Raw genomic sequence first — 70,857 nt, forward strand, 5'->3', positions numbered from 1 at the left:
ATTATTCTATTAGATGCAAGGGTCAACTTTCTGAAGGACATGTCTCCCTCTAGTAGCTGGAGGCCTAAGGAGGCGGTAATCCCTAATGCTGCTTTAGCCGAAGGAGGTGCTCCTTAAACTGTAATGGTAGGGACTTCTGGTTTTTGGAGCAAAAGAATCTGCATTCCATCTACACTTACAGTGTTGTATGAGAGTGAATGTTATGCGATATAAATGGTCTAAGTGACCTTAGTGTGTGGGTTGACTGACAGCGAGGTTTATGTGTTTACAGAATGATCCCAAAGACTAACTTCTAACTGCTGTGCTTCCATTTGTCTGTATCCACTTGTTGTTGTCTCTTGACTTTATATTTGGGTAATAAGTTCTTGGAGGCAAGGACCATTAAATACAGTGCCTAGCAATATGTATAATAAATAATAATAACTGGATCCCCTTCATCCCATGTGACATTCTAACATTTGGAGGAGGCAGGGTTTTATAACTGTATTTACAAACAGTTGGGCACAGAGAATCCCCTCCTGGTTTTTTTTCGGTGTTATCCTTTTAGTGGTGCTCTGCGTGGGTTCTCCTCACACTTCAGTTCTATTTGTACCATCTGTCCCTGTGGCTTCCTTTGCAACAACTGCCCTTCAGTCATAGAGGACTGGGTGCAACTCTGTTGTGAGCCTACTGAGACTGCTGTTGGACTGGCTACAGGCATTACAGTCAAGACATGTCAGCTGCTTATTGTGGTGTATTGAAAACTGTGTTAAAATGACACTATCACTTTAAGAGTCAGGGGTTTCCTGGTCCTGCTTACAGCCTAGAGGGCTCTATGGAGAAGTGTGTGATCTGGTTCTTCAGCAGGCAGCCTGCAAAGAGCCAGGCTAGAGCAAGGTGGCTTGAGTTGTGCCTTAGGGAGCAGCCTGCTTTATCTCTCACTGTTTGTTGGTTCTTGTGTGCTAGGGTTTTTCATTTTAAGAAATAAAGTAGTGTCATTGCAATCTTTCAGGGGGAGTATTTGAATATTGTTTTTTGTTTCTAACTCTGTGGGTAAACCGTGAATCTATTCAACCTTGGAGCTCACCATTGTGCCTTCTCAAGGCTCCCAACTTGAGGCACCAGAGAAAGGTCCGAGGAATTGGCCCAGGATCTTTTTCACAGCAGAGCACAGCAATGAACAACAGGGTCACTAGACCAAGCCTATTGCTTCCATTGCAAAGCAGTGAAAAAAGTAATCATGAAATGTTAGCAATTAATAATAAATCAAGTAAGAACTAGGCTATTAATCTGGTGAGAAAGAGAACAGCCTGGTGGGTCTGCCCATGTGGGGGCCAAAGGGTCTAAAGTCAGGACTGAACTTGTTCTAAACTCCTGGGACAATCAAGGTATGGTTCTGTACTTGCTGGGAGAATCTGGCTCTCAGTGACACGAATGTAATCCTACTGAAGCCAATGGGGTTGCACTGCTAGGCTGTAACAGCTATACATACGTATAAATAGATATATCAATACCTTAAATGGAACAATGTTGATAAAAGATGTATTTAATTTCCAACAAAGCATACAATCATCACTTAATTTGGATTGGTTTTTAAACTGGGATCGTGGGGGAAATAGTTGGAATGAGAAAGGAAAGTCAATTATCTCCTTCGTCAATATATGCTAGAGGAAGAGTTGTAGCACAGCCTCGTTTGGGGACTTTATGCAGATCCATAGGTCAACAGTGATATTCAGACCAACTTAATTTACTCACAGGACAAAGGATCAACTTTTTTGGCTGTGTGGTTGCATATCTTTGTGACAAATATGGAAGAATTTGAACCTCCCTGGTCAAATTGCCTTTGGCCCCCGGCTAGTACTCTGTAGTGTGAGCATTGGGGATAAATGGAAGTCTTGCAGAGAATCTACAGCCAGGATTAGAGCGGTGTGAATCTTTCATAATGAATCCCAAAGCCACATGAAATCTCCAGGAGACAGAAAATGGAATATTTATTACGATTTCCTCAACAGTCTGAATCTTGGACCTGATTTGCCAAAAAAAAAAGAAGAAGAAGAAAGAAAGAAAGAGAGAGAGAAAAAATCAGAGCATTTTTAGACAAGCTTGGGTCAATTTTATGATATCTGGAACAAACTCTTGCTGGATGGGAAACAACTTTCCTGACCCACAAGAGTTTTCGAGATATCAAAAAACTTTCCAGGACCAAATCAGAAGAAGAAATCGAAATCTTGAAAATTTTTGTGAATGGATAATCCAAAAATGTAATTGGGCCTAACCCTAACCTTTCATTTCAATAACCTGTAAAAACTGCATTTTCATGGAACCTTTTTTATTTTAACTTTTTTTTTACTACAAATAATTAAAATTTCTACTCAAAAAGCCATTTTTAGACCAGCAAATGAAAATTTTCTTTTAAAAAATGTCAACACGGGATATTCTAACAGTTTCAAACTTTTCTTTTCAATTTTTTTTTTTCAAATCAGGAGATTCATTGAAACTGACTCTTTCTAAATGAAGACTGTTTGCGGGACAAATCAATGTTTTCTGATGAAAAAATGTTGTGCCTGAAAATTCTGGACTAGCTCGAGACCAACCCATGGGAAACTCAGTGGCTTATGACCCCCAAACGAGATGAAAATGGGCAGTTTTGGCTATGTTTTGTTCTGAGTTTGTTCTGGTGCTACTTTTTTTCTTGCGTAGGGCTGGTGTAGAGCAGCAACTACAATTTCACCTGAAGTCGATCGAGGCAAATGGCTACATGAGCAGTAGCAGAGTTTTTTGCAGTAATGCCTCCTTCATATTTATAAATTGGGCAGTAGGTAGTGATATGTTCGATGGTCTGTCATGGGGAACCACACTCGGACAACGGGGAGTCCTTGATTTTCCATTTATGCATTAGATATCCAAATCTACCATTGTTGGTTTGAATTCGGTTCAGAGTTGACCAAGAGTACCGTGGAAGGTCAAACCAGGTACCTTCTGGATGGGAACTGGCACAAGGTGCTTATTTTTAAAGTCTTGTTTAGCCCAGTCTGCTTTCCAAGCCTCCTCCTGATCATAGCCTGATTGCGCGAAGCTAAATGAATGTTCCCAGAAAGGCTTGAGGGACTTAAGATGTTGCAGGGAGGCATTGTCAAGGTCTTGATGAATAGGAAGATCTGTTTTCCTGGATTTGCTGAGCTTCGCGGAATGTTGCAGCAGTTTGGCATGTGTTGGAGTCGACTTAAGGGTCCCCAGGATGCACCAGATCACTGTATTCACACAAATGGTGTGTGGCTGCATCTACTCCATACACACAATGTTCAGCTACTGAATATACAAGTGCTATTGCGGATGTTCGCAGCACTGATGCTGGTGCACCCCAGGGTTGTACCTGCTAGTTTCTGGATTATGTTGGCTCTTGTTTTTATCTTTGCAGCTACCTTCTCAAGATGATCATGGAAGGAGAGGGTGTGGTCGAGTTTCACTCCATGCTATGTTGGAGTGTAATCGTGTTGCACATTTTTACCACAGAAAGCTACTTTCAGTGTGTTTTTGGCACTCCTGTTATCAAGATGAAATGTGCTTACTATTGTTTTTCCAGGATTTGTTTTGAGCTTCCATTTCCGGAAATATTGTTCCATATTTTGGAGGTCCTCTGTTAATGCTTTCTCGATGTCATGTAGGTTTTTAATGCTTGGATTGTCATGGCAAGATCATCTGCATATCCACATTATCGTGATTTAGTTGGAGGCATGTCATTTATGTAAATATTAAAAAGGGTTGGCGCAAGTACAGAGCCTCATGGTAGCCCGTTGTTTATGATATGGGGTGAGCTGGTCTTATTACCCAGGTACACCCATAGGCATCTGTTACTCAGCATGGTCCACAGAAGGTGAAGTGTTTGGTAGCAAGGTATAATTTTAGCAAGTTTCAGCATCAGGCCCTTAATCCATTCAGTATCCTATGCAGATGACAGGTCAACAAATACTACGCCAGTCTTTAGGTTTTTTTAATAGCCAGCCTCAATGTGAGTTGTGAGTGCCAGAACTTGATCACAACTACTACGTTTTGGCTGGAAGCCTGCCTGTTCGACAGGGATAATTGGCTCAGTAAAAGGGCATATTCTTTTGAGGATGATACGTTCAAGAAGTTTATAAGTTTATATAGTAGATAAATTGGCCTATAGCTTGGGGCTACTAGGAAGATAAAACTCAAAGCGAAACTCAGCAAATGGGGATCTCTCTCAAACTGACACCAGAAAACAAAATGTTTGTATGGACCCCTCAGAACTAAACCACTGGGAATCAGACAAGCTGTGTACACAGTCCTTTTGCCCACAGGTGAGAGTGCTCATCAACTAAACCATAGAGATGCTTTAGGAAGACAGCATGACATGTCTTGGTCTCAGATACAATTTGCCCTGAAGTTGATGAGAGTTGTGCATGTGTATGTGAGGGCAGAATATAGCCTGTAGAATGAGAAACAGATGTAATGTGAGAAACTTTTATGCTATACTGTAATAGTCTGAATTGTTTCCATCATTTTGGGTTAAGTAATTCCCCAATATCCAACTCTAAAGTACAGGCACTGCTGCCTTTATAGGCCCCAGGGAAAGGAAGCAAACTAGTCTTTCATTCTTTCCCCAACCTTACTGCTCATATTTTGCTTTCGATGAATAACTCTTCAAATCCTTAATAAGATTTCATTCCGATAAAAGATATTTACTGGGTGTGTGTGTGTGTGTGTGTGGGGGGGTGTTGTGGCAGTAGTAAGGCTGTGTTTATTATAGAAACAGCACATGACTAGCTTCACAGTAAGGAGAAGCCAAGAATGCAGAGCACTGCAAATCTATCAGAGCAACAGCATGTTTTCCACCTGTTGAGGCAGAGATCACAATACAACAGATGCACATAATAATTACCTGCACCTCAAAGGCAGCTCCAGGTCCTGCAACTTCTGCTCCCTGCCTAGCAGACAGCAGGAGAATGGAATCACAAAACAGGGGCACTGAGTAAGTCGAGTGGATATTGTTCCTGAAAGAGAGGATAGCAGCCACACTAAAGAGAAACCTTAAGGTGGAAGATGTGGAAGAAAGATCAGAGAGAGCATGAAGCTAAGAGAGGAGGGGAGGAGTGTAGCATTGGAGCCTCAGCAGACAGCTCTATTTTTAAAGGGACAATCATGTTTTTTACACACTCATTTTAAAGACTGCCCTTGTTACTTTAATAACCTCATAGATTATTAAAAACAGACACAAACATGCTCTACTAATCTGTGGGATCCATTTTCCTCTCTGTGATTGCCCCATGATGGCTGGTCAGGTTGGGGGTGTGTGGCCCCCATGGAAAAAGCCACAGCAGCAGAAGGTGAGGACTGAGGCTAAAGCTATCTGCAACAAGACCCAGTTCCTCTTTCCCTGCTGTGGCCCCTGGCAGTCTGGCTACATTGGACTGTGCTACCAGGCACGCCCTCATCTGTGGGTGCCCTGAGAAACCTGGTGAAGGTAAAGGGAGTGGAGGAGTAACATAAAGGTAAAACAGCTTCAGGTTCTAAGAATAAATTCCTTGGAACTAGAAGGGGAATGATTTGCATCTCCCTGGCTCTGCCCTTGGTTTAGTCTCCTCCTCCTACCATATGGATTTCATGAAGAGAGCTCTGCAAGGCCTGAGTGGTGCAGGGTGGCCAATACCACAGACGTGATGGAGTTCCCTTCTACATGAAGGGGGTAGATCTCTATATAAAGGAGCCTGTCCTGCATAGATCCGGAGCAAGGGGGATGATCTCCCCCATGATTTTATCTTGACAGAAGCAGATGATAAGCCCTGTGTGATGAGTTGGAGTTTTCCTTTAAATTCTTACATAGCGAGGGTTAGATAAACAGTGTCCCCTTAGCCCTGGGACAGCTCTGTGTATAATTTCCCATGCAGACAGTAATGTCTGATGGTCCATATTTAGCAGGAATTAATTTAAACGAGTTTCCTAGGTCTGTGCTCTTTGCTCTCAGAGATTGATCGATTGCACGTTCCTACTCACTGCCTTCCCAGCCCTATAGTAGGCATTGCCTCAATAACTGCAATTTACAAGGAATTCTGTCACTGCAAAAATCACATTTCTCACATTCTGCTTTGGTTTTAAGTAATCACTAAGATCATTGTAATTGAAAGGAGTTACCAAAAAAAAAATCTTTCTCTATTTTTTCAGTTTGCTTCGTGCATTTGACAGCATTTTGTGTATAATCAGTTTCACGTTTTCTCTGTATATTAGTCAATCATTGAAAAGACTCTTATAAACATGAACAGTGGATTAGGAAAACCTTACAAAATGTTGTGAAGTACGTTATTATAGGATTTACTATTTAAATTAGGAATGCCCTGTCTGGACTGGAATTAAAAACAACATTGTTTTAATCAGGTTTCAGAGTAGCAGCCGTGTTAGTCTGTATTCGCAAAAAGAAAAGGAGTACTTGTGGCACCTTAGAGACTAACCAATTTATTTGAGCATAAGCTTTTGTGAGCTACAGCTCACTTCATCGGATGCATCATCTGATGAAGTGAGCTGTAGCTCACGAAAGCTTATGCTCAGATAAATTGGATAATCTCTAAGGTGCCACAAGTACTCCTTTTCTTTTTGTTTTAATCGTCCTTTTCAATGCAAGTTGCTTCTCTTGGTAATCCAACTGGAGAAAGCAATCTAAAGCTTCACAAATGTTTCAGTTTTTGGGAACAACAATGCAAATCAGAACATGGCATGGAGCTGCAGTTGTTCCACCACTCACATAGTTTCCTATGATTAATTTTGTGCTGCCCAGTGCATGTATTAAATTCAGTGTTACTGGTTTGTAAACAAGCTTAAAAGTACTTGCCTGGAAGTTGCAGCTCCTTCACTGTGCTGTTTTGGATTAATTTTGTTTCAATGATGCCGTTTAGCTTCTTCCTAAGATGTCAGTTACACAGCAGATTTCCCTACTGCCTGCTACTTTCAAGTGTATTCAACTTCTATTTTTAATGAGTTAATTATAAACCATGATCTCCTTCCACCTTTGGATCTAAAGCATCATCCAGTAAAGGGCAGCTGAGACAAAAACAGACAGAAACTGAGATCTCAATGGGATCAGATTCTCAGCTGGTGCAAATCGGTGTAGCTCTGCTAACGTTAATGGAGCTACACTGATTTACACCACCCAGGAATCTCCTTGTGCTGTTGAGTAAACCTATCAATTGAAAGTGCCATAAAATATCCCATCCACCTAGGATTTTTTTCAAAGAATCCTAAATAAAAATAGCAATAAAGCATTCATTGCAGGGAATTTCCTGAGGATTAAAGACCAGATGGAATTAATAGCCAGAGGTGCAGACTGGGCCAATCTGTTCCTACTAGCTGTTCATTAATCCTGGGACAGGACCTCTACCTCAACATGGAGTAAAACACATCTCGCATAGGGAATACAAGTTATTAATTTATTATTTTTCTCCGTGTTTGTGCAACAAATTTGTCCAAATCTGGTTGTATCATTTCTTGCTATATATATGTATATAACTGTGTGTGTGTTTACAGCTTATTACTGTGCAAAGGAGTTTATATTAAGAATTTCAAGGTGGCGACAGACAGCTTTCCTAATGATCTGAGATGTGGTAATTCTGGCTCTAATGGAACACATTCAGTATGGTGTGGTGATTCGCTTTCTTGAAAGAGTGATGGGAAAACTTGTGGATTGTATGTAGGATTTTAAATGTGCCTGTACATATTACCCAGGGTTTAGTTTGCTGAGCAATGCAGCTCAGCCTCAGGTTTATACTGCCATCTACTGGTGAGAGGGGATCATAGCTCCTAGCTAGTTCTCTCATCCTGTTCCCACAGAGTATACTTATTACAGGAACCGTCTGCAAATCCTTGGGTTGGAATTTGCTATTGGAGAGACAGTGTAAACACCATTCGAGTGATTTTTTTTCCCAACAAATCAACAATGCTGAGAAAATGCACTAGAGTTTCTTTTGTGGAAACGAATGAACAGCCCTATAGTAAACCATCACAGCTGTAGTATCAATGACACGTTATAGTCCATAGTTCCCTTGGGAGGAAAACATTGGCTGAAGAGCTCAGTCCTCCCTCCACTGAAGTCAATGAGAGCTTTGCTATACACCAGGGGTCGGCAACCTTCAGCAGTGGTGTGCCGAGTCTTCATTTATTCATTCTAATTTAAGGTTTCGCGTGCCAGTAATACATTTTAACATTTTTAGAAGGTCTCTTTCTATAAGTCTATAATATATTACTCAACTATAGTTGTATGTAAAGTAAATAAGGTTTTAAAAATGTTTAAGAAGCTTCATTTAAAATTAAATTAAAATGCAGAGCCCCCCCGGACCGGTGGCCAGGACCCCGGGCAGTGTGAGTGCCACTGAAAATCAGCTCGCGTGCCATAGGTTGCCAACCCCTGCTGTAGACTTTAATGGTACCAGGATCACGCTTGAGTACTCAAAGATGTCTGGTCTACTTAAAAGTTCCATATTCATTCGGTAGGCTAAGGCAGATGGGATCTGCTGGTAATCAGGGAAAATCCTATAATTGTGGATAGTTCTGCACTTGACTGCCCGGGAGGCTGAAATCTGTCTTATGGACAGCATAGGGAGGGGCAATGCATGCTTTTCCATGCCGCCCTACTCATCTGCCTCAGCTCTGTTCCTCAGCAAGGAGCTCAGGGTAGTCTGGTATCCATGCCGATTCATTCCTGAAACTGGCCGTAAGGATGGGCACATCCGGGGCAGTTCTGGAGCTGGCTTTGTGATGTGGACGCCTGTCTACTGGGGATGGGACTGGGATGGCAAGATTCATTTCACATAATTACAAGCTACCATAGAGGCATCAGATGACACTGACTGTGGGTCACGGCTGCACTGGCCCAGACTTGCTCCAGAGACCTTGAGGTAAAAGGTGCTGCACCTATTAGCACCCCCCTTAACAATCCAGTGCCCCAGTGGCTTCTCTTCGTGTTTTCTCATTGCAGATGGGCAAAGACTACAAAACACGATTCTTTCTGTGAAAGTCGTCTTGATTTTGAGAGGGAAAACTGTAAGTAAATAAAAATTAAAAGTTGCAAAGTTGGATCATCTTTTCGGACCTAATGAAAGACCCTTGATTCTCAATGGCTTTGAGTTTTGCCTTGCGTGTGAGCACACACACACACCCCCGCACACTCCCTCTGCTGCCAACGCAATAGTTTTAGACCCTCAGCTATGAGACCATTACCAAGCTGCCTCCTTCATGACAGCATAATCATTTTCTACAGCAGCCGCTTGACTTTTGGTGGGGAGCAGCCAGAGCAGATAAAAATCCATTCAAGTTAAGATCTTTTCATGAAAATCCCCTACTGATGAAGACCCAGGGGGAGGAGTATGGAAAACAGACTGGAATTGTTTCTTAAGAGAGTGGCTTCAACATTTCCCAGCTGTTCTATATCTAAAGAGCCTCCATGGCCCAGCCAAGAGGCTCAGACTGCTGCACAAATTGTTATAACCTATAACAAACAGATGCCAACATTAAAACCTCAAAATATTAACAATCTTAAACATATATAGCACCATGGGGGCCCTGATTGGGGCCTGTAGGCACTACTGCAGTACAGATAATGTAATAACAAAGCACTTTTCACCTCCAAAGAATCCTAACGCTTCGCAGACTAATATAAGTGTCATGCATCACTGAAATGCAGTCACCTCTAGGGTGGAGCTTGGCAGCTGCTTAACAGTTTACAGCTATTTCTCACAACAGTTGAGGGGAGGGAGTGAAGAATACCATAACCAACTGAGCTGCAGGTAGAATTTAGATAGGCTTTATACAATGTATAGATAATAAAGTCAAATAAGCATTTACATATAGAATATGTATTACGCTGCATTTTCAGTTTATGCCCTTGGCTTGGAAAACATAATTCATTTTAAAAGAAATCCAGGAAATACTGATAGTGTTGCATCCACTCTCTGTGCAGTTCTGTATTATGGTTCTTTGTTGGCAGATTCTCTAACTCCTTTCCTCTCTTCATTTAATTTGATGTCCAGATCTCGGAGCTGGCTCAGGAATCCTGTATTTGGGCAGATCTCTCTGTGAAAATTCACCATTTTTAAAGCCTCCACAAGCGTCATGTTTTCATGGATCATTAAAAAAGCGAGCACTAAAGATGCAGAGCGGCTTATCCCCATGGCACAGTGAACGAACACTTTACCTGCAAATAAATGAGAAAACATGTGCCCAGTGGGATTTAGAACTTGAAAGGTAAGATAGACCCAGAGGGGTCAAAACATCCAGAATCAATAAATACAATAAATAGCCAGTTTTTCACTGATTGTTAGTGCATCCTGAGGTGCTATTGGCTTGGGACACTGAAGCTCTCTGGTCATCCATGCATGAGTAACAGCAATAGCTACACTACTAAATGTATGCCGGAAGGGAGTGGGATCTAGATCTTACAGCAATGGCTTGGCCATCAGGACTCCTTGATGATAATCTTGGTTCTGCTATGGACTCGCTGTGACTGGAGGTGGTTGAGAAATGGGGTTTTTCTTCTATGGAAAATTTTGGATAAAATTTGAATGCTGAAATGTTTTGGTCAGAAACAGAAATATTTTGCTCCCAAAATAAAATATTTCAGTTTGGAAAGGCTTCCACAGCATCTCATGGGGGTTGTAGTTTAAGTGCCTTGTACTCCCATTTCCCCCTGGTTGGACTATTTCTCCCACTATGGTCACCCATCTTGGAGAAGAGAGGTGGTGCATCATGGGAGATCTAATCCAGCCGGAAAGCATGACCTACAGAGGACAATGGGGACATAAAGAAACCAAACTACAACTCCCATTTCCAAATCAAAATATTTTGTTTTCAGGTATTTGGTTTTTTGACAAAAAAATTGAAACTTTCTGCAGAAGGTAGATGCTTTTTGTGAAAAATGTTGTTTTCCATGAAAACAATTTTATCAGAAAATTTTCAACTGGCCCTAATGGTGATCTTCAGCAAGTTATATAATTGTTCTTCACATCAATGTATCACTTGGCTGTAAAATGTGTATGTTACCTACTGTACATCAACAACTGTGATGTGAGGCTTAACTACTGAATATTTTAAAAGCATTCCAGTAGGAAGTGCAGTGTTATCACTGTTATTTTTTTTTTATCACCCAAGTGCTGAACTCTTCCCACATCTGTGGTTTCCACACTGGTTTTAAAGGAAGTATCCTCTTGATAGGTGATTTTGACTTCCATGTTGTCCTTGCCTGGCTCCTTGTTAGGCAAAACCATCAGGAGATTGGTAATGGGATATGCAACTTTTAAACGTAGAAGTACCTCAAATCTCACAATAAAAGTCTCTGCCTTCATTTTGTAGGCCAAGTGGTTCAGATGTTCCTCAAACCAAGGCAGTTAGACATAGAAAAAAGACTTATAGTCCAGCTGGTTTAATCTACAGCTTTCTCCAGAATAGCTTTAATTATCTCAAATCAGGGGAGAGTCCATCAATTTCCTTGGGAGACTATTCCACAGACTAAAAGCTCTCAGGACAAGAATTTTTTCCTAATATTGCTTAACCTTTTTCTCTCTTACTATCACCTCATTACTCCAAGGTTGTACTCTAAGACGATTCCACTCCTCTTAGTGTTTGCAAGCTTCATGCATTTGTAGGACCCTATCATGTCCCCTCTCTTAGCTATTTTTGTTACTACACCAGGTGGTTTCTTTTTTCTAATTACACTTAGCACTTAGAGAGCCTGTTACCTTTCCAAAGTACTGTATGAACATGAACCCTCGCCGCAACTTTGCAAAGGTGTAAGTGACTATTCTCTCCATTTTACTTGTGGAGAATCTGAGATGCAAAGCAGTTGATTGCCCAGACCCATGAGGCACTGAGGAGGAAGTGGAGAATGATCAGTACATCCCAGGATCAGCTCCTTAATGACTATTTGCCAAAGACCACACAGCCAGTCAGGATCAGAGGGAACAACTAGACCTAAAAAATTCCTAGCAACTAGGCCATGATGCTAATAGTGATTGGAAAGAATCCCAGTGACTTCAATGGGCATTGGCTCAGGCCCCCACATCCTTGGTTCATATTGCCTCTCCGGCTTAATTGACTGAAATAGTCTGAATTAGAGCTATAGGTCCCATTCAGAAAAGCACTTACACACATGCTCCCCATAATATCAAACCCCTTCCTTACCTCCTGGTATGTGTAAGGCTTTGTGTATGAAATTAGCAGCATCATAGAAAAAGATACTTAAATCAAAGGAAGGGTCATCGAATGCTTCTACTCCATGGTATGCTACTTGCAGATCTTTGTAATATCTGGCTCCTGTGTTGATACTGTACGGCCCATCCGCTGCATTAAGGATGTGAGTAATATTGAGGCTTTGAAGAGTTGCTTTACTTCTAGCAGCCCATCTGTTGAAAGACGACGAAGGTTTTACTGAGATCATTGCTGACTTTCTGCATTAAAATAGCCCTGTTTAATGTGAGTACCCACTCACCCTGGGGAAGAATGCAAGCACTGCAGCTTGCTTTACAGGGCATTGAATGGCTAACAGACAACCCTGTTAGTCCATAGTGCCTTAGAGAGGTCTTAGAGAGGTGGCTACTGAAGAATGTGAGATGGTATTGTAACCACCACTTGGAGTTTGCCCGCTGCTGGAGCACCAGACTGAGCCTCTAGGTCAGTGGGGTCTTTAATTTGATTGCGCCCCCTTCTTTGTGTCTGTAGTAGTTTATACCCTCCTTCCCACCACACAAGTACATATACTGATTTTAAAAAAATCAACACACAACTCTCACTGAATATTAAAAACAGTAAGGCATTGATTCAAACTGTAATAAAAGCAAAAGCAAAACTGCGATTGTGTTCGATGCTTACAATTAAATGTGCACACTGCATGACAGCAAACGGATTAATGTACAGGTGGCAACAACTTTCTATCATGCTATACAAGCTGAACAGAAATCCGTCAAAATGCACAGCGCCATCTGAGGACCTGAAATGTCGCAAGGAATCAGCTTTGCTAGTTACACGTTGCTGTGGGTAAAATGTGCGCAGTAAGTCTTTTTTTTTCCCCTAAAGCTTCTCACTCTCCCCCAGAAATACATTCCATGCTCTCACAGGGAGACCCCCCCGTCCCCGGTTTGAGAACTGCTGCCCTAGGGGGTGCTACCAAAAGGACTACAACTGAAACAGCTACCAGAGCCCTGTGACACCATTTCCCAGCATGCATGGAGTCGGGGTGGGGACAGAAAGAACTAGAAATTCCTGGTGAGGCTAATACGGAGGCTGTCCACTGGACCAGTGACAAGCCAGGGCTGCACGCCCCCAGCCAGGGGACAGCCTGACTCTACACAGATAGGTTTAATTTCAGTTTTGAGTTTGGAAAGTGGGAAAGAAACAGCACAGTGCCCACTGCCCCCAAAGCAAGTGCTTGCTCTGCTGTGAGATCTAGCTGCATGGATTGGGCCATTCCTGCACCAGGTAAGCAGCATCCAGCTAGAGAGAGATCCGATCTGGCGCCAGCTACTGAGAGCCAGCCAAGACCCCCGCCCCAGGATTCTAGACCATGGAAACAGCAAGCCTGGTATGAATCCAGAGAAGATCCTGGCCCAGCCAAGCATGAAGAATTAAAGTAAGCTGACTTCTATTTAAACCTGCCCCATGTCACAGTGCTGTAACACTCCATCTCAGGATTCAACCTCAAGATGCCATGTTCCTGGGAAGATGCCAAGATGGGAGCTAGAGGTTGGGATAAATGTAACTCTTCCTCTCTTGAAATGGGGGAAAGATGAAAAATACTGCACCCCACAGAACATAAAATGTTAACACCTTAGTCATTATTGGGATAGTGTTGGGAGGTGAGGGATTTGTTTGTTTGTTTGTTTAATGTTTAGTACTTATTAGATAACCGTAACCCTTTCCTTCCCTTGATCCTATTTTCCTGTTCCAGTAAAGCCCCCCTTTGGCCTTGGCTACACTTGCGAGTTACAGCGCAATAAAGCTGCCCAGAGTGCTGTACCTCACTCCCCGTCCCCACTGGCAAGGCACGTACAGCGCTGTCTCTCCACGGCTACAGCGCTGCTGGTCTTCCACCTCCCCCAGAGGAATAAAGTTTGTTGCGCCGCCGCTGGTGGGCTGCGGTGCCAGTGTGGCCACCCAATGCGCTCTGTTTGGCCTCCAGAAGTATTCGGAAGTGTCCCACAGTGCCTGTTCTAGCCACTTCGGTCATCAGTTCGAACTCTACTGCCCTGGCCTCAGGTGACCAACCATCAGACGCCCTTTAAATTCTCTGGGAATTTTGAAAATCACCTTCCTGTTTGCGTGTGGTGTGGAGTGCTCTCAGCAAATCTTTCCAGGTGACCATGTGCCAGGCGAGCCCCGTACGGAGCAATGGAGAATTGTTGGACCTCATCAGTGTTTGGGGGGAGGAAGCTGTCCAGTCCCAGCTGCGCTCCAGCCGTAGGAATTACGATACCTTCGGGCAGATATCAAGGGGCATGAGGGAAAGGGCCATGACCGGGACGCACTGCAGTGCAGGGTTAAAGTGAAGGAGCTGTGGAGTGCCTACTGCAAAGCCCGCAACGCAAACGGCCACTCGGGTGCTCCCCCTGCGACCTGCCGATTCTACAAAGAGCTGGACGCGATACTTGGGGGCTCCATTTCCTGCAGACCGACATGGAACACGGATCACGCTGCACAGAAACCATTGAAAGATGGCGCCAAATGTGGATGGAAACACAGGGATTGCTGGGATGCGAAGCGATGCATCACGGGGCATTAGGACAGGACCCAGAATGCCCCGCACCCCACGCCCCCTTCCTACAACCCATGACACCAGAATGGGAAGAGATGCTCTGTGGGATACCTGCCCATAATGGACCACTCCCAATGCCGCTGCAAATGTGACCACAACAGTGCGCTGGCAGCTGCCAATGTGGACAGACTGCAGCGCTTTCCCTACTCAGCTGTACGAAGGCAGGTTTAACTCACAGCACTGTACATGTGCAAGTGTAGCCAAGGCCTTTGTTATGCTGCTCTTTTGGGTGTGTTCTTCCTTTGCTGGGGTTTCTGTTTATATACTTCATTGTCCCTCATGTACTAGGCTTTACACTCCTTGCCAGCTGGTTGTATTGATTTTTCTCAAAGGGCAGCATCCCTGTGCACTGGGCAGTGAGGAGTCACCTTGGGTGGAGGCACCACATGCCATCAAATACCCAGGACCCAACCTGTGCAAGGAGAAGGAAGAAGCAACTCCTAATATTGATGATGGCAAGCAGCATGGAGAGAGAAGGGAGAAGGTTTGAGCCACGCTTCAGGGAAGGGACTACATGAGTATGGACCAGCCTGTGAGATACCAGTTGTTCAGGTATTCCCTCCTTGTAGTTAATCACTGGGAATGTTGTTCAGTGATTAGAGCAAAGGATAGTAGTTAGGACTCTCCTTTAACTGTCCACACCGATCCCACTTCTTGAAAATAGCCATTCTTTCTTGCGTTCCATTCCTGTTTCTGACACTGGCTCACTATGTGACCTTGAACAAGTCATTTCCCCTCTCCAGGCCTCCCTGATTTCCCATCTGTAAAATGGGGATAAAGTTATTGCACAAGGAAGTTGTGATGTTTGTATGATGTTTTTAAAGCACTTTAATATTCTCGGATGAAAAGCAATTTAGACAAATAGTCTGTCTGGTGATTAATAGAGAGAGGCAAAGTAGCTCAGCATAGCAACGTCTCTTTTGCCACAAGTACAAAGTAATTGTGTAATATGTTTTGATATTTAGTTATAAGCTGGTAAAAGAAATTCTGCTTTTGCATCTGCAGGGCCCCCAACCATATAATTATGGGACTTTGTCCTCTCTTCATTCTGAGTCCTAAGGCTGAACCTCTTGGACCTCAGTTACCTGTCTGTAAAATGGGCATAATAATACTTCCTTTCTCACTCATTGTCTATCTTATTTAGAGCATAATGTCTTAAGGGCAGGGACTCTCTCTTAGCATGTATATGAACAGTGCTTAGCACAATGAGATCGCGATCTCAGTTGGGGCCTTCTAGGCACTATTATATACAGAGGGGATAGACACCTTTTTTTTATTTGAGGTACCTAGAGTTGAAAGATAATAAAATAAAAGCTGTTGAATGTCACTTGAAGGAGTAGCTTTGTACCATAACTAAATGAGTCCACTTCTAATATAGTGAGATAAATGAGTTTCTGTTTTAAACTGTGTTTAAACTGTGTTTATAAATGCAAACTCTAAATATTTGGAGGAGGTAAAGCTCCCAAGACCCAGTTGTCAATGTCCATGATACAAATAATAAATAAGTTTATCTTGCTAAAATCCATTGTGATCCATGGAACGTAGAAAGCACAGCTCAGGCAGACTATGAGTAAGTTATATGCATATATGTCAAGCTTCTCATGACATCCAAACCACTTGAGGCTGACTGTCATGGTGTTTGGCTTTGGAACCCTGTGATGTGAGCATAGCTTTACCTCTCACTGTTAGCCACCTCTACACCCCTCCATCTCTCTCTAGTGTGCAAGTAACAACACAATATACAATATCCCCTTACGCATCTCCCAGGAATAGGTTTGGCCAGACTTGGTCCAAATGATTGTCAGATCCTCCTCTGAACCAGAACAGCTTCTGAAGGTCAGATAATCCTGGTGTTTCATATGGTGCCTGGCTGCTGGTTTCAGAGGAATAGCTCTTGGTGTGAAGCATACCTCCTCTTCTGTTTCACGCACTCAGGTGGTATCCCAAAGAGCCTTTCTGAAATAAACCAAGAGAAGCTTTTCATACATAACTAATATTCTCTGTAAATTAGTCCTGTTCTTTGCCCTCCAAATAATTTTGCATTATTATTACAAGAGTGTACAGTTGAGCCTGAACGTGTTGCTAAAGGCAGCCAGCCATGAGGGTTGCCTCTGCACTGTCACTATACAGGTATGGAATTTGTCCCTGAGGAAAGCAGCATCATAAGACAGTATAGTAATTTCTTGTCAAATCATGCTGTGGAGAAGAAAAGCCCAGCCCCTTCCAAATGCATTGTGATTAACACCCTCCCTCCCCCCTCAGATAATCCTCAGCAACAGCACCCTGCCTTAGTACATCATTCACTGTGACGAACACAGGTATAATGATAAAGCCACCACCACCACACATGTCCAACAGCTCCGAGTAAACATCTAATTCACTGCTTGATACTTTAAGGTACTGTCGTTCTACTGCACTGCATTTTGTAGTTTTGAAAATGAATTCAGCTGTGGTGAAAAGTGGTGCAAACTGGTGCATTGCCACGTGGAGTGAGAAAGGGGGGCTTGAAATGCATTTAATGATGATGTATCCACAGAACAGGTACAGTATGGGCAGCAACAATGGATCTCAACCTTACACTGGAGATGCCATTTTTAGAAGCAAGGGGGTGGTTCAGTCTCCATGTCTATTTCGTGACAGGTCCCTTAAATACTGTGGCCCAGGGACATCTCATTATGTTCTGTACTGAGGAGAAACATCATCCAAGCTGAGGGAAAGCTGTCCTCAAGTGGAAGAGGCTAGTGAACCTTGATGGCCCTGGTCCAGGCCCAATAGTCCTTCTGGCCCCTTGTGTGGGGCTAGTTCTCCTGTTGAGGCTGTAAAGGGGAACTCAGTCCCTCCCTGTACCCTGGATTCCAGCCCAGGGACCCTGTAGCAAGTGGTTAAGATCTGTCTGGTCAGAGTTCTTGACTTTTCCCTGGGCTACTTCCTACAATGTCTCCATCTTCTCCTCAGGGGAGGTTGTATTCTCAGCAGCGGTCCATCCTGAGGTCTGCCCCTAGTCTCAGTCCTCAAGATCACAAAGAAAATAAATTAACAGAGATAGATGGCTCCAACTTCTCTGTCCTGTCCGGATCCTCCAGCCACCTGTCCTGTGGCTCTGTGCCCACAGTCAATCAAAGGCCTCTATGAGCTGAGGGTGAGACATCTGTCCACCTTCCCAGGCTGAGGCCTTCTGAACTGAACTTCTCCCTTTTTAAGGCTCCTCCTCCAAGATTGGCATGCCTTGCAGGTGCGGGGGATGAGAGGGTAGGGATGGGACTTTCTGAGCCCAAACCTGCTCTTTAACCCCTTCTTGCCTGGCATGGGGCTTGTACATCCCGTCACGTTTTCCTTGACACACCTGAAAGAAGAAATTGAGTATCTACATCTCTTTTGCAATGACATTTGCTGCTGTGGTAGTGTAAAAACCCATTTGTTGATTTCTCAGTAAATAAGCCTCTCCAATAGGTCCGGATGTCCTACTGAGCAATGAGGTTTCTCTTGCATGCTTAACTGAAACCTTTATTACTTAACACTGCACTAGACTGGCATTTTATAACGACCATTAAGATTGAGCAAATTCATTCCCAATTGCCTTTGCTACGTCTTAAATAACTTCTGAGATAATGAGGTCATCTTGGTTGGGGTGATGATTCTGTCAACCCAATGATGCTAGTGACAAGTTAAACTAACATTTCAGAACACATCCATCTGACTCCTTTGAGTCTGGATTGCAGAAATACATTCATTTAAATACATTCATTTTTGCCCACTGCAAAACCCATTCATTTCTATTACCCTTGACAAAGGTTGTGATAATTTGGTTGCTTAGATTGTGAGTTTTTCTGAACAGAGACCAGGCCTTTTTCTCTGTTTGGAAAGCTCCTAGCATGTGGTGGGTGCCACAGCAATGCACATTATAAAGCAGGATCGGCAAGAATGGGGAGAGATGGCAGAGGTGGCATCATGCTATTCAGCAACCTGTTGCCAGATCAGTACTGGCAAATGGACACGGGGGATCAAACCCCAGGCAGTGTGTGGCCCTACCAGGGCAGGCTCTTACCTGCCTCTGAAAGATGCCTGAAAGGTCTGTCTCTTTTATTATATACTTTGGCAACAGTTACATAGCTTGTTATGCCAATAAAATCTCTTTAAACGGAATTATTGCAATTCTCGCCTCCAAAGAACATTGCACTTTTACCAGTGATCAACTTGACATTCTGATTCAGATCCAAACTTTCCCCAAAGTGCAGAACAATGTGGATTGAGGAGTCTATGTGGATTGAGGTGGTTTAGATACAATAGAAAATCTGGGAGTGCTTTGAATCTATTCTATTCCTCATAAATTCTTATACCTTGTTCATTTTTGTAGTATCGGGACACATGTACCCATGGTTTGGGTTTACACTCATCTCTATAATTTTCCAAGTTTTGCACCATGTTCTTTTCTTCAACAGCAGAGACAGCTTTGGGGCATACACACAAAAAATTAGCAGAAAGGATTTATTTTGAGAAAAGCAGTTTTTCACCTGTGTGGGGAAAAATGCAGACAATATAGCAGGGTTTTGAATACTCCAGATATATTCCTTTGTGAGATTTTAGCCTACACACGATTTTTTTTTCTTTCGTGCTAATTTCAAGAGCACTGACAACTTTCCTCAGGAAAGGAGCTCTCATTGGGGTGACCATTTAATATGCAATAAGATGAAATTAAGCAAAGGGAAAAATGCAGGTTAGGAGAAATTCCCGAACAGTAAAGTCTGTTGATCCATTAGACTTTCCAAGGAAAGTGCTTGAACCTCAATTACTTTAGATGTTTAAAAGTAGATTGGATCAACACTGAGGAACATACTGTAGGGAGGTGTCCAGCAGAGACAGCAAGGCACAAATAAGATGGGATCTAAAAGGGGTCTCTTTTTGTCCTATCTCTCTCTTATGATTTTAGTTTTCTGCTATAGTCCGTGAGCTTTTAACATTTTTCTCCCCTCTCCCATGGTCGTGGTTCAGGGACTTATGTCAGAGGAGCTCTGTGCACCTTGCGGGATTGAGCCCTTGGTGCTGAATGGTTGCTTCACCATTTCATGCCCTGCCATGCATTCTGTAACAAAGTGCCCTTTCATACAGCTCTTCGATTCCCAGGAAGTGTGCAGCGTCGTTTGCTCCACATGACTAATACCAAACAAACAAGTTCCTCTTATCATCATGGAGTGTAACTCCTAATCATTCCACCCTGTTTTGTGCTGCATTGCCCTTGAGATGAATTCGTCTGTGCAGCCTTTAGGAGTTACACCAGATGATTGGACTAATTAGGAAAATTATATGAAAATTTTAATTGAAGACCTGGGACTTTGTTGAGGTGTTTTTGGTTTTTTTAAAGATACTAAAAGACCGAGCTGTAAAGCTGGCAAAAAGTGCTGCTGCTGATTGTGTGTTTGTAAACCACCCTGCAGGGCTAATTGAAACTGGTCCATTTTTGGTGACAATCAGCAACTGTAGGAAGGTATGGTCCCTTGTAATTAGAAAATAAGTTCTGGAGAGAAAAATGTTACAAGGGCTTTAAATAGGAAACTTTTTTTGCAAAGATCTAGTCCACATACATTAGAGAGGATTATTTTTAATTCCAAAACTAGACTGTAGCTTGGGAACATTTTAGGATTGTATTACTGCATGGATTTTTTTAACAAGCTTGTACCTTTAGGAAAGGATTAAGGCAGGGTGGAAATCTTAAATGTAACCAATATGGATTTATTTCCTTGCTTCACAGAGAGCGTGAGAGCAACTTCAATATGATGTTATTAAGCATTAGTTTACAAATGCACAAAGCACTGGGTCCGAACTGGCCAGGCTTTGGCTGGGCCCTGTGTCTGTAGAGCAGTGATATTTGATTCCGGAAGCCTCAGGTTCCACTCTGCAGTCATTATGTAGCCACCCTATCCCCAAAGCCCCACCCCCATGGTAGGTATCCTGCAAGTGGTTCAGCACCCCTAATTTTATTGCAGACTCCAACTGACTCAGTGCCTGTCGCTTGCTGAGGTGGGAAGTACCAAATAAGCGAGCCAGGCTCTAAGTTCATTTCCTGAACAGTTAGTATGTACTACAGGGCCTTGTCTACATAAATATTTCATCTGTCTGTGGCAGCAGTTCTCAAACTGTGCATTTAGACTTGCTGGGATCTGGGTCCGAAGCCCGAGGGCTTCAGCCCTGGGTGGCGGGGCTTGGGTTACAGGCCCCACACCTAGGGCTGAGGCCTTTGGGCTTTGGCCCCCCTGCTCGGGGCGGTGGGGCTCAGGCTTCAGTCCCCCCTCCTGGAGTCGTGAAGTAACTTACATTGACAGAAGGGGGTCGTGGTGCAATTGAGTTTGAGAATCGCTAGTCTACGGTACCTCAGTGCTTCACAAACTTTCACTGTGTTTATCCACAATACTCTGGTGACACAGTAAGTAGTAGTATTCCCATTGTATGGTTGGAGAACTGAGGCAGAGAGAGACTAAGTAACTTACCTAAGAGAGTGTGTGGTGGAGCAGGGAACTGAACCTGGCTGGAGCAGGTCCCAGGCTAACATCCTGACCACTGAAGCATCCTTTCCCTCTCCTTTTACCATCACTTTCCCCAGTGGTGCACCTCCACTGGTGATAATGGAGGTGGAATAATTAACATAGACTAGCCACAGGTGTCTTTAGATAACAAGGGCTTAAATTAGAATGTAAATTTATCTTAGTCTGTCTTTTGTACAGCACCTAACACAGTGGAGCCCTTGATCAAAGCATCCGGGTGCTGCTGTTATACAAATATTAAATAATAATATAAAACAAAAGTTTGACAGTAAAACCAATACAAACAAAATAGCTAAACACTTGAAAGATTCAAACAGTAACACCAAGCATGAAATCATTACTCAGTTAGCATGGCTCTTTTTACTGCTTCTGCACTTGGACATCTGTCGGCTCCATCTCCTTCTTCCTCTTTTTCTATATGAACATCTTTTTATTCTGCAGACGTCTTTCCATTGCCTGCCCTTCTCTCTCAGGTAATACATCCTGGGGCCCTTTGTCTTCATTATGGAAGAACCCAGTCAGGGAAAGAACCAAGGAAATGATCATGTGAGTGGAATTACACATTGACTGTAACCTGGAATCTGATCTCTTCTCTCTCTCCCCCTCCCCCCACACACATCCGTCCCCCGAAAAGACCCAATCTCTCTCTTGAAATTTTGGCCAGAATCTTGAGCTCAGGAAATCCAAAAGTCTCTTGAGGCAGGACACAGTCTCATGTGCAGAAACAGGCACATTTAAAAGTAATAGCCAAGTTAAAGCAGCCAGATGGGAACCTAGCAGGCGACTGAGAGGGGAACTCTGTATTTTCCATACAAGCCTAGAGGGGCTTGTTTGCAGGAATTAGAATCTCTCACCAGCAGTTCACTGCAGCTCTAATACCAAGTGATATTGAAAGCAAGAAGCGGTTATGGCTGATGGTTAAATGAGGCACCTACAGGGATTTTGAAATGAGATCCTGCACTCACCCTTATATAGCCCATGCACATGGCAGAGCAATATTGCTTTCTTGGCTGACTGCATCATATTTTATAGCCTTTTATTTTGCCAATTCTCAAACAGCAGGAACTATAGAAGTTCATTGCTCTCCCTAAATATTTAGGGCCTGATTCTCCTCTCTGTTACACTAGTGGAGTTGTTCCTGATTTGCACCAAAGTAACGGAGAGCAGAATCTGCCCGTCCAACTCTTTGACAGTCTCTGTTTAATGCACTGCTGTGTTAATGCTGTTTTAATTATTCTGGTCTGAAGAGAAAAGCAGAATGAATGATTAAAGCACTGTTTGTTTTTTAAAGTAAACTTACTGCTTGGGAAAGGTGTCTGATGCATCTGGAGAATACAGACCCCTCTTTAACCACAGTTTAGGGACAAAACAGGGAACAACACTGCAAGCTTCTCCTCATGACACTCAGAACCCAATTGTCCTCCAAATGCATCTAAGCCCTGGATTGTAGAGGCCCCCTTTCTGGCGGGGAGAATATTGAAGTCTTCATATCCATTCCTTCCTTGATGTCTCTGCTGAGACAGACTTCCAATTAATGCCAGACCTCGGGCAGTTGTGATATGGACCCCTGTCCTTTATGAATTAGACTGAGAGAGAGCGATTTTTGGTCGTACTGGCCTGGGCTAGATTTGAATCAGGACGTTAGAGGTGAATGACTCTTTGCCTTATTACTAGTCCTCATGGGCCATCTATTTCCCTTCATGTTCCTCCTTACTCACTGTTTAATTGCAGTGTAGACTTCCAGGCTCAGGCTGGAAGCCAGGCTGTAGGATCCTGCGAGGTGGGAGGGTCCCAGAGCTTGGGTGCAGCCCAAGCCTGAAAGTCTACATTGCAATTAAACAGCCCCACAGCCTGAGCCCTGCGAGCCTGAGTCAGCTGGCATGGGCCAGCTGCAGGTGTCTAATTGCAGTGTAGACATGCCCTAAGTGTCAGGAATCATGGCCTGCAGCAAAGTCAGTCTCCAGGCAACCTAATGAACACAGCTGACCTGGAGCAGGCTCCCTCATTGGCAACACCCCCAGACCGATGGGAAGACTCAGCAGACTGGCGCCTAAGCCCAGCAGCTGTAGGATTTCAATGGCTGCTCAAGCCTTTTGTTTAGGTCTGTGATCGCTCCTGTGCCTGCTTGTTCCCAGCCCTGCCCCTACCTTGTTCCAGCCCTGCCCTGTCTCGTTTCACTCATGGTAACTTGGTACGGACCTTTGGTTCTGGTTCCTGACCTCTGACCCTTGGCTCTGACTCCTGACTATCAACACCTGTTCTGATGCTAGGCCTGACTCTCCTCTGATCACTAGGCATGGCTGCCCATGGCCTGGTCATGTGACACGAAGGGCTTGTCTCCACAAACAATGAGAGCGCAGCAAACTGGGTGTGACTCTACCCTGCGCTAGCCTGCTGTGTTCTGACTGTCTATCGGCACCCTGCTGCTGCATGTGACCAGTTTGTTTAAAGTGTTTTCAGGTAGGCCCCTGTCAAAGAGGACTCACCGGGATCTAATTGTTCATGTACCATGAATGAAATCCTGGCTGACTGGTGGAGAAGAGGCATTCCTGCTGTACCTTTCACTGCTAGTGGGAAATACTTGATAGTGGGTATGTTAACACGTGTGTTGTTCTCTCCTATTAGAATTTAAAGGCCTTGAAGGCCCCTCTTCCCAACGCTACTGATCTAAGCTCAGTGAATGTGTGAGCGATGGCCACAAAGGATGGGTCACTGGGAAGAGGCTTCTGGAGAAAAAATAGAAGGTTCTTGTGCTTCTTGCACACTTCAGTTGCTCCCAAGCGGGTGGGTAGTGAAGCAGAATCGACTGAGCTGCCCTACTCAGCAAACCAGCCCTTCTTGATTAAAACTACTAGGATGACATTTAAAGAAAGAAGTCTCTAAAGTCTGTCGGATTTAAGAATATTCCTCTAGAGCTCTATTGGAGTTCAGCTCGGAGGGATCTGTGTCTGAGTTAATGGACGATTCTGTCGAACATCGAGGTGGCAGACTCTGGTAAAAAAAGAAGTTTTGAAATACATCGTGGAAGACTTTGAAAAATGGGGACTCGGTGGCTTGCAATGCTTTTGCCAAATGCAAGGCTGCAAGTTTAACAGGAAGGCAGCTTTTCAATCTGCAATTAACAGAAGAAAAAAATCATTATACCTTAGCAACTGGAACCTATGTTTCACTGGCACGTTACCTGGCCTTTCCACAAGCCTTTGGTATCCTCTCTGAATCTGCTGTTGGCAACTCAGCATGTGTCCAGTCCAGAGTGGGTTTTTTTCCTCCTCTAGTTCTTTTCCTAGGCACTTATGTCCAATGGATAAACCCTTCAGCTTGTCTGTGTACTGCTGGATTAAGTTGTTGATTCTCCCTGGTTTAAAATAGCTGTAGTTTTAAGTCTTGCTACTAGCAGTCAGAACTGTGCTACCTGGTGTAATTAGGAAAGCACAACAGCACCATCTAGATAATAGTTTATTTACTGTATGAACTTCACTCTGATCTTAAAATAGCAACAGTAAGGGAGCAAGGAGGCTGTGAATCAGGAGATGCTCAAGAAGGAGGATTCCCTTAAGACAAAGTACTCCCCAGGCTGGAAGAATTAGAGCTAAAGCAAGAGAAATACAGTGACCTTGACATTGCTAACAGTCCACCAAGTGCTGTCACAGCGTTCAGATTTCATCAGTGTCAAAATTGTCAGTAGGCATAAGGTACATCAGTCCTGATACAAACGTCGATGGGGAGAAAAGATTGAAAGGAAAAAAAGTCTTGAAAGCAGAAGGAAAGATAAATAAGCATGTTAATATCCTGTCATTCAAAAAGGTTCTAAAGCACTTACCCTTCTTCAGGCAGTGCAGGTGTGTGTGATTGTGGATTAAAAGGTCTTTTACTTCTACTTGATTTACTCCTTGACCGCTTTCATCTGGCTGATGCTGTCAATAAATAGATGACAATGCTGTCAAGCTTGCAGGATTTCAGAATATCTGACAGCACAGGTAAAGGCTTTCAATGTTCCTCAGCAGTAGGGCGAATGGCATTCTCTACTGCTTACTTTAAAGGAGCTGGGAGAAACAGCTCAAAGTGCCTTCCCTCCTTGCAGCTTGCAAGGATGAGCATGGGAAAGACACTCTCCATCAAGAGTGCATGGCTTTAACTCTCTGGGCTGGAATTTCAAATGAAAAGACTCCAAAAACCTCTAGTCTGAGGAATATCCTGGCAGTCAAATTGTTGGGACAAACAATGCATCATTCAGGAAACACTGTCAACTTGGATTTTGCTTGGATACTTTTTTAAATTGAGTAATTATAAAACAATCAGGTTTCCGATAGCACATTCTTTAAATAGGATTACAGATTTCTTTTAAAAAAATCTGTCAAAATGTGTTTTAATAAGGGTGTTTCTGTTCTCTTGGTGATGCTTATAAGGGAGGAAGCATTGCAAACTAGTTAGGGCACTGAATTAGAAATCAGGAAACTTGGTTTCTATACCCTCCTCTGCCACTGACCTGCAGTGTGACCCTGGGAAAAACACACTACCTCTCTGTGCATCTGTCATGTCTATTTAGGTTGTAAGCTCTCTGTCCCTCTCTATGTGTTTGTTTAGCAGCATAGCACCCAGTGCAGGGGGATCCTGATCTTTGGGCAGCTAGGTGCTACCAGAATATAAAGAATGAGAATAATTTTTCCAGCAAAGGAGAGTTGGCAACGCCCCCAAAAATGTACTCGTCTCCCCCAGGTCTACTTCCTCTCTGTGCAAGTCGCTTTCAGGTCTGTTGCTTTTCCTGGTAAACCCCGCCTTGTGTATGTGAGTTCTGCTCAGAGCAATCCATGCAAATGACGAGCAACAGAACTTGACTATAACAGAAGGGGCTTCTGAATGCATCAAGTACACAGGGAGAAAAGATATTTGTTCCCCCAACTTTGCATCACTGATTTCTCCTCCACCACTCAACGGAGGAGCAAAACTATTCTTCAGATTATTTTTAAATTCGTATTCTGAAATGATTCTGACGCACTGTGCTAAGTGCCATCATCTCCTATAGACACCAATGGAACTGAAAGCACCAATGGAACTGCATCTCTCAGAATTGGGCACTTACATTACAGACATTATATATCATTCACTATTTACTGATTGCATCTGTTGTCTATGACACATGAATATGGATTGATTCTTCCGTATAATAGGCCAAACCCGAACACCTCTGAACTTCGGGGGAGTTCAGATTTTGATTTGGAAATCCCACTGGCAGGAATTCAACGTCCAAGGTTTTGGTTCAGTCCATTGTAAAGCTGTGTACTCAAGGTGAAGTTTTTAAAGGCATTTAAGCATCTAACGCCCTTTAAAAAATCTGGCTTAGTTCTGCAACATACTCTGTGCTGGAAGGCTGAAGGTTCAGGGTGCAAATGATGATGCTTAAAATGTGATGGGAAGTTGTTGTACATAATAGATATTGAGAGGAAGGGGTGGTCCAATGGCTAGTGATCTAGCCTGTGACTTGGGAAACCTGGTATCAATTCCTTGCTTGGCTTCAGCCTTTGTGTGACCTTGGCCAAGACACTTTTTCTCTCTCTGCCTCTATTCCCCATTTGCAAAATAGGGATTCTACTTCACATAGGTGTTTCGAGGATAAATACAGTAAAGTTTGCAAGATGGTCAGACACAATGGTAATGGTGGGCCACATGAGTACCATAGACAGAGGATGTTTGAGTTGATCTCAGTTTCTTACACTGCAAAATGTAGTGTTTTGCCAATGCTAGTACTTTTCTCATCTAACACGTGTAGCTTCAAATAGCTCTTTTACCGAAACTCCTTTTTACGTTCTTCTGCGTGTTGGAGTTTCTCTTAGATTTTCTGGGTCATCTTGCTCAGTATTTAGTATATTGTGAAGTTCTCTACAGGGCAGAGACCATTTCCTACTATGTATTTGTGCAGCGCCTAGCACAGCAAGGCTTTGCTCCTGACTGAGCCCTTTGAGTAATATTGTAATGCAAATAATAAATAGACTTGGTCAAACAAGAAGCCTATTTTCATGGGGGTGAAAATGTGAAATTTGAAGCTGACGTCATTTTGGAATATTTGAAACTGCTCCATTTTTCATCTTTTAAAAATCTTGCCTGTTTTACTTCCAACGTTTTTATAAAAAATGATATTGGAAACTTTATTAAAATTGTCCTTGAAATGTTTTATTTACTGAAAACCAGGTTTCAGTAAATAAAACGTTTCAACCACCATTTCACTAATGTTTTCAATAACACTTTTCATAACAATAAAAAATTGTGGAAAATATTTGGAAAAAGAAAACATGATTTTTTTTTTAAAAAAAATGAACATTTTCAACAATGTCAATTTATTGTGAAATATTTCACTTTTGAAAACTTTTCAGTGAAAGTCTTTGTTCAAATAATTTTCCTAGCTCTAATAGATAATAATAGCCGAATAATAATGCATTATGTCTTTCGGACAGCTGATCATGAGTGTGGCTCTGTTTTGCTGATTTCTTACTACTTACATCTTAGAGCACCTAAGCAACAGTATATAATTGTGCATTCAAGAGTGAGGGTTGGTATATTATCTATAACTGTATATGTTTGAAATATAGGTTTGTTGTGTTTTTTGGTCTAAGCAGCACCACAGTTTGTATCATGGTTATATAGGGAGTTCCTAAACAGAGAAGTAGCTTCTATATGTTCATTGTGCAAGATCCCCAGTTTGATTCATAGCTCTGCATAAGGACAGGAATTATAACTACAAGTATCAAAGATGTTTTTTTGCTGATGAGCTGTGTGTTCTTGAAAGCAGAAAACTTGAAATGTTAGCAAGAGGAGCTTCTCTTCAAGGTATTTATGTTGCACTGGAATGCAACCCATGTGTATTATATGGAAAATTTAGATTGCCAGCATTTCACCTGGAGATCTTTTGTGGTTAAAAACATTTAAGAAATGCAAGGCCTGAAAAACAAAGGAAGTTTTGGACCATTCTGAATAGTGGACAGTTGGCTGAAACACTGTAATACTTCATTTGGCCAGGAGATGGCAGGAAGAAATTATTTTGAAAGTTTTATAAAGGAGTGACAGAGTAAAATCATGATTGGATTTTTGAAAGAAATGCATTATTGACACACAAGACACAACATTGATGGGGTGGGAGAAACACATGGGATTAATTCTGATGATAAACTATGTAGTCACAAACTGAATATGGTAAGTAATAATCTACACTGCATTTTCTGTTTTAGAGAAGTTCTGCAATGGCACCTGCTTCTCTTAGATGAAGCAATGACCTGGTGCAATTCAGCCTGGTTCTTGCTTTGGTGGCAAAAATCCTTGGTGAATGAAATCCATTGTACCAGAGCAGACTATTGAGTAGTCCAGGATATAATGTAATGAGCCAAAGTAAAAAGGAATATGATTTTTTTCTGTTTTTATTAATCCATTCCTCAAATGTATTCCCAACAAAGATATTTGTGTCTGATGACCAAGAAAGTTGCAATATTTCCCCTCTTGTTTTACACACTGATTTCCAGAAAGATTAAATTTGTTTCTGGCAACTTTACTAAGTTGCATAAAGTTGGAAATTGGTTGCTGAAATCTGTCTAATAGATTTGTCATCTGGGCACTGAATATCTTATTAAGACTTGCATGAAGTTCGTCTAGAATGGAAGCTGCTCTTGATTGCTTCTAGGTGTCCACTTTCACTTTGATAGTTGGAAGTTTATTAGTCAGCTTATGCTACTGGGGAAAGGAAGACTTCTGCTCTAAAACCAGTTGGACATCAATAGCTTCAGCATCCTTCTGTGATTGCAGTTGTTTTTTGGGTCATAAGCAGAAAGACAGTCTATAAGATGTTTAGCAATCAGAATGTAAGCCATTTGGAAGAAAGCTTAAGTGAAGGTGCTTTCTTTCCCAGAGAAAGAGCAAAATAAGGGTGGTTATTGGAGATGACCCAACCAGAACTTTGTGTCTAAATCTGTTTGAATAGTCTGGATTCAAATCCTCCAATCAGAGCTCACATTTATGGTTTTATTTCCAAGTCAGATCTAAAACCAAAAAGGTGTCCATTTTCTGATTCTGCCTTTGAGGTGGCAGAGTGCATACACCCTTGGAGCACCACCTAATATGATGTCACCAGTATCTTTGGCTCCAGCATCTCCTGCAGGCCGGGCCGTTTGCCTCAGGTTCCGGGTCTTCTGTGGCTCAGCCCTCTGGCTGAATCATGTGAAGTTCACACCCCTTCCAGGGTAATTAAGGTCCAACTCAAAGTCCAAAATCGAGTATCCAAAATAGTAGTCTTTCTGCCCCTTTGGGGCTCCACTTTCTTGGCCCTTTTTAGCCCCTACAGAGCTTCTCTCATCTTGCTTCTTCTCCAGCAGGATTCCCTTACTACTTCTCTTCCTCAGGGATTCCGACAGCTTTCCTTAGAGGTGTCCCTGCTGCTGAGCTTCTTTTACAGCTAAGCAGGACCGGCTCTAGGCACCAGCAAAGCAAGCATGTGCTTGGGGCTGCACAATTCCAGGGGCGGCATTCTGGGCCCCCCCCTTTTTTTTTCCCTTGGGTGGTTGTCCTCTTGGAGCTTGGGGCAGCAAATGTTTTGCTTGGGGCGGCAAAAAACCTAGAGCTGGCCCTGCAACTAAATAGTCTTTCTGCTTCTTCTGGGCTTCCTTGTAGGCCCTACCTCAGGGCTCCCCCACAGAAACCTACTCTACTCATTGTGGGTCTCTCAGTCTGACTTACCCAGATTCTTCCCACAGGGGAACTCCACTTGTTCCCTTCCTCCAGGATCTTCCCCCATCTACTGAGTTCCTACCTCTATTTAAGGCCTAGCTCTGCCTCTTATGTCAGAAGACAATTAATCAGTCACCCCCCAAGTGTGCAGCCTGACTCATTAGGGTCGGTTTCTAATTACACCCAGTGAGGGGGGTGGTGTCACTAATTAGCTATTATGTTGCCAGCTCATCAGAAAGGCCGAGTGATAGCTGCTAATGGGCAAGGCTGAGGCCAGCTTGCCTCAAAGGGTTGACAGGCTGAAATCAGTTTCAATGGGACACTGTGGATGCAAGAATGAATAGCTGCATTTCCTCCTGTCGGAAGTAGGGCAGTGACAGGAAAACATTGTTCTGTGTGGTGTTGGTACCAGGATCAGTGTTTATTTTGTCCATGTAGCCCCATGTCCAGATGCCACTATGGGAATCCTATTTACCATGGTATGGAAACCTAGACAGAGAGTTTAGGTGTAAACTTTTGGTGCACCAGACACAAGTAATCAAGCTGACTTATCACATGATGCCATGAATGCAGGAGGCAGCAAGACTAAGTATAAAATATAGGGGTCTTCCTCAGCTCCTCATGCAAAAAATACTTGTTTGGAGGATTCCCAGACACTAACAGTATCTCTGCAGAGTCATGGTTGGTGCTGCCAGGGAGACGGCAAAGTAAGTTACCTGTGATTTGTATGGTCTAGCTGAAAGTCTCCTTCCCATCAAGAAGGCTTTAGATTTAAATAGGGTTCCCCAAAATGCATCTTTTCATGGGCATCTGAAATACATAGCAAGATGGACAAAGTAACTGAGAACAGTGATTCGTCTTCGTGTCAAAGTCTACAGATCCATTACAACGGATACTTCAGTCCACTTGCAGCCTCGGGGCAGAACCAGATCTGTCAGTCACCATCAGGAGGGGAATACCCCACCTACTGAAGTTCCCTCCAGTTGAGATAATTTCCACAGCCAGGAATCTATTTCCTTAAGTTCTAGATTATTGAGGGTTTTTCCTTCAACGTATATTTAAAACAATTTCTCTTACTGCAGAGCATGGTAAATTCCACCTAATGATGACAAAACCAATTACTTAGATGTCCATTTCTGTCTCAGTTCTGAATGATCCGTTTGTCTTCCGGGAGAGCTGGATCTGTGGACCTGATTGCTCAAAGAAAGGAAATATTCAGGTAAGCATAGGTCAACTTTCCTATACAGATTTGATTGCACCATAAAATGTTTGGTTTTTTCACCCTGTTAAGTCCCTATTTCTTGGAACTGTCTCTTGTGTATGTGGCTGAAAAGAAAATTCACTGGTCAGTTCTGGCATCTCAGAGCCACAACTTCCCACTGAAGCTTTCTCCGGATGTTGGAAGAGACAGTCAAACATATATACTGTAGCTCCCCCACAAGTCTTCACTATTTAATTTCAGCCTGTTGATGGCATTTCATGTCCTGCCTCTTTCTTGCTGTGCATGAGCTAGCATCAAATGCTAATTAGTTTTATCTTACCTACCAAGGATGGTGATTCAGCTAACATTGCCTCAAGCCAATCCTGGACAATACTTTTAACAGAAGCTTACAGAAGCTTATGCACACATATTCCACTGCAGAAGGTTATGGGTGAGGTTCCAAAGCTGGTTAGGGGATTTGGATTCCTAATTTAATTAATTTTTTATGGGAGTTGGATGTCCAAATAATTTAGGCTGCTCTGAAAATCTCAGACTACAGTTTTATAGAATACTATAGAAGGGTCTAATTGACAAAAGTAGAAGGGGAAGGACAAGTCAAGCATCAAATCTACTAATTTCCCATTCTAGGATCTCTACCACCCATTATAATGCCGGTGTGGTCTAGGGTGGAACTAAAAGCTCATATAGCTCCTTAATATCTTGTATGATTTGCCTCAGAATTTTTTCTGAATATAATGGAGTAAGGGTAGCTTAAGGCCCTAGACTGAGGGCAGGTCTATACTACAGCTGGGATCTATGCTCTGAGATCGATCCACTGGCAGTCAATTTAGCGGGTCTAGTAAAGACCTGCCAAATTGACTGCAGATCACTCTCCAGTCGACCTCTGTACTCTACCCCCGACAAGAAGAGTAAGGTAAGTTGGCGGGAGATTTTCTCCCGTCGACCCCCCGCGGTGTAGACCCTGCGGTAACTCGACGTAAGGTACGTTGACTCCAGCTACGTTATTCATGTAGCTGGGTTGCGTAGTGTAGGTCGACTTACCACGGTAGAGTAGGCATAGCCTAAGACTCCTGAGATCTGGGTTCATTTCCCAGCTCTGACACAAAGGTCCTATGTGATTTTGGCCATGTCACTTAGTCTCTCTGTGGCTCAGCTCCCCATCTGTACAATGGGGATATTCCTACCTCCCATAGATATTTTGAAGATAAATTAATTGAATTCATGAGATGCTCAGATGCTATGGTGATGGGTACCATTTAATGATGAGGTAGATAGAAAAGAGCAATTGTAGCATTTCAGGTAGGTTGCTTTAATTGTGGTGAAGTTAGGGGATGGTCAAAGTCAGGCTCAGAGCTGTGTCCTTAACAACGGAGAGAATCTAAAATGTCCCCATGCTGTATGTGTACTGAAGATAAATGTCCTGTAAATAACTTTCATAGTATCAGAAGCTATAAGTGAGGTTGAACTCCTGTTTCCATTCTCCTTCCTTTTCACTTTTTCAATTTCCCATAACTTTCTTACATGAAAAATTGCTGTTGAAGTCTGAGATTTTCCATGTGAGACTCAGCCCAGGGATGAAATTTGGTTTGGAAAGTTTGAGCAAAATCAGGTCAGCTGCTTGGAGTTAAGTGAAGAAAATGCTTTCCTCAAATTTTCTGGAGTGACTTGTTTGTATTCTCATCATTTACAAGTTAAGGAAACCCCACACTTAGCTTGTGTATAGGCCTCTGTGCGGGAGAACGGGTGGCCTAGAATGAAAGGGTAAATTAAAATCATCAAGACCAGGGGTGGATTATGATAAACTCCATGGATCTACAGAGCTGGACCGTTGCCTAGGAGTGGATTCTTGATCCTATAAAGTTTGGCTCCAAGGTATATGACCAGAGAGGACTATTCCACTGGAGACCACTGGGTGGAACATTTTGCCAAGAATAAACATTTTAGGAACACTTTGTGATTCAGGAACACTTTGTGTCCACCCCTGCTGTCTTCAGACCAGCTCTTTTGATTATTTTGGCAGATGGGAGTGAAGCCTATGGGTGGTGGTGGAGACTATAAGTTATTGCAGGGATGGAAGCGAAGGAAGGAGGAGACAAACAAATATAGGGAAAGTGAGACGGGGGTGGGGGGAAAGGGCAGTTGTCAAGGTTCCTTCCCCACTCTAAACTCTAGGGTACAGATGTGGGGACCTGCATGAAAGACCTCCTAAGCTTATTCTTACCAGCTTAGGTTAAAAGCTGCCACCACCAAAGTGTTACACAAAGAATAACAGGACAAGTGCCCACTTGGAAATGTCTCCCCCCCCAAAATATCCCCCCAAGCACTACACCCCCTTTCCTGGGGAAGGATTGATAAAAATCCTCACCAATTTGCATAGGTGAACACAGACCCAAACCCTTGGATCTTAAGAACAATGAAAAAGCAATCAGGTTCTTAAAAGAGAATTTTAATTAAAGAAAAAGTAAAAGAAAAACCTCTGTAAAATCAGGAAGGGAAATACCTTACAGGGTAATCCGATTCAAAACATAGAGAATCCCTCTAGCCAAAACCTTACATTACAAAAAGACACAAAACCAGGAATATACATTCCATTCAGCACAACTTATTTTATCAGCCATTTAAACAAAACAGAATCTAACGCATATCTAACTAGATTGCTTATTAGCTCTTTACAGGAGTTCTGACCTGCATTCCTGCTCTGGTCCCGGCAAAAGCAACACACAGACAGAGAGAACCCTTTGTTTCACCCTCCCGCCCCCTCCAGCTTTGAAAGTATCTTGTCTCCTCATTGGTCATTGTGGTCAAGTGCCAGCGAGGTTATCCTAGCTTCTTAACCCTTTACAGGTGAAAGGGTTTTTCCTCTGGCCAGAAGGAATTTAAAGGTGTTTACCCTTCCCTTTATATTTATGACAGCAGTGATAGCTGGGGTCCTACAGGTGCAAAGTTTTCACCCTGAGTGATTCCCATCTGCCAATGAGGCACGTAATAATGATAAAATCTAAGCTAAAAGTTTAGGTCCAAACTTTCCAGTGACTGATGATTTTAGATGCCTCAATTTCTGGATGTTGAATTTCAGAAACCTTAAAGGTGCCTGATTTTCAGACAGTGAGTGCTCACCATTTTCTAAAAATCAGGCCCTGTTAAGCTGTGTCAAGTTGGGAATTGTAACAGGGTATACTGGCCCTTAAAGGAAAAGAGTAATTAGGAAGGAGGTGGCATCCAATGCCAGGCTACTCTGTTCAAAGTAGACTCTACTGAATGATGATGATGGGGACAGCTGAGGTAGACATGGGGAGAGAGAAGATGGTTCTGGGGGAAGACTGAGTCTCAGGGAGAAGACATGACTTTCTTTAAGCGCCCAGGGCAACGAAGCCTTGTAGCATAGGCTCCCCTTTCTCCTAGTCAGTCACTGAACCAATCAAGATAAAACCCTGGAAACAGCACAAAAAGCTCTCTGCTGTCACTGTGAGAAAGGGAAAATTGAGATGGACTGTTTGCCAGTGGACTCTACCCCCGGAGGGAAAGGGGTGATGCAGAGTCCCCTTCCCAGGCTGCAGAGGTAACTCCAGTTTGCAGCCAGCCCAGGGGGAGCTGGACAAGAGAAACTTAAAGAACCTGCCACAAAAGAGAGGAAGGGAATGGCTTCAAAACACGAAGCCTTAGTTACTACATAAAAGCCGTATTTCACCCTTAATCATTGTGTAAACCTCCCATTGATGCCTTTGGGGGTTCTGCTGTGGATGGAGGAGAGTATGTAGTCCTAAATGTACAGCCCAACCCATGGACCATTATTTAAAACAGAACTTGGACTTCTCCTATGAATGAAAGAGATATTGCTGTATTACAGTAACTTGCATGTCTATCTATGGTGGTAGTAAGTGCTAGAAATTCACCACCTCCACCATTAGGTGTTGCTGTGCGACCACACAAGGAAAAAGAGAAGTGAACCGATTCTGGAAGAAGCACTTCTAGGCCATGATTCAGCCAAGGAATCAAACTTGTGCACTCCAAGTACGTGAGAGGTCCCACGGAAGTCAGGGGAATACTTACAAGCTTCAAGTTGAGCATGTGCTTATATCAAGCCTTTGGCTGAGTTGCAGCCCTAATTGCTGCAGTTTTGCAGGTGACACACACACACATAGTTAGCTTGTCACTAGGGGTTTGAAAAGAATTTGGGGTTTGAATTTTTTTTTCCTTCTGGTAAGAGTCGGGGGTGTATGAATTAAAATCTATAGCTGTCTGCAGCGTTGAATTTTTTAAAATTTACTATGAGCCAGTAAAGGGCACATAAAGAAAGAGCCAGAGATGAGTCTGCACCAAAATCCCACCCCTACACGTCCCTGAACTCTGACAGAGTTCAGCTCTAGTTCCAAGCTTTTCAGCTGGCCCCTCTAAAACAAGCTGAACTGACCCCCTGGATCTGCATGTGCCTGAACATTGGGGAATTTCATACCAGGATTGGAACTTCCAACCTCTGTCCCATCTCTAGTAACTAAAGGTCTGTAGAACTCTTAGGAATAGGTAGTTCCAGAAAAGATGCCACTGAAGTGTATTCCTGAGCGTATAACTTATGCACTGAACTACCAGTGTCTGCTTTTCAGGCTTGCAGCAAATTAATTACTCTGGGTCTTTTCATGATTCATTTCAGAGTGGTAGCAAGAAGGTGGAGGACAACCTCACACCAGAATCAAACAGAGAGAAGCAAGAAGAAAAGAGCGTTTCTGCATGCCATTGTGCTTTCTTTCTGTTGAATGAATCTACCTCCTGCCCCGCCCATTGCTAATTACTCATCAAGCAGCAGTACACACTGTGTCTGACACCCTTTGTGTTCAGCAGTAGGAGCCAAGTTTGCCTTGTGGGGACGGGACTAATTTTGTATGGTTATTGCCCTCGCTACTGTAGTCCACATTTTACAGCTTCCCTATGGAGCACATTGGTCCACTTGTGTGGATTCAGAATTAACCCGCTCATCCCTCATGCACAGTTCTGCACAATTAGAACCTGATCCAGCAGAGTACTTACGCACATGCTTAACTTTAGTTATATGATTAGTCCCACTGGCTTTAATGGTAATGCTCACATGTTAAAACTTAAGTACATACCTAAGTGCATTGCTGGATCAGAGACTGAGCTGGATTCTCCCTGTTCCCTTCTTCTCTGACACCCTTGCAAGTGACCAGTGCCAAAGGCAGAATCTCAGACTGGATAGAAAGACCAGTGCTCTGATCCAGAAGGGCAAATCCACTCCAAAAGCAGGGATTCAGTTTTGGTTCTACTTAGTTACATTCTTTGGTCTCTCTTTGGCAGCAGAAGCACGAAAATATTGTTGCCAAGCCTGCAGGGTGGCTAGCCCACAATAAAGCCTGTGTCACCACATCTACACTGCTGTTGTGACAATGCATGTGATGTAGAATAAAGCCTACCCATGCTATAATCACACCTTCATTTGCAGTGTAGACATATTCTGTGTTACATATTCTGGATTGTTATCTGGGGGCAGCTTAACTACTAACTATAGATAGGTAAATACAGAGCAGTCCTGCAACTCCTGGTGATCAAGCCATTGGCACCATTTGGCAGAGGAGTACAGTTTTCCTCCTCTGGAAAAAATAAATCAAGAGCTTGTCTATATGAAAATTTGGTTCACAGCAAGCTGGGGCATAAGTCTACCTCAAACTAGCCTGCTGCGCACATAGTGTTCACATGGACGCTGCTGCCACTTTAAAACAGGATTAAAGCACATTAGGGAACTTCTAGTGTGCACCAGCAGGGTCAACATGAACCCTTAATTCATAACAAGCTGAGGTGTAAATCTATCCCTCACTAGCCAGCTGTGCACTGTGTTCGTCTAGACAAGCTCCAAAATATAAGTGGCTGAGTAGAAGGATGGGTATATAGAGAGTTATAGTCAAGGTATTAATTCTTATCTTAAATCTATATTTCATTGGTTGGTGCCCTAAGGAAGATAAATATATCTAAGGGTGCTTGGGGAGAAATGGAGGGTGTTTCTGAGCTCCAACATGGACATGAAAGACCACTCCATCCCCCCACCACTCATCACATTTGTAGCTGCGAGTTTCAGGACAGGCTGCATATTCACATCATCATCATCATGTTCCTATTACGCCTCTGGCATTTAGGGCAGTGACGAAGCTCCTCCACTCCTGTCTGTTTCTGGCAAGTCTTGCAATGGTTCCCCAGCTGTGCCTCAGTTTTTTCAGTTCGGTTTCCACAGCTCTTCGCCATATTGTTTTCGGGTGGCCTTGTTTTCGCTTGCCTTCAGGTGTCCATTTTATTGCTACTCTGGTGATGGAATCAGTTTCCATCCGAAGCACATGACCGATCCATCTCCAATGCCTCCTGGCAATGATGGTGCTCAGATCCTCTTGACTGCCCTGTGTCAATAGATCTTGGTTTGAGATTGTTCTGGGCCAAAAGATACAGAGGGTTTTTCTGAGACAGGTTGTATGGAATGAAGACAGTTTGGACATGTCAGACTTTCTGATTCCTCAGCATTCTGCACTATAAAGTAGTGTCGAACGTATGCAGCTCTGATAAATCTTGAGTTTTGGTTTTGGTTTTGTATTTTGATGATGTCCAGACTGTATTTAAGCTCCTGAACATGTTCCTGGCTTTATTGATTTTGTTCCGGATGTCATGCCTTGTTCCACCATCCTGGCTAATGGTGCTGCCAAGTATGTGAATGTTTCTACTTTGGTGAGAACATAATCCTCTATCCATGATGGTGTGGCAATATTAAAGGTCATGATATCTGTCTTATTGCGGTTGATTTTCAGTCCAAGTTGCTGGCTGAATGCATTGTCGAGTTGTTTTTTCTTGTATATGGTGTTGGGTATGTGATAGGAGAGAGACATCATCTGCGAAGTCCAGGTCTTCAAGGGATGAGAAGAGTGTCCATTTTATGCCTCTTGGCATGTCTTCTGTTGTACACCGCATTATCCAGTCGATGGCAATGTTGAAGAGGATTGAAGACATAACACACCCCTGATGTACTCCTGTTTTGACTTCAAAACTAAGCTCACTGTGATCAACACTGCATGTAAAGTTGAAATAGAAGCTTTTGATGATGTTGATTATTGGAAAAGGAATTTCATAAGCCTGCAGAATGCGCCATAGACTGAACCTGTGAATGCTATCAAAAGCCTTCTCAAAGTCTATGAAATTTATGCAGAGTCGCTGTTGCCATTCTAAGCACTGTTCTGGTCTGTTTCGTAGAGTGAAGATCTGGTCTGTGCATCCATGCCCTTTCCGAAAACCAGCTTTTCTGAGAATGCTATCAACTGCCTCTGATATATGCTGGACTATGATCTTACACAATACTTTGCTTGGCACAGATAAAAGTGTGATACCACGCCAGTTATTACAGTCACTGAGAGTTCCTTTCTTTGGTACCTTCACTATAACATGTTCACAGTTAGACTATAATCCCATAAAAATCAGGTTTCCTAGTGAAACTTTTAAGTATAGCAGGCACTGCCATAATTTAATACCATTTTTTAGCAACCAGACAACACATTTTCTATCTTTCTCATTTTCTTGTACCTCTTTCATATCACTATATATAAATATAATATAGTAGGATAGAGAAGGTAGATGTGGAACTTTTATTCACTCATTTTGATAATAGGAACAAGGGGATATTCAATTAAAATGAAAGATGTCAAATTTAAAATTGATCAAAGGGAACAATTTTTCCAAACGGGAAGATTTTCAAAGGCACAAATGGGAGTCTGTGGAGGTTTGGCACCTAACTATTATTCATGCTTTTGAACCCCACCCCACCCACACTGCTTTATTAGCCTGGGGAACTGATTGCTACAAGATATTGTTTGTATTATCATAGTGCATAGGAGTCTGCACCATGGACCAATCTGCTAGGCGCTGTACAAATACAGAACAGAAAGACAGTCCCTGCTTCAAAGAGCTTACAATCTAAACATAAGACAACAGATGGATACAGACAGACCCATAAGAGAATATAAAGATGCACTGAGACAATATTGGTCCACATGGTGCTGTGGTCTGAGTACATTAACAACCTAACCATTGTCAGGTTTTTTTGTAGCCTGACAAAGGAGCGGTTTATGGAAGGATTTGAAGGAGAATAATGAAGTGGCTTTGTGGATCACTGAGGCCAAGCGTTTGACAGGCTTCCAGGAAGGAAGGATAACAAGCATACTCAAGAGTTGTTTTTCTAAGGATTAAAGGAGCAAGAATTTTGGAAAGAATATCTTTCAGGACATAAGTAAATCTCTCTTGTAACTATACAAGTCCAGCTGGTGAAAACAATCTCAGACACAATGAAATGAGTTACATGTGAAGTGCTGAGATCTCAAATGTGAAATTATGCAGAAGGGAAAGAGGCTGCAGTAGATAAAAACAGCCCATTGTGTTATCAGGGGTGCACTTTGCTTTTGATGAATGCTAAAAGAACCTTTAGCCTTGGAAATAAAGAGGATAATTTCTCTCTAGGCAATGGCTGCTCGTGCAAGTCATAAAACAACCGCACCGGAGCCCTAATTTTATAGTGCTTTTTAAATGATTTTGAAATCGTCCAGCTGCTTTGTGCCACAGTGACACAAGGCAGAGATATTCACACTGCCGATAACAAGCATGCATACGCCTGCCCAAGCTGCTCCCAGGAGGCAGTCTGCAGTAGCTGTAATACGTATGGAAAACTGGTACCTGCCAAAGTTGATGGATTACAATAATCTCTTGGTTAGACCAGTCCTGTGAAGTTGCTTTTCCACCAGACACCTGGATATTGAGTCTTGTTTGAGGCTGGTCTGTGAGCCATGGGTCATGCATTGCTTGTAATTCTTGTTCTATTTTAATTTGTGACAGGCTGCCAACTATGTGTGTCTCTTAGGCCACACTGTCCTTGAATAACAGAGCAATTCGGATACACTGGGTCTGATTCATTCCTGGGTAACTCCACTGGTTTTGTTGGGTTGACACCAGGGATGAATTTGGCCAATGAGTTTAAATTCATACGTTAGCCAGTTTCCATCTGTTTAGAGGCACACACAATGCAGATGGGTGCTGCTTGATACAGCTCTGCTAAGGTACTACAATCCTGACTTATAACTCCTTCCTGCTGTTCCAACATTGGTCTTCCAGGATTTCAGTTTAAGTCAGCAGAGGTAAAAGAACACCCTGCTAGCCCATTTGCCCCACCTAGCCATGATGGCCCAGATTTTTATAGGTGTCTAAATGTTGCCGCACTCGATGTCACTTGGGAGTCTAAATTCCCTCAACAGTCAACGGGAGATAGACGCCTATGTGCCTAAATCTCTTTTGAAAATTAGATGTTGCACCGCTGAGCACAGCAACACATAAATACCTTTACAAATCTGGGCTGGTGACTAAATTTTTCCCATGCCAGTTCCAAGATGGGAACTGTGCGGTCGGGGGCAGGGAGGGAGAATGGGGAATGTAGCTGATCCTGTGAATTTGGGGCATCATTTGTATTTTCTTTATCACTGCAGTTCTCTGTCTCTGTCCAAGGGGCTGACAAGGGAAATGAGAGATGCCTTTCTGTTGCATAAGTAGCGGAGCTGGGCGAAGTGCCAGTCTTGCTTTGTGTGGTGTTTGTTTCCTTTAAAAAATGCAAATTAAACTCCTCAGACCTCAGATTTTCTCGCACTGCTGGGTCCCATGCTACTTGTGTCAATATGCTCAAGAGAGAATTTGGGGCTGAAATGGTGAACCTCTGGGATAAAAAGAAGAAGAATGTATGGCAATTCTAAGTAGGATGCTCAGTAGCTATACAACTGTAAAGTGTTGGATGGGATTTTCAAAGGAGCCAATGGGAGCTAGGTGCCTAATTCCTATTGAAGTTCACTGGGAGCTGGACAACTAACTCTGCTTTGATCTGCCAGCCATGATCTGTAGCAACATCATATTTTGTGGTTGTTCCACTTGGTTTTTACTCGTTCTGTGGTCCCCAATTCAGCTTTCATTCTTGGGCCCCAGTTCAGCAGAGCAGTTCAGCACGATCTGTCCAAGCACTGAAGCAGGTACCTAACTTGGTGGAGCAGGTGCCCACTTCCCACTGAAGTCAATGTTTAAGTGCTGGGCTGACAGGGACTACTGACCTGGGGCCTCAGACTTTAACTTGCAGGCGTAGCTCATGCATGTAGAGAAGTGAAGATGGGCAAGTGGTTGGAGAAAGACCCAAACCAGACTCCTGTTTAACTGAGCTGAGTCAGAATATATTTTAAGGTTTGATTTTGTTCAGGAAACCAAATACATTTCTCCCTGTTTATCTAATACAAGCTGCTGTTTGTTCTGAATTTAGTTTGGACAAATGATGCAAAATTGGCAGTTCTGGAGACTGAAGTCCTTTGTTTCCCTGCAGAACAGCTACAGCATGGGCAGTGGCAGTACATTCTTCCCCATGTCACCTGGCCGATGCGCCTCAGTTATTTCCTTCTGGGGCGAGAGGGGAGTTCGGTCTCCACAGTCTGTGGGGTCCTTGGCCTCTCAGCTGGGACTGCCAACAAGAGTGAACATTTAAGCTCTAGCACTGGTGGTGGTTTCAGTGATATGGACAATTGTCCAGTAAGAACTGGAGCCCACCGCCTTATTTTCCATGGGCTACCACTCAGCCATTGGATGGTAACAGTCACGGGTTACTACCACCTTGGCTCGCCATTGATTACTACCACCTTGAAATGGCAACCGTGAGGAGGATGGCTCTGTATCCCACCCCTCATTAAATGTTTAAAAATGCCACCCTCCTCTCCTTCCATCCTTATTGACAGATATTTGGCTCTTCTTGAAAAGGCAACTGGCCTTCATCCTGACCTAGTCCTTTCCTCTGTCTCCCCCATTCACCTGCTTTTCCCATCCACAGATCCTCCCCAGAGCTGCACTCTGCCTCTGCTGCTGTTGGAGCAGCATCATGCTCCCTAAACTAGGTGCCGTTTCTTCAGAATGCATGGTTGTGATGTTTTGGGGATCACCCGAACCAGTAAGGGGTTCTGTCACTGCCTGCCCTGTCATCTTGGGTGCCTGCATGCTATGCTGCTGTGACTTAGAGCCCTGACACCACTAGCCAGACCATGAGTCTAAAGGTCTCCCCTTTGCTTCCACCAGCCTGGTTCCTCTTTGCAGGGTGATCCCAACAGCCTTTCTGGTCCCAAGTCTCGACAAAGCCGTCTACCCCAAGTTAACTACCAGACACTCTGACTTTTTCCCTCTGGTTCATCACTGCTGAAGGCATGAAACCAGCCCCCCAGTGATAAGTTCCCTTTGGCCCACACAGTCTGCACACCAGAGGCCTGCTTGGGGTAAAAACAAACAAAAGCTTTATTTAAGAGTAATATCTCAGATTCAAAGCTGAAGTCAGAAAGAAAAGCAAACACATACAAGTTACACAGAAAATAAACGTAAATACACGACTTCAGGCTTTATGCCTCTACATTAGACAAATCCCCTTTTCCAATTGCCTCTGAAGAGTTTCCTGGCATGCCATTAGTCTTAGAGGGAATTTCATTGACCGCTTCCTGAGCCTCAGTTTCTGGATAAAAACTTCAGTTAAAAGTTTAGGGCTTCCACCCCCTTCCCCACCCTCCATGCCTTTTTCCCCCTCCTCTCCTGGCATGGTGACTCATGGTTATTTAGAGTGGGGAAATTCTAGCCAGGATGTCTGTGTTTTCCTATTAATGCTAATGGCCCACCATTTGTCTGCTCCTGGATTGTACAATGTTAGGTGCTTGGAGCTAGTCTTGTCTGGATGGGGAGGCAGCCCATCCCTGCCTGCCTGCGAACCCCCTGTTGTGGGGTGGAGCTGAATGTTGCAGCACAGATTATGATCACCATTTCATAACTACACAAATACAAACATTCATAACCACAGTCCATATAGCTCATAGTGACCAAGTTCTGAATGTTACAAGCTTTGGTAAAAGACCTTACTTGACATATTTGTATACACAGTAACACTGTGTGATTCAATTGCTTTCTCTTTCGGGTTCTGCCCTCCACTCCCACTCCCACCCCCCGTTCTCCCCTGAGGGTGTCGAGACCCTGACTGTCACAATGATGTATTTTTGTGGTGCCTCTTAGCCAAGGCAGTTCCAGAGAATACGGGATCACAATGCAAAAATGGTCAAGGAAGCTGAGATGCGGTGGTAAAAGGGCTGGGATTGATGGAAGGTATGGGGATTATAATTTGTTTATATAGAACCATTGGTGTGTCTGGTGCTTTATAGGTGAAAACAAAAAGAGGAAATCTCTGTCTTAAGGGGCTTATGTCTTATGAGATAGAACAGCAGGACAGCTGACAGTGACAAGGAAGGTTTGGGGAGCAAAAGGGTTGGGGCCACGGAGAACACTCCTTGAAGGATACAGACTCCCACAGGCAGCAACCAGTGCTTGCTTTTCTGGTGCTTATTTTTTAACATAATGAAATGTATAGCTATTTTTATTATAGAGGGGAGGCTACTGGCTGGGAAGGACAGCTGCATGGAGTGGGATTGGCTGGGGAGCAGTTGGCATCTGGGCCGGAGTGTTGTCATCGCTGGTGAATCTGTAGTTGGTTTGCATGGCTGTCACAGCTTGTGGTGGATGGGAAATATAACCCATCTGAAAGCCTAGATGTGTAACTGACTCATCAGTTCACTTCAGTTTTATGTGAATTAAAGCAGGAGTTTGAAAACTGATTATGGGGCAGAGAGGAAAGCAGGTCTTGCTGTATGCAGCTGTCAGATCGTTCTTCAAAGAAGCATTGATAAATGTCAGGAGCCAGTAACCCCCAGATCTCTGTTTTAAACATTGTTTTCTGCATCTGAGAGATTCTGCTGCAATAACCAGCTGTATTTGCAGCAAGGCTGACACTGCCCTGATCCTCATCAAATGAGAATAGAGGCCTTTTCACCTGTTGTTCTGTTCTTTTTTTTTGAAGAAACCTGATATTTGCTGAATGAGTCACTCAGATAAAACTGTCAAAAGCAAAGCTTTCCAAACCACAGTGTAACTGTATACACATTCCAAATAAATGAAGTTTCCACATTAAAGTGACACTGTATATATTTTTCATAGTACCCCTAATAATGGTACTTAGTTGCTCTATGAGGGTATTAAAACACACACAATGCAGAATTACACAAGAATGTCCGGTTCTTTGAAAAACAAGAACACCCTCCGTAACCAAATATATTCAACAAACCAAGAAATAGACACAGGGCTAGAGTAGTGGAACAATGCAGACTGCAGCAATCTCAGGATTTGATGGACAATCAGAAGGTGTGAGATCCAAGCTGTAGTGGGCCAGCTCAGCCTCTTCCAGGGAGAAGTCCACAAAAGAAGAGAGAAAATTCCCTAAGGTTCCACTTGCAGAGTTTCCTGTCAGTTGTGCCTAATAGGGTGTGGGGGAGTCATCCCAACCTCATAGATCCTAGTGATTCATAGGAAAGAAACTCCCTTCCACCTCTGAATTCTTGTGTGGTTTTCTGTGACGTCACAGCACTGCTACTGGCTGGGTCTCCCTGCAGCTGCTGAGCAGCAGGCACAGGAAGGAGACAGAGAAAGTAAATACAATTTAATGCAGAAATCTGGGCAAGCTGCGGTGGATGGTGTCAAGGAGCATGTGGCGACTCCCCAGCTCCACTCCTGAAACTCCATGAAGTCACAATGAAGGGGCTTCTATAAGATGTTGGCGCAGTGCCAAAGCAGAAACACTGCCAGTAAAAGAACTACCCATGGAAATACCCCCAGGTGAGTACATGGAGGGTTGTTCCAGGCCCACGTTAACCAGGGATGAGTCAAGTTGTTTGACATTTCAAATCCACAAGAACTCTGTGAGTTTGCAAGTTTTGGTTCAAACGCAAATGTGATGAGGTTTGCTTTCAGCTAAGGAGAGGCTGGAAAAGGAATGGAAAATGGGAGAGAGGAAAAATATCCCTGGGGGGAAATGGAACAGACAATGGACAGAGTACCAAGAAAATACAGCACGAGAGTTTAAAAAAAAAAAAAAAAAGAGAGAGAGGGGAGGGGAGAGTCTCTGATTTTTGAAAGATGTAAGTACAGTGCACTTGTAGCTTCCAAGGCATCCACTCAGGCCAGCCTAGCATTGATAGATTTTTCTCTCCTTAATATAGAGCATAAATGCTGTCATTTACAGAGAAATTCATTCCGCCCTCCCTTTTTGAATTGACTCTCCCTTGGGGGAGCAGGGGTGGGAAAAAGGGAAGCTGTGGGTTTAAACTGTAGAAAAACCAAACATTCACACACACACAAAAGTGGCCCATTCTCAAACTCCATGAGAGGAGAGCCACCCATCTCTAATAGCAGCTAAAGCAAACTGCACCTGACCAAGAGTTAGGGTTGTTGCAGGGTTCTCCTCAGCCAGGATTACTGTGAAATATGGAATCAATACCAGAAGAGCAGCGGATACAAATGGAGACTCAACAGGTGACAATTAGTTCACTGCTTCTTCTTGGAGATAGGCCAAAACCACAAATTGGGATCTAGATTTTGACCTTCCCAAAGATCAGGATTATTCAGATCAAGGTTAGGGTTAAGATAGTTTGAGAGAGAGAGAGAGAGAGAGAGAGAGGAGCCAGATGTGAAATTCAGAGCCAGATTCAGGTTCAGATTATGAGATCCCCTGTCCACAAAATTTGGGAGAGGGGTAGGCTTTGGTACTAGAATTTTGGTTCAGATTCATTTAATCTTTTTGCTTCCTTTAACACTCTGCGACACTTCATATTTTTTAGTCACTATTGATCTTTTTTCTTCCCCCCCATATTATAAGAGCTCACACAGGTTTGTCTTGTCTTGCAATTCAACATCTAGGTCGTGTAGCTGTTTCAGGAACCCTCGGTTTGGTGAAACGGCTCGGTGCTGGACGATACGTTGGACAGCATCAGTCAGTGAGAAGTGATGGTAGATCATAAGGTAAGCCAGCACCAAGGTGGCGGATCTGCTTTTACCAAGGACACAGTGAACTAAGATCTTTCCTGAAAAAGAGAAACAAAGATGAATTGTGCTGCTCCAGTCTGCTCAGAAGTGTTACAATGGGTCTTGGGCTGCTCAGCATATTGATAATGGACTACCCTACCTTTAACCTCTTGGACACTGCTTTGAATACATCCTGGGTCAATGACCAGAAACCATTCTAATGTGATAGGTGTTCATCCTCCAGTATATGAAATAGGTCAGGGGTCTCAGGCAAGTTAATTCTGGACAGGTATCTCCTGCTCAAAATGCAGCACTATTATGTGGCATTGTTGGCAGTCCTGGCAGAGAAGCCAAGTACTCATTGGGTCACAGAGACTAGTCAATGCTCTCAAATCCAGAGGTGTTCACTCAATAAAGGCACTGAGGAATATTGGAGGGGTATTGTGGGAGAAGCTTGTAGGGCTGCTGCTGCTGCCTGTGCCATATGTTTCCTGTGGATAACTGGAGGTCAGTGCTCAACATATGGTGCCTCTCATGGGTGTTAAAATAAGTATGGCACTCAAGATGCAACTGGGTCACACAGGTTCTTATACTGGCCTTACAGGGCCAGTACCTATTGTGTTTCACCATAGCTAGTGCAATCTCGCAGCATGCAAGAGGATGCCTACTAAATAGAGGGGGTCAGACTTCAGAGTCCACAAGATATTAGGTATCTCTGAGGTAGATTCCCTCCTGATTCACATCATCTTCTATGGAGCATGGCCCCTGAGGCAGAAAATCCTCTCGGGGGCAGGGGAGGCAGTACTGGCAGAAAGTAGCCCCAACCACCTTCCCTTAACTGGCCTAGAAGGAGCTATCGTGGCCCCAAACTAAGCTTGTGGTGGTTGGGGAATTGGGTGTGTCTAGGGTTGCAGGGAGGTGTGTTTATTCAGCACGTCCCTACTGAAGCCTCTGTCAGAATCTACAACTGCCTTCCCTGGTGGATCCTTTCGAGAGAGGTCGTGGTGGGGGAGGAGGGGAAACACTGCCTGCCTTCTCCTTTGGGATGAATCTGCTCTGAAGTGCAGCTCCACTGTTGGCTCTTGGAGGTGCAGTGGATGCTAGCTGGGGTGAATCTAGCCCTCTAAGTAGTACAGTGATCCATTCCATAAGTGAACAGTAATTACTGGTGGTGCTGGCCTGTTTCCTGATGGATTTATAACAGAAGGAAACAGCATGACCCTGGACCTTGTCAATGGCTCATTGACACATCTCTCTGTGATAGCTGGTATCATAAAATCACCTTATTGCAACATCTGCCCTTGGCTGTTTTGTAACCAGAGAAGGAATGGTTCATGTGCACTTGCATTCTGATGAATCAACGCAGAACACTGGTGCCATCATATCCCGGCTGTTATATATTAACCACTCTCTAAACTACAACATCATCCTCCATAGGCCTTTTTCCTTCTGTTCAAAAAAAGGGATGCTGGTCGAGTGATTAAAAGGGGGCCCATGTGGAGCCTGGATGCTTAGTTTTGTCACTGACTTGCTGTGTGACTTTGTGTGTGTTACTTAACCTCTTGGTGTCCCATTTTTCTCCCATTTCTAAAGGGAGACAGCCCATCAGGGCCCTGCTGGCCCAGATGAAAGGAGCTGCAGGGCTGTAGTAGGCCAGTTCGAGGCAGGGACCAGAGGGATGAGGAAAGGTGCACCTCTCTGGCCACAGGAAGTTGAGGGATAACCCAGAGTTTTTGGTTCTGGCTGCATTGTGCATAGCTGGGTTTCCAGGGGAGAGAGGACATGAGAACCTTAAGCGTGAGGTAAGGGTGAAGCTCAAGGGTCCAGTTAGGAAGAAGCCCAGGGAACAAGTAGCAACTAATTGGATTGAGCAATACTTGATGGCTCTTTAGTGGGTTCCTGGGCTGGAAACCCAGAGTAATGGGGGGCCTGGGTTCCCCTACTGGCTACAGGTAAAGTGATATAAACCCCAAGAAAGGGATGGAGCTTATTTGGGAGCTTGAACAAAGGGCTGAATTTAAAGGGTCCAGAGCCAGGGCTGAAGACCCTACTGAGGGCAAAATAGACCATTTATTGGACTCTTTAATACCCTAGAAGGGGTTCATTCAGACTTTGTGACTTGGCCAGAAGGCCAAGCCATTCAAGACACAGCAAGGCTGGCCTGGGGCAGGGGGGGAGGGGGCAAGAAAAGGACTGTGATACCACACTCTGCCCCTTGGAGGTGCTCCAGAGGTGAGTGTGCTGTGGTAGTCTGCCTCCCAGCGGTGTTGGATAATGTTTGTATGGCACCTGATGATCCTGGGATAAAAGTACTACATAAGCACAGAGTATTCTCAAGAGAGGCACTTACCGTTCAGAGCACTCAGTGCCTTATTAATGTACTCTGAGGCAGGGTAGAAATGCACACGCAGGTTAAAATCAGTTGAGTCTTCTGCAGCTATTCCACAATAATGGATTTCCTGGCCATAGAAAGCTTGGTCTCCTTTACTTTCCCATGCGGAATGTGCAGCATTCAGTACATGGGTGATGCCAAGTTTCCTCAGTTCTTCCTTGTCATGTGCAATCAAGCTACGAAAAATTGGGTATTAAAGGTCACAAGAAAAGGTATTAAATGAAAGAGTCTGATGTGGTCAAATCCCTGATGCCCCAATTGACTCTGAATATCACTGAGCAGTTCAGAGCCTGTTACACTTGGAGATCTGTTGTTTGCATGGCATAACACCAAGCATGAGACAGAAAGTTGTAATTTCTAGTCTGATGATCACATAGGAGCTGCACATAGAAAATATGCAATTGCATGTAAATATGGAAAGAGATTTCATCTCTATGAAAATAACCTCCTCTCTCTCTGTGTGAAAGTCCCTATGAGTTTTAATGAGAATTAAAAGCCCGATCCTGAGAGATGCAAAGCTGCCTCCAGTCCCACTGAAGTCGAGGGGTTTTGTTGGCCCTGAGCGCATGACAATGGGTTCAGCATCTCCCAAGATTGAAAGGACATAGTCAAGCTTTTCATTTCGTCTGCAGCCATTCTGCCTCGATCTGTAATAATTTCAGAATGCATTTTTGCAGGACTAGGAGTGTTAGCCCACAGAACCTGACTAAATTCCAATCGTTAATTACATTCTGCCTGCTTAAAATTCAGCAGCTAGATTCATTTGTGAAGGGCATTCTTTGTGTTTTGCCCTGAACTGTTGTGCAGCATTCCTTTGCACTGTTCAAAGGCTTTTACTTTCCACCCCAAAGGGCACTGCATTTAATTATGGGTGATGCATGTACATCAATGTAATAGTCAGTTTGTTGAGCACTTAGGATCCTCTGTGATGAACGGCAGCATACAGCAGGCAGTCATTAGTATTTTGCTTTAAAGGAGAGAGGTTAGGGTTGTTTGCACAGTATGAGATAAGAAATTTGGTAGCTAGCTTTCAAGATGAAAAAAGACTTTATTAGCAAAATATAGTCTTAACTCTAGATTGTTCATTCATTTCTGCTTGCCGAGCAGCCTCCTGAAGTGATTATACAGGGCTAATTCTCAGGAAACAGGCCATCAAAACTAAATCTATGATAGCGCTACGGACTACTGTACCGTATGGCACAGTTCTGATGCTAATTAATCTCCACTGACACAGGCTTGCTCAGAAAGGGCCTGATCCAAAGCCTATTGAACTCAATGGAAAGACTTCTATTGATTCCACCCCCTATTTCTTTCCCTTCCCCTCCAGTAGTTGATGCTTGTGCAAATGGTCCCACGGATTTCAACCGAGGGGGAAAATCCTGTCTGCAGTTCTTGATAAATTCCAGTTAAACCCTGTAGTTTTTCTTTTTACTAATTTCAATTTTTAAATAATTCTGTGCTCTTCTTCAATATTCAAGATCTGCTGCCTTGTTTAGCTGCTCAGCCCTTTCGGCCATTGAATCTTTGCAGAGCATACACAGACACTGTTCTCAACTGTGAATGGAAACCAGGGATTTTTAAAAAATGCTTTTGAAAGAATACAGATTTCCCCTGACATTATTAAACCCTTCAACAAAATAAATGCATTTTAAAATAAAAATGCAATGAAGATAGCCATCAATTGTGGCATGTCGCCAGCATGACAAGGCCTCCGTTACACCATTGCAGGGTCACTAACCTCAAATCCAACAGGTTTGGAAAGCAGATTAGAACTCATGATTTGCACTTGCAGAATTTGAAATGTAAAGTATTGTTTCAATTTTTAAAACATATGTTCTTGTTTCCCCACCACATGCTTGCTCATTATTTTATGCTCTGTTTGTTTATTGCTAAGACTTCCAGTTTTCAAAATATAATCACAGGGAAATGTGGCTAAAGAATCAGTAGTAGCTCCTTCCTTCTCTTATGGTAATTATGATTATTATCTCCAAATATTTAAGCCTGTTGATGGTGCAGGGGGACCTGTTTGATATAAAAACAGGGTTCTAGACTTGCACAGTTGGCAAAATTAATGTTTCTTTATGCATCAGAAAGAAGCAAATACAGGGTGAAATCCTAGCCACCCTGCACAAAATTCATGTCAAAGGGCTTTGTGCAGGTGACCTCTGTAGGGCTGGAATGATATCCTTGTCTCCCAGTTGTTCAGTCCCTAATGACACTTCTCTATTACGATTCCAGATCAGGAAGCCCTCCAAGCATGGAATGTTTATCAACTCCAGTGGGAGTTCTGCATGCAAAGGGCTTTCTGGTTAGGGCCTAATTTATCCACCTTTGAAACTTAAATGCCTTGATCTAGCAAATATTAAGCATGGGAGTAGGCCCACTGGGACTAAGCATGAAGTTAAGCACATACTTAAATACTTAATAAGCAGTAAACACGTATGTTTCCTTTTCTGGATTTCTGCGGCCAACAGTGCAGATTGTACAGTTACTTTAAAGCCATCATGAAAAGAAGTCAGTGTGTGTATTTAAATAAGATAAGAAATTTTACAATTCGGGAAAAGTTGAGAAGCAGCACAGAAAGTGTTAGGAAGGTTAGAGTCTTCTGGGAGAGCTGTAGGACAGAGTTAAATTGGGCTTATAAGAAAAATTTCATCTCTCTTAAGGCCTTGATTCAGCAAAGCCATTAAGCACATGTATAACTTTAAGCACATTCTTACATCTTACTGACTTCAATTGTATTTAAGAGCATACCTAAAGTTAAGCATGTGCTTAAGTGCTTTGCTGAGTCAAGGTCTAAGAATGGGATAGCTACCACAGCTCCAAAATAGAGCAAAAATATTCCAAAAATAACTTTGTATTAAGGGTGCTTGGAGGTCCAGATGGCCTAATGATTGGTGTGTCCAACTTCCAACCCTTTGTTTCCTTGGTCAAGATGCCTCAGTCTTTCAGACAGTGGGCGGTAGGTGTCCCAGACCTTCCCACTTAATCAGGTCCCAGCCGAGGGCCCTGTGTGAGTTGACTCCTGAACAGGGGGCTTTCCAAGGAGGGAGTCTAAATCCACTCCCCTGGCCTACTTTAGGGTTGCCAGGTGTCCGGTTTTCGGACCCTGGTGGCTCCAGTCAGCACTGCCGACTAGGCCATTAAAAGTCTGGTCGACGGTGCTGAGAGTCTAAGGTGGGTTAGTCACTACCTGTCCTGCCACTGCGCTGTGCCCCGGAAGCAGCCAGCAGGCCCAGTTCCTAGGCGGGGGGCCCATGAGGCTCTGCACGCTGCCCCCACCCCGAGCACCAGCTCTGCACTCCCATTGGCCAGGAACTGCGGCCAATGGGAGCTGGGGGGGCGATGCCTGTGGGTGAGAGCAGCACGCGGAGCCTCCTTGGAACCCCCGCCTAGGAGCTGGACCTGCTGCTGGGACACAGTGCGGAGCCAGGACAGGCAGGCCTTAGCCCTGCTGCACTGCTGACCAGGAGCCGCCCGAGGTAAGCCCACGCCCTAACCCTGAGCCCCCCCAAACCCAGAGCCCCGTCCTGCATCCCAAACCCCTCATCCCTGGCCCCACCCCAGAGCCTGCACCCCCAGCCAGAACCCTCACCCCCCTGCACCCCAACCTCCTGCCCCAACCCTGAGCCCCCCCCCAACCCGGAGCCCCCTCCTACACCCCAAACCCCTCATCCCCAGCTCAGAGCCTGCACCCCAACTCCCTGCCTCAACCCACAGCCCCGTCCTGTACTCCAAATCCCTCGGCCCTACCCCCCAGTTTGTAACCACCTCCTGCACCCCAAATCCCTCATCCCTGGCCCCATCCCAGAGCCCGCACCCCCAGCTGAGAGCCCATATCCCCTCCCAACGCCCTGCCTCAACCCTCAGCCTCCTCCCACATTCCGTATCCCTCGGCTTCAGCCTGGAGCCCCGTCCTGGACCCCAAGCCCCTCATCCCCAGAGCCCATGCCCCCAGCCAGAGCCCCCTCCCGCACCCTGAGCCCCTCATTTCTGGCCCCACCCTGGAGCCTGTATTCCCAGTTAGAGCCCTCACCCCCTCCTGCACCTCAACTCCTTGCCCAAGCCCAGTGAAAGTGAGTGAGGGTGGGGAACAGCAACTGAGCCACTGAGGGAGGGGGAATGTAGTGTGCGGGGCCTCAGGGAAGGGGCGGGGCCTCAGGGAAGGGACATGGCTAGGGTGTTCGGTTTTGTGCAATTAGAAAGTTGGCAATCCTAGGCTACTTCCTACCAGTGTCTCTTTAGTTTGGGGCATGGCTCATATAGTTCAATTTGTTGGGATGGCTTGCCTCCCTAGGCACCCTCTCGTGGATCTTGGGCCGCATCCTGATGCGGTCCCAGGCTCCTTCAGGTGGGGCAGCCGTAAGTTTGGTAAAGCCAAACCCCACAATGTCTCTGGGGTGCAGTCACCCAGTTACTGGAGGCTCCTAGCTCTTCTCTGCAATCTCCCTTGGCTGAGAGACAGAACATGCTCCATAGTGGCTGACTTGGCCTGCAGGCTAGTGATCATTCCTTTCAGGTGGGGCTGTAGCTAGCTCCTGCTTCTTCACCATTCAGCCCTGAATTGAGCCAGGCTCTCTCCTTTTCTACCCCCTCCAGGCCTGGCATTGGCTGCAGGTATAACAGAGTAGGCTTAGCTGGGCCCAAAGGCCATCCTTAATCCCTGCCATGCTGGCAGGCAGTTTCTCTGCTTCATCACAGACTTATTAACCAAAAGTAATGGCTCCAGTTTAATTTAAAAATGGTTATATTAGTGAGCAAAAAACTCCAGCTGAAGATCAGTTTGCTCTAAAAACAAATTTTAAAATGTTACGTTTTTTCGATGTGAAAATATCCATTTCATGGAAATCTCGTGAAAAACCAAACATGACTCATGAAATGAGAAATATTCTATACCAAATTTAGAGAGCTCTGTGCCTCAGTTATGTGCACAACTTGAAAATGTACTGTTTGGCGCATTTGTAAAATCCATTAATAAAAGAATTGTAATAATTAAATGTAAAATAATAGAGAAACATATTGCACACGGGAATTCTTTCCTAACTGTATTCCTTGGTATGGTAAGTACTTTCTTTAGTGTGTAATGCACACTCCAGTTCTAATCTAAAAGTCAATTTTAAGACTCTTAGTCGTTTAACAGATATCACCAAGTAAAATAGTGAGACAGTTTACATGGATAATCATAAAGAATGGCTCAGTTTCAAATAACACTTACATATCACCTATATACAGGTTAGGCCACACTTCATCCACATGATTTAATTCCATCCTGCAGCTGTCCAAAACACGCTCCAGCTCTTTGACAGAAGGAATGGCGGATGGGAAACGCTGATGGTTCGGAAGGTTCTGACCATCTTCAGACATTGACCCTTAAGCTAAATCAAAACATAACTAATCTGAGACCCGGTCAGGTACGGTTGCTGAGGAATAGATAGTGGAGCTCCTGCTGAACTATGTTTTCTTTGCTGACACTTGAGGTTTCCAAGCAGCTGGATCTCTTTAAATATGGCATGCCTTATTCCAGCCCCTCTGATTCATTTGGCACCATGTCATGGCTGAAATGGAAACTTTAACTGACAGCACAAAATTATGCAATAAACAAGGGTTAATCACAATATCGCACTGCATGCCCGAATTAAACGGTGTTACTGCAGCTCAGAGGAGCAGCCTGAGCTCTCTGCAAAAGAACTGTCATTCTACTCCAGCACTGTTCTAGTATTAGTGGTAGTCAACTAAAAACAGGGAGACCGTTCGTTTTAGAGAAAGGTCCAAAATAAACAAACTTCAGTAAGCTTCCACTGCAGATTTACATGACTCTATCTAGGCTAAATACAATTAAGAAGGACTAGTCCCCACTATGCTTACAAGTTTCTATATCACTAACAACAAAATAATAATTAATGATTACAATGAGCTTTGCTGAAACTGAAGTAACCAAAACCAGGAATGAGACCCACCCCATCTCATTACCCAAATGGAAACCCAGGAAACTCAGAGGAACTTCCAGCCCATTACCTGTGTTTCTGACTCCCTGTCTCTCATGGCTGGTAAAGTTTAACAAAGCACAGCTTGCTCCCATCATGATAACTGAGATCAGCCATGCCTCCTTCCAGGAACTTCCAAAGTCCCTAAAGACCATGGGTCTCTAGCCAGTCCTGAACTTAACCATTGTATACAATGGGAAAAATGTTTTGGCCAGCACAAGGAAAGCAGCCTGCATCTCACCAGCTCTTGTCTAATGCAGGAGCCAACCTAACCTCCTTCATTGTGGGATCCTATATAGCCAGGGTCCCCGTCAACAGGGCAACCATACGGGGACTGTTTATTAGAGTTTTGTGTGGGGTTATGAGAATTTCCCTGTATATACTCTTTATATAGGATCTGACTGTTCCCTCTAGCATAGCCCTACCTGTGGGAGGGGCTTAGCTGATAAATGTATGCTTTGGATTCTTCTCTCCAAGCACACCCTGGGGCAGTAAGAAGTGGGTACTTAAATAAAAGAAAGGAAATAAGGAAAGAAAGAACAGATTGGGGCAGGGCTGGGCAGAGAACATGAGTGGGTTTGTATGACAGGATTGCTTTTGATGGTGGCAGCAGCACTCAGCAGTCCTGGAGGTCCCTTATGGTTTAGGTCTTAAAGCTCATGCTTCAGGGTATCATCTGGTCACCTGCGGGAGTCAGGAAGGGATTTTCCATACACTCCTGATTCCCCATGTTGGATTTTTGTTTTTTGATCTTTTTCCTCTGAAGCTGCAGAGATGGCCATGGCTGGAGATGGGACACTGGACAGGGAGGGTCAGAGCTCGGAGATGGCACCAAGCATTATTTCTCTTGGGTGCTTAACTGGCTATTTCTTGCTCATATGCTCAGGGTCTAACTGATCATCATATGTGGGGTTGGGAAGGAATTTCCCCCCGGCTCAGATTGGTCCCTCCTATTCTTTGTCTGTGCATATAATAGTTTAATCTCCAGTGGGCTGTAACACTTTGATATCATTTTGGTTATTGGATTTAGTGTGCGGGTAGCCTGTGATATACATGAGCTCAGGTTGGATGATCTGGTGGGCCTTTCTGGCCTTAAACTCTGTGACTCTAAGTGCTGGGGCAGGGAGTGCGGTATGCCCATTAACATTAGTGGAGAGGAGACTGTCAGCACCTCATAGGATTGGGTCTTGTGTATAAAATTATCAGAAGTGCCTAAGGGTCAGGTTTTTAGAGATATTTAGGTACCTAAAGATGCAAATAGGCACCTACCAAGATTTTCAAAAGCACCTGGACACCTAACTCCCATTGAAATCAATGGGAGTTAAGTGCTTTTGAAAACCCCAGTAGGTACCTAGGAACTTTTCAAAATGTTCTTAACTGACTTAAGAGCTCCCCAATCATTTTAGGTTTCAGAGTAGCAGCCGTGTTAGTCTGTATCCGTAAAAAGAAAAGGAGTACTTGTGGAACCTTAGAGACTAACAAATTTATTAGAGCATAAGCTTTCGTGAGCTACAGCTCACTTCATCGGATGCATGCAGTGGAAAATATAGTGGGGAGATTTTATATACACAGAGAACATGAAACAATGGGTGTTACCATACAGACTGTAACAAGAGTGATCAGGAAAGGTGAGCTATTATCAGCAGGAGAGCGGAGCTGCGGGGGGAGCCTTTTGTAGTGATAATCAAGGTGGGCCATTTCCAGCAGTTGACAAGAACAGTAGGAGGGGAAATAAACAAGGGGAAATAGTTTTACTTTGTGTAATGACCCATCCACTCCCAGTCTTTATTCAAGCCTCAGTTAATGGTGTCCAGTTTGCAAATTAATTCCAATTCAGCAGTCTCTCATTGGAGTCTGTTTTTGAAGTTTTTTTGTTGGAGAATTGTGACTTTTAGGTCTGAAATTGAGTGACCAGGGAGGTTGAAGCGTTCTCCGACTGGTTTTTGAATGTTATAATTCTTGATGTCTGATTTGTGTCCATTTATTCTTTTATGTAGAGACTGTCCAGTTTGGCCAATGTACATGGCAGAGGGGCATTGCTGGCACATGATGGCATATATCACATTGGTAGATGCGCAGGTGAACGAGCCTCTGATAGTGTGGCTGATGTAATTAGGCCCTATGATGGTGTCCCCTGACTAGATATGTGGACACAGTTGGCAACGGGCTTTGTTGCAAGGATAGGTTCCTGGGTTAGTGGTTCTGTTGTGTGGTGTGCGGTGGCTGGTGAGTATTTGCTTCAGGTTGGGGGGCTGTCTGTAAGCAAGGACTGGCCTGTCTCCCAAGATCTGTGAGAGGGATGGGTCATCCTTCAGGATAGGTTGTAGATCCTTGATGATGCATTGGAGAGGTTTTAGTTGGGGGCTGAAGGTGATGGCTAGTGGCGTTCTGTTATTTTCTTTGTTGGGCCTGTCCTGTAGTAGGTAACTTCTGGGTACTCTTCTGGCTCTGTCAATCTGTTTCTTCACTTCAGCAGGTGGGTATTGCAGTTGTAAGAACGCTTGATAGAGATCTTGTAGGTGTTTGTCTCTGTCTGAGGGGTTGGAGCAAATGCGGTTGTATCATAGAGCTTGGCTGTAGACAATGGATCGTGTGGTGTGGTCTGGGTGAAAGCTGGAGGCATGTAGGTAAGTATATAGTGGTCAGTAGGTTTCCGGTATAGGGTGGTGTTTATGTGACCATCGTTTATTAGCACCGTAGTGTCCAGGAAGTGGATCTCTTGTGTGGACTGGTCCAGGCTGAGGTTGATGATGGGATGGAAATTGTTGAAATCATGGTGGAATTCCTCAAGGGCTTCTTTTCCATGGGTCCAGATGATGAAGGTGTAGCATAGCGCAAGTAGAGTAGGGGCATTAGGGGACAAGAGCTGAGGAAGTGTTGTTCTAAGTCAGCCATAAAAATGTTGGCATACTGTAGGGCCCTGCGGGTACCCATAGCAGTGCCGCTGATTTGAAGGTATACATTCTTTTAAAAACGGTACCCAGTATGAACAAAATACAAGCTGTGGTGCAGTATACTTGGTATATATGGTCTTGTTCATTTGCCTGCTAATTTGCAAAATTCAGTCACTTGCAATAACAGGTCTTCCAGTTATTAGAGGAAAATGGTGAGTGTAAACTAGTAATGTAGTATCACCTCCTGGCCCTTGAGTATTCATGACTGGTAGTGAGGAAGTTTGTTCTCTTCCGGTAGGTTGCAGCAAGGTGTTTTCTCTCCTTAAAATAATATGGGTCTGATTCTATCACCCTTACTCATGTAGAGTGGTGCCTTATTCCACCAGAAGTGCCATTACAATAAATAAAGCTACTCCTGGGGTAAGGTAATACTCAGTGTCAGTAAGTATGGGGCCCTTTATGAGCAAATAGTAAATGCAGAAAATGCTGACTCTGCACATAAAAATAATGATTTCTAACTGACCAGCTCTTCTGGCAGGAGAACATCATTGTGTTATTTCTGGTATGGATGCCAGTCCAGCTCAACTTCACTTTGTACTTCTCTCATCTACACTACTCAGGAAACAGTACTCGCCAGGACAGTAAATATTAATTTATAACAGGAACAGCTTCTGCAGCTGTGACTTCATGGGACAGATGTTAGGGAGCATGCAAAGCATTATCCTGACAGGGAATTCCATTAATCTCACTCATGTGAGTAATTTTGTCCAGCCGAAAACCATTAAGATACACTATTCCCTTCACATATATTTTATATTTTTGATGCCTTCTCTTCCAGATTCTTAAAGCCTGAATTCTATTGTAATGTGAATGAGTGATAAATTATGATGAAACACTGACTCATACAAATCCCCATTAACCCAAATGGAGAACTTCAAAGCAAACAAATTTCCCCCGCTCCTTTGTGATGTATAAAAGTTGGCTTAAGGCAGTTGCTGCTTTTCAAAACATTTTCCACTTCTATTTTTTTTTAACTTTAGAATGTCCCCCCTTCTATTCCATGGAGCTCTTTGGCAAGATTTTGGAGAACCTGAATAGTCATGTCACAAAGCTGTGATCTGTGGTCACACCCCGATTCAGCAAAGCAATTGAGCTCATGTTGAAACAAGGCCTGGGTTGAAGCATATGCGTAGTGCTGGGTTGAATCAGAATCCAAGCCGGCTCTGTCTACACTACCCCACAGTTCAGAATATGGAGGTGTGAATAGCAGAATGCACCAAAGACTTTGTAAATCGCCTGCAGCAAAAACAGGGAACGGATCAGTCCTGATATTTCAAATGGAAAAAAACAAGGAGAAACGTGTTTACTTAATCTGGCGGGGGAAAGTTATTATAAGGTCATTTAGTCAATAAATCACTCTGAAGAAACAAAGGACAAAAGCAGATTTAGCTTTGTTTCACAGTTCACCAGAAGGTAACTGGCTAATTTCCAGATAGATCGGTAATGCCAAATTTGAATACCTTTATATTAAAAGTGGTATAGTTTGTAGCTAAAAGTGTGATTTTTTTTAAACCAATTGTATCGAATGTAATATGAACACATTTACTTTGATTTAAACCTGGTTTGTATCAGTTTATCTTAACTAATTATTTAAATGAACTTAGTTCCTTATTAGGCTACATTGTTGTAACCAGGTTTAAATCAAACTGAGTCTCTTTCTTCCAGTTTAACGAAATTGGTTTTTAAACTGATTTAAAGTTGAATCACTGAAGCTTCGCACATAGACAAGGCGCTAGGGCTAAGGTGCCATGGACGCTTGGGAGCACGCCCAGGAATGGTCTCAAGCAGCTGGAAAGCAAGACAAGAATTCGTTTCAGCAAAGAGTCTTAACCTTACACCCCTTCCCTGCTACCAGTTCCAGTCCTGACCCTTGGATAAAGAACCAGAGAGAGGGAGGTGGCCTGTGCTCGGGGCTCAAGCTGGAGATCAGGAAAGAACCGAAGTGAAATTAGGTGTCAAATTGTGGGGAATGTGTTCTAGCAAGGGGGGAGAGGTTCTCGTGCATGCCTGACTGGGCTGTAGTCTGTTTTCGTTGGTGGAGGGGAGCAGCAGCTAAGAAGGGCCTGGGGAGGGGTGGGGAGGAAGGGAAAAGGGAAATGCTAACATCAAGTATACTCATCATCAGTGCTTCTGGAGGTGTGTGGATTAATGGTATTAACACAGGAGGAGGAGTTGGAAACTTCTGAGTTCTGGTTAAATTGGGCAAGTAGCTTAAACTTATGGGATGCTCCACTCATTGCTAGGCTGGCGCCTCTGCCTGGCCACCCTGTCGATTAGCTCGCAAGGTCTATGCCCCTTCCTATGGTTGCATATCCTCACTCTGTCTCTCTCTCTGGTCCGCAGCAACTCTCTTGCTCCAGGAACCACACCGTCCTCTTCATGACTTGGCCTTCTGGCCAGGTCATTCAATGAGCCCCCTTTTCAGGGTGTAGTCCTTCAAAGTCAGTCACTCCCACAGTGACCCAGGCAGTCTTCCAGTTCACTGCCCCACCAGTGCCACTTCCCCAGTGGCAGATTGCGGAGCTTGGGCCTGCCCTCTAGTCTGGGTTCCAGCCCAGGGACCCTACAACATGCTGCCAAGGTCTGTACAGTCCTCAACCTTGCTGCTTACTCCCTGGGCTACTTCCTACCCCAGCACTCCTCTCTCTCTGGGGTTTGCTGGCCTTTCTACTCTCTCCTCCCAGGGAGTAACCGTGGGCTACTTGTCTCTATAGCTCCCAAACACACCTCTCTTCTCTCAGGGAATGACTGTAGACTACCTCACTGCAACCTCCTTCCTGCTATCCGCTCCCTGGCTTTATAGAAGCCTCGCCTTTTCCCACACAGGGGAGCTTCCCCTAATTAGGACTTTCCTCTCAGCCTTCAGCCTAATAGGTTAATTGGCCCTTCTGGTCTCCATTAACCCCCATTAGCCCCTTCAGAGTGAACACCCCATCACACTCACTACCTCCATTAACCCTAATCCCTTCAGAGTGAGCACCCCATCACACTCACTACCTCAGTTTTCCCATCTTTAAAATGGGCATGAGGATTAATGAGTTAATGCTTGCAAAGCATTCTGAAGATATAACACCTATTGAAAGATGTAATTTCCTGCATGCTATTCTCCTCAAAATGTATACACAAGGGTTTGCTGGAAGAGCCACCAAGCTGGCTATGCCCAAGTCATCACTCGGACAGCTATTTAGTTGCCTGCATGAGATGGTAGTCTTAGGACAATTTCAGGAAGTTGGTGAGACAGTGTGGGGAAAGCTCTCACTGATGCTGTTTGTTCTGCTGATAGTTCACTTGAGGCAATCAAGTATCTTGCAAGAGCAATAGTGAATGCTGAATGTTACTGAAATTTACATGCATGTATTGGGTGGACTTCTGAGAAGCTTCCATTGTCACTGAAACTGGGAAGCACAATGAGACAACTGTAGCCATGGACCCATATACACTGCAGTTGTAGCCAAGTCAAGGGACCAGGTTACAACACACTCCCAGTTTTTAATGTAGATGGGATCACAACTATATTGCACAAGGAAATAAAATCCTTGGGCATGTCCAAGGCATTAGCACAGCTCAAGGACAGCCCAGCCCATCTAGGCTACACAATGGAACCATATTGTAACCACACTGGGGACAGATATATGATGACTCAGTTGTGCTCCTAGTGTAGATGAGGCATAAGATAGAAAGAGCTATGCTCTTCTTAGAGGGCCTGAGGTATCCCCAAAAAATCACTTAAATTATTATTTATTACTATTAGTTTGGTTTCTGGTATGTAGTTTTATTTGTTGTCAATGTGTATTGCTAGTAGATACATTTAATAAGTGCAATGATTCTGAAGACCAAATCTTCATGAGATCATTCCTAGACATTTAAAAAGTGACTTAAAGATATTTTGGATCTATTCACTGATCAACAGCCTCTTGTTTGTCGTAGCTGAATGTCCAAATTTCGCAGCTGTTTCAGAAACCCTCGATTGGGTGAAATCCATCGATGTTTCTTCACTGCTTTGATGGCTTTGACTAACGGGAGGTGATGATTTATCATGAGGTATGCCAACACCAAAGAAGCTGACCTGCTTATTCCAACCGCACAGTGCACCAAAATTTTAGCTGGTAAGAGAAAATGAAAGCAAGTTATGGCCATGGAAGATCAGCAATATGTCAGATTAAGTTTAAATTAAAGGGGAGAAAAAATCCCCGAGGCTCTGAACAGAGTAGTTAGGTTAACAAGTTTGATTTTTAACCCTGGTATATACATCATATGAACTGCTAATAAGCTGGAGTCCTGCTCACAAAAGTAATAATTATTCATACTTGATATCTCTTTTTGATAAGATTACAAGTTTGGTTGATAAAGGTAATAGTGTTGATGTAATATACTTAGATTTCTGCAAGGTGTTTGACTTGGTATCACATGGCATTTTGATTTAAAAAAACCCAAGAATGATATAAAATTAACCTGGCACCCATTAAATGGATTAAAACTGGCTTCTGCTAGCTCTCAAAATGTAATTGTAAGTGGGGAATTGTCACTGTGTGGGTGTGTTTTCAGTGGGGTCCCACAGGCATCTGTTGTTTGCCATATTGCTATTTAACATTTTTTATCCATGACCTGGAAGAAAACATAAAATCATCACTGATAAAGTTTGCAGATTACACAAAAATTGGAGTAGTAAATAATGAAGAGGACAGGTCACTGATTTAGAGCGATCTTGATCGCTTGGTAAATTGGGACTTAAGCAAACAGCATGCATTTTATTATGGCTAAATGTAAATATATACATCTAGGAACAAAGAATGTAGGCCATGCTTACTTGAAATCAATGGTGGTTACCCCTATAAATAAGGGTAGTAGGATTGGGCCTGGATGGGTGGAGAAAACACAAATTAAACTATAAGATAAATAAGAGGTTTATTGCCACCAGCTGAGGATCTTCCCTTTGTGGGCTGTTGTTAATTGTTGTTCTGTTGCGGTAGGGCCTAGGGACACAGCCCATTTATTCTAGGCACTGTACAAAGAGGTTATTCACTAGATTTTGTACAATGCATTGAAAGTTTCTGTAGTGTGGAGTGTTATCCTTCATGGCCCAATCCTGCAGCCCTTAGTCATGCTGGAGAATTTCTTAGCAATGAATGAGAGTTCTCACAGGAGTAAGGGCTATCGGATAAGGCTGTCTGTCTTTTTACACATTTGTGTTGATTTAAAAATGCATTTTTACAATATATCAGAGCACACTGAGACAACAGACCAGCTAAGGCTGAATGCAAGCATGACTAGTAAAAATAAATAAGCAAAACACAGGGGCAGCACACAATGCATAATCAACCTGTGGAACTTATTGTCAGGGGATGTTGTGAAGGCCAAAACTATAACCAGATTAAAAAAAGAACTAGATAAGTTCATAGAGGATAAATCCATCAATGGCTATTAGCCAAGATAGTCAGGGATGCAACCCCATGGTCTGGGTGTCCCTAGCCTCTGACTGCCACAAGCTGGGAGTGGACAACAGGGAATAGATCGCTCTATGATTGCCTGTTCTGTTCATTCCCTCTGAAGAACCTGGCATTTGCCACTGTCTGAAGCCAGGATACTGGGATAGATGGACCATTGGTCTGACCCACTATGGCTGTTCTTATCCCTCTTGGACCATGTCTATGAGCTTTTCATACAGAAAATGAATACATCAGGCCAAAACACCAGTCAGGGATGGTCCAGACAATATTTAGTCCTGCCATGAGTGCAGGGGACTGAACTAGATGACCTCTCAAGGTCCTTCCTGTCCTAGGATTCTATGAAATCACATTACAGAATAATAGATTTAAAACAGGGCTACCTTTTTAAATGTCGTTTAGCTATGCATCCTTATACTTTCCCCCTCTTTTCCTCTTTCTTGTCCTACCCTCATATGTTCTTTCTATATCCTGTAGCATTGCTTCTTTGCTCTCATCAGGATTCATGGTGTCAGTAATTCATATACATTTTAAATATTCATTTTTCCTCTTCTAGATTCATCTTTTCTTCCCAGCTATTTTCACCTTGATTTTTCTCTCCTTTCTTTTCTATCCCAATCTCTCCTTGCTCTTCCTATTGTAAGTTTGGTCTTTTTTTCTCCCCTCCACTTCTCTGCATCCTCCCTTGATTCTTTTGAGATACTGGGGCTGGGAAGGAAGAGGTGCTAAGCACCGGTTGCATTCACGCTCCAAAGAGTGGGTAGTGAGTGCTCCAGAGAGTGAGCAGGTGACCATGAGTTAGTGGGTATCACCCTCCACATGTGGTTGAGTTGACCAAACTTGTGGGACCAACCAGGCAGAATAGCATGTAATCTAAAAGCAAACTGAATGGCAATGATTTCATACCTCCTGGTGTGTTCAAGGCTTTATGTATAAACTCTGCTGCAGAGAAAAAGTATTGGCTTATGTCGAAGTCTGGAAGGTCATAGGCTGGTACGCCATAGTAATCAATGGTAGTGCCATAAAAGTCTTGGCCTCCTTGGCATAACATTGTGCCATGGGCAGCATTTAAAACATGGGTAATGCCCATCTTCCATAAACCAAATCTGTTGTGAGCTGTAACTCTAAGGAAAAGACAAACATAAACAAGTAAATTTGCAGAGATATTTACAAAGCCGGAAATCTTTTGTGGTTGCATTTTCTAGGGCCGAAATTAAGGCATTGTTTCTCCTGACTACACAACAAACAACTACCCAATCATAATTTTATCCAGAATACATTTCAAGGACTGCACTGTTCAAACCTTCATCAAATAACACAACCAAGAACTGCCTCAGTGCAATATTATTAAGCCATGCTCACAATAAACAGGAGCACCAGAATTGTAGCAGTCTGAAAGAGGTAAAAAGTACTGTAGTGTTCTTAAATTCTACCAAACCAGTCCATAAAGTTATACTTACAGGTCTCCTAAGAAGAGGTTAGGCCATACTTCATCAGTGTGGTTACAAGAAGATTGCCCAGTATTCAAAAGCTGCTCTATGTCTTTAATTGTAGGGACTTCAGCTGTACATGTCTCAGAACCTATAGGGTCCTTTGCGAGCAACACATCCCCTTCAGCCATTGTCATTAAGACAGAAACTTTGCTCTCGGAAATCTGAGAAATTGAACCAATGCTGCCTTGTTTACTTGAATTTTGCCAACATTCCCAGCTGTCATTTTTCATTCGTGGAGACTAGTGGCAACAGGTGCTGATCAGCAGCATGGTAATATCCCGTTTAACATACTGTAAAAGAAATGCAGTAGCCCTATCGTCTGAGACAGCCATTAAATGATCAACAGCACAAAAAAGCAAAGGCTAATCAGTGCAATTATCATTTAAAGTAGGGAACATATTTTAAGCCACAGTGAGCTAAAGAAGAGTATATTTGTCTTTGGTGATTTGTCTGATCTCCCCATCTGGAGCACAACTTCCCTCCCAGCTGTCTTGTTCTCCTCTCTCACAACAGAATGAGGCCCCTGTCAGGTGCCAGAAACCCCTTCCTCCCAGTGGGCTGCTGGTCTCATTCTCCCCACCATCCCTAGCTTCTTGTTCAGCCCCTCTCTGGACACAGTGACATTTTTTTCCATACCAGAGTTCAACTTCTGATACAACCCACCTTCCTCTGCTGGGTTGTCAGCCTAAAAGACTTACTTGTCAGGCATTGACAGCAGGGGTAAATGGGTTGTATTGGGATGGCAGATCAGAGGTCGAGGTCAGGTGAGTCTGGAAGATCACTGTTAGCATGATTCTTAACCTGCTATGCTCTCAGCAGCCACAAACCCTCTCCCCCACAACCCCCCCCCAATCCTAGTAAGTTTACCAGGACCCAGGCACTCGAACACCCAAGAATTAGCCACTTAAATATTAACATTAAAAAGACCAACCTTGAACAGTGCTCATCTTGTTTAATTTTTTCAACTAAAATTATTTAGTTGAAAAATGCATCCCAGATACAACCAAAATTGTCCTGCCCCTTCCACAGAGGTAGCGATGTCATAGTCTTGAGCCGGGGACTTCAAACTTGTGTGCACACGCTAGCTCCCTGCCTGCAATATTCCCATCTCCCAAGACAGACCTGCCATTATGCACTATGAAATCGCAAACATAGCAGCTGCCATTAAAGACATGTAGACCTATATTAAGTGGTTAAAAAGCCTGGTGAAGAACAAACCTTCCAGACAGTCACATTAATAATTTTCCCCACGATACACAGAGGCTATTACAAGCGTAACTGCTAAAAAGCCATAGACACAGCTCAAGAGGTTCCAATGACACGGTAAGCATAAGGATGACTGTTGTGTGGATTATGATGTCACTAGATATTACCCACGCTCTCGTGCTTTGGAGTGGCTCACTCAATGAACTACTGACTTTCCATCTTTGGGGAAAAAATCTGAGTCTAAATCTGTCATGTTTCATATTCTTTTAGTTATAAGTATAGTTTATCAGTAAATCATATCTGCCATAGGATTATATGACCAGCATTTTTGTTGAAGAGAGGACCAGGGAGAAACTGGGATACAAAGTTGCATAGGTGAAATTTACCAGTCCTAGGTTATATTCTCATCAGGATGTATGGTGATAACTCCCACTGAACTAGAATTTAATCTTACAACCTCCTCTGAATCAGGGGCAGTGACTGCACATAAACATGTGCAGACCTTTGCATGTGGCCTTGCAAAAGTCAATGTGTCTCTCGAACAGAATTTTGTCTAAACATAATGGCACAAAGCCTGAACTCCTTATTCAGCTACAGAACTTTCATTGATTTCCATGACAACTTTGCTTGAGTAAGAACCGAAGGCCACACTGCTCCTTCCAGTGGAAAAATCTGTGGGTGGAAAACTGTGAACCTAAGCTAAATGATGGTGAGGTTTGATCTCCAAGCCCCACAGACCCTGGGATCCACTCTAGGCCAGGGCCGTCTGCACAGAAACTTTGCAGCTCCACACTATCTCCTCTCCCCCTACCATTGTCTGTAAACATGGCTTTGGTGGAGCTTCCCCTGCCAACAGCTTTCCTTGGAACTCTCTTAAAGGGGTAGGAGCATTTACAGTCTAAAGGAGTTCCTTCAAATACTGCTCCTAGGAGGCATAATCCAGCTAGTGCTGCCAATTCTCAAGAAGTAAGAACATGTTGAAATAATGGTACAAAGTATTAAACTGAGTTTGTTTTAAAAGTTTGTTCGGGACTATTTTCAGACTTTAAGCTCTTGGAGCAGGAATCATGGGCTTGATTGTAAGCTGCCTTTCCCCCCGTATACTCCTTTTAAATCTTGGGGGAGTAGGTGTAAAACACTACCATTCTGAAATGGTGCCCCAATAAAGAGAGAGAGTAGTTTCCCATGTATTCGGAACATTTTGGGATCCTAGATCAGTTCTGAATAAGCGACGTTGCTCAGGAATTTGGGACAGTCCCTTAAAATTTGAGATGGATGGCAACTCTAAACCTCTTCCAATGTGATGAAACAAATAGAGCTAGAACAGTGGAAACTTACACTAATAGTAGAGTAGGCAAAAGTTTAAGGGCAGCCTTTTTTTAAAATCTGAAAACAGCTTCATTTTCAGTTGGAACAGAGGCATGACTCATTTGGGAACAGCTAATAAATCACATCCATTTAATTCAATGAATTGTTCTCTTGTGATTACAGTGTAGGTGATACTATGGGCAGTAATCTAAACCAAATATTGTGATAAAACAGGGGGTGACACTGAAACTCCTGAATCCTCAGAATAGCCACTTATCACCAAATATTCAACTTGCTTTTTCCCCCTATTTACACTATTTTCCAAAGATTTCAATCCAGTACATCTGCTGTGAAAAATGACCTACCATTTTTTGCCATGACAAACAGCCACCATATTCTCATTACTAATCCCATTAGCTCTTACCCATCTAGCCCCTTTTCTTCCAGCCCGTAACTTCTGTTTATGGGAGTCAGAAAGAGGCAGTAGCTGGATGGTAGCAATAGCAGTGTTCTGCTTTTCCGTTAACTACGGAGATTTAAAAAACTAAAACTGGTCAGTACTTTGATGAAAGATCACCAAAATAAAATGGAATGTATGGAGCAAATGTATTCTTGTGCACCAGATTGTTGCTTACAGTTTTCATGTAGGACTACAACACTACGACCCCCCTCCCCGCCAAAAAAAAAGGGGGGGGGGCAAGCAGATTCATCTTCAGTTAGTTAGCCCTGCTTGTTTTGGATGCATAGTTACCAGGTTTAGTTTCTTTGCTGGAACAGAATCTTCACAAGCCAGGAGAATCCTTAATTTGTTCTTTATTCACCTGGGGCCTGTATTGTTGTCTATGTTCTTATTCTGTTTTTTTGTTTGTTTGTTTTGTTTTTTGAGACATACTCATTTCAAATGATTGTACTGACTTTTAATAGTATTACTTATTCTATGAAAGTATTAAAAATACCCTTTAAATTTACATGTCCCATTTGGTATCACTGCATGTATATTGTTACCCTATTGTAAAATATAAGCAGGGAGAGTTAAGATTGCTATGGGAATCTTAACTCTGAATTTCCTAATTTAAAACCCTGAACCTTAACATTGGCCTAATATAACACTGCATATCAGCGATTTTGTTTTTAATGTAAAGCTCTACCCCATAATTAAAACTAGTAATTGTTTTAAACAGCTGTAGTATAGCATTTGGTTTAAATTCTTAGGCTGACACACCTACATTGCCACAACATGTCAAACTCAGTTATATCCATCAAGTCACTTCATGTGGCATGAAGTGACTGAATGAGGTTTATTGGAAACTGCTGTTAAATAAAGCACGAAATGTTTAGCTCAAGCTTTTAAAAATACACCAGATTTAAGCAGGCAGAGGCAGTCTCTAATTTTGAAATTTAATGACTAAATTACAGTTACATTTAGGAAAAAAAGTATCGAATTGTGATATTTATCACTTTTCTACACAGTAATTTGGCAGTTCATGAAAATAGCTGTTAAACAATGAAACAAGGGAGAATAACACCACCATTACCAGTGAAAATTCACAATAAAACCCAATGGCCTAGGTTCTCCCCAGTGGTTTGTGCCAGGCCAGCAATGCAGAACAGCCCTAAAGCCAGCATAACCAGCTGCAGGGCCAGCATAGATGTTTCTCTGTTACCCCTATCCCTATGGCTGGTATAAGGTGCATGGCCACAGTTCTGCCCCCTGAAAATCCAGAGCTGCTGTAACAGCACCTTGGGGCCTGTAATCAGGTGCTGGTCCTGGGCCACATGCACACATCGCTGCATCTGTTCCAAGATTTGACTCTTTAAATTAAGGGGTCTAAGTTCAGGGAGCACACGACAGGGGTCATGTGACTGCAGGTTGCAAGAGATGCCAGCTATAACTAGAGACAGTTTACCCATAGTAGAGAAAGACCCAGGGACAGGAAAAGACCTGGGAGGGTCTTTGGATACTCTCCATAGTATTCAGAGGAACAGCCGTGTTAGTCTGTATTCGCAAAAAGAAAAGGAGTACTTGTGGCACCTTAGAGACTAACCAATTTATTTGAGCATGAGCTTTCGTGAGCTACAGCTCACTTCATCAGATGTATACCGTGGAAACTGCAGCAGACTTTATATACACACAGAGAATATGAAACAATACCTCCTCCCACCCCACTGTCCTGCTGGTAATAGCTTTTACCAGCAGGACAGTGGGGTGGGAGGAGGTATTGTTTCATATTCTCTGTGTGTATATAAAGTCTGCTGCAGTTTCCACGGTATACATCTGATGAAGTGAGCTGTAGCTCACGAAAGCTCATGCTCAAATAAATTGGTTAGTCTCTAAGGTGCCACAAGTACTCCTTTTATTTCTCCATAGTATGTATTCTCTTCCCTTCATCGCTGGTAGAAAGTGGAAAAGGATCTATGCCTCAGTGTTTTGTATTTTTTTGAGCCTTTTAATCTTCTGTTTGATTAATAAGCTTGCCCTAAGGACAGGAGCATGTGGGATTTTTTTGACTGCCCCAGATGCTGAATATGCCTACTGGGATACAGGGTCACTGGCAGCCAACAGAATTTGGAATCACCTACAGCCTGCTCTAACTTATTATGCTAGGAACTGGACCAGAACAGTGCACAGCTGAATCAGAATCTAGGAGGCACATGCGTGGCTTAGCTGTTTTGTTTGTTTGTTTGCTTCTTGTTGAGGGTGTTCTTGTTCTCTAAATTTCATCACAGAACCTTCAGCCCCATCCTCACAGGTATGTTCTTAAATTATATGGAAGTTTGGGAGGTGGGCCCTCTTGCTGCATTTAGGGGCTATCTCACTTCTGTCTTTTGGCCCCCTTACTTCTCACTACTGTTTACATTAAAGCAAGCCACTTGATATTCAGGAGCCCCCTACGTTTTTCCAGCCATTTAAGCACGGTTGCCGGTACAATGTTATGAGCACACAACTAATACGGTAACAAAGTGAGTCCTGCAAAAAATAGTTTCCCTTCATTGATTACACTATACCCTTTGGGTCCTGTGGAAACCTCAGACATTCAAATGAGTGAAAATGGCAAAGTCTTTCACAGGACTATCCTTACAGGCTTTTGCCAACAAGCTGTTAAAAAAATAGACATGAAAACATATAGTGTTAGACAATACTACATAGTACCGGGAACGTATGTATGAACAATCCCTTGCTATCATACAAAAGTGCAGGGAGAGAACAGTGAATAGAATTAAGTCCTAAGTACCCCTGGAAACCACAAGAAATATCAACTTCAACTGGAAAATAGTCAGAAAGTACTTAAAATCTGTAGGGAATTGGAAGGCTCAAGGGATTGGCTGTGGGAGATGAAATTTTTTGGTACCTATGTCACGAACTGAAAGGTGGTCGAGATGACTGAAATTAGTAGCTGAAGGCTGTTCAGTGGCCTTATGTGAATTAGTAGTTTCAGTACAGTTTCCAAAAAAATCACTGTTACAACTGGAACTAATGGGCCTCTTCAATGGGTTGGCAGTGTTACCAGAGAGGCCAAGGATCTATGCTTGCCAGTGTCCACGCACACTAGGAGAGTGATGAATGGGGTTTGAAGTCAGAGGCCTTGGAATGGGATATGGAGCCTTTCAGTTCTAGGTTGCTGGTTTGCATACAGGCCAGTTTTGGATTGTGAGTTTGGTGGTCTTCCTCCAGTGTCCATGTCATAAAAATGACCATCACATTTAGAACTAATAGGCACTCTTGTTAGCATTCTCGGGGGAAGTCACCTGTCTGAACAGACTTGGAGGCTGAAGTAACCTCTCAGCTCTAGAGCTGGTTGCTCCAGAAAAGGTTTTGAGGCACACTTAGCTTAAGAGTTTTCTACAAGACAATATCTGGCTTTGCTGGCTTGCCTGTAGGCCACCACCTGCTCAACTGT

At 43.5% G+C, this 70,857-nt stretch overlaps 3 protein-coding genes and 1 long non-coding RNA gene across 5 annotated transcripts; 1 reads left to right on the forward strand and 3 right to left on the reverse strand.

The window, feature by feature from the left end:
* Positions 1 to 8,957: 8,957 nt before the first annotated feature.
* Positions 8,958 to 15,433, forward strand: LOC142072768 (uncharacterized). Its single transcript, XR_012669336.1, has 3 exons — positions 8,958 to 9,027; positions 10,014 to 10,227; positions 15,118 to 15,433. It is a non-coding gene; the product is annotated as an uncharacterized LOC142072768 (long non-coding RNA).
* On the reverse strand, positions 9,766 to 40,095 carry LOC125639798 (dual specificity protein phosphatase 13B-like). Of its 2 annotated transcripts, XM_075130761.1 has the most exons (5): positions 39,956 to 40,095; positions 25,142 to 25,235; positions 16,542 to 16,741; positions 12,160 to 12,380; positions 9,766 to 10,177 (listed from the first exon to the last, which is right to left on the reverse strand). In XM_075130761.1, exons 3-5 carry the CDS (start codon positions 16,691 to 16,693, stop codon positions 9,951 to 9,953), a joined length of 600 nt encoding a protein of 199 aa, XP_074986862.1. In that variant the 5' UTR covers positions 16,694 to 16,741; positions 25,142 to 25,235; positions 39,956 to 40,095; the 3' UTR covers positions 9,766 to 9,950. The 2 variants fall into 2 exon arrangements, with proteins under 2 accessions (XP_074986862.1, XP_074986863.1); XM_075130762.1 differs by lacking the exon at positions 25,142 to 25,235.
* Positions 40,096 to 45,818: 5,723 nt separating this feature from the next.
* Positions 45,819 to 53,933, reverse strand: LOC125640162 (dual specificity protein phosphatase 26-like). Its single transcript, XM_048858385.2, has 3 exons — positions 53,785 to 53,933; positions 48,528 to 48,745; positions 45,819 to 46,236 (listed from the first exon to the last, which is right to left on the reverse strand). The coding sequence occupies exons 1-3, from the start codon at positions 53,931 to 53,933 to the stop codon at positions 46,025 to 46,027; spliced, it is 579 nt and encodes a 192-aa protein (XP_048714342.2). The 3' UTR covers positions 45,819 to 46,024.
* Positions 53,934 to 61,410: 7,477 nt separating this feature from the next.
* On the reverse strand, positions 61,411 to 64,578 carry LOC125640144 (dual specificity protein phosphatase 13A-like). The gene is made up of 3 exons (XM_048858335.1): positions 64,412 to 64,578; positions 63,858 to 64,075; positions 61,411 to 61,610 (listed from the first exon to the last, which is right to left on the reverse strand). The coding sequence occupies exons 1-3, from the start codon at positions 64,576 to 64,578 to the stop codon at positions 61,411 to 61,413; spliced, it is 585 nt and encodes a 194-aa protein (XP_048714292.1).
* Positions 64,579 to 70,857: the final 6,279 nt, after the last annotated feature.

This window comes from Caretta caretta, chromosome 7 (assembly GCF_965140235.1).
Source record: "Caretta caretta isolate rCarCar2 chromosome 7, rCarCar1.hap1, whole genome shotgun sequence".
NCBI lineage: Eukaryota > Metazoa > Chordata > Testudines > Cheloniidae > Caretta > Caretta caretta.

Coding starts and splice junctions, on each gene's coding strand:
- LOC125639798 (XM_075130762.1), bottom strand. CDS start 16,693: ATGCTTCACACCAAGAGCTATTCCTCTGAAACCAGCAGCCAGGCACCA. Junction 12,381..16,541: donor AACCTATTCCTGGGAGATGC/GTAAGGGGATAT, acceptor GTCTTTCAACAG/ATGGGCTGCTAGAAGTAAAG. Junction 10,178..12,159: donor AGCCTTACACATACCAGGAG/GTAAGGAAGGGG, acceptor ATTTATTTGCAG/GTAAAGTGTTCGTTCACTGT.
- LOC125640162 (XM_048858385.2), bottom strand. CDS start 53,933: ATGTCTGAAGATGGTCAGAACCTTCCGAACCATCAGCGTTTCCCATCC. Junction 48,746..53,784: donor AACCTGTATATAGGTGATAT/GTAAGTGTTATT, acceptor AATTTTTCGTAG/CTTGATTGCACATGACAAGG. Junction 46,237..48,527: donor GGCACTGAGTGCTCTGAACG/GTAAGTGCCTCT, acceptor TCTCTTTTTCAG/GAAAGATCTTAGTTCACTGT.
- LOC125640144 (XM_048858335.1), bottom strand. CDS start 64,578: ATGACAATGGCTGAAGGGGATGTGTTGCTCGCAAAGGACCCTATAGGT. Junction 64,076..64,411: donor AACCTCTTCTTAGGAGACCT/GTAAGTATAACT, acceptor TCTTTTCCTTAG/AGTTACAGCTCACAACAGAT. Junction 61,611..63,857: donor AGCCTTGAACACACCAGGAG/GTATGAAATCAT, acceptor TTCTCTTACCAG/CTAAAATTTTGGTGCACTGT.